Raw genomic sequence first — 72089 nt, 5'->3', positions numbered from 1 at the left:
TGTTTTAAGTGAGATTCATGCACACAGCAACTTACAAGCATTTCATAAAGTCTAAACACATTTTCATAAGCCTAGTACACCTCTACCCCGATATAACGCTATCCTCAGGAGCCAAAAAAATCTTACCGTGTTATAGGTGAAACCGCATTATATCGAAACTTGCTTTGATCTGCTGGAGTGCACAGCCCCGCCCCCCCCGGAGCACTGCTTTACCACGTTATAGCCGAATTTGTGTTATATCGGGTCGCATTACATCGGGGTAGAGGTGTATTATTTTAGCAATACTAACACACAGGTGAGCCAGACAGGTTTTCAGCTATTCATTTTTCAGTATTCAATTTAAGTCTAGGGAATCTGGCATGAGCTGGTATCTGGCTTGCCAGCATCACAGGGGGCACAACTAATTTTTGCACATCTGCTCTATCCACAGCTCCCCTACATAGGCCCGAGGAGAGACGTACATATTGCCTTGAGGTGGCCCTCTGCATACTAAGTGAATTTCATGCCTAAATAATAGTTTTATTAGATTTCATCCTAATATAGATAAATTGAAAAGGAGAGAGATTATGTCCTATATCAAATTAATTGTTAGAATGAAATCTTTGGGAAAGGATTTCCATTATTGTTAAGCCCCTTAGTTTTCAGTTTAAACCAATTTTTACCAAAAAATCCTAAGTTTTATAAAGTATTTTGTTTTTTTTCCTGATTTTCACCCTACTTTTGTATCAAATATATTAAAAAATAACTTGTTTTATTAGGAAAATACAATACCTTGCAACTTTTAGATCATGAAGCGTTCAGCAGTGGAAAAGTCGAAATCTCAAGCAGCTATGCAAGAAATTAAGCAAAGCCGTCATACAAAACTTGAATTCCTGATTGAAAAACTGCAACCACTACATAAAGTACAGAAGAAATTTGAATCCAATTCTTTAACAGACAGCACATTTTCTAATCAGGGCCGGCTCCAACATTTCTGCCACCCCAAGCAAAAAAAAAAAAAAAGCCGCGATCGGCGGCGGCAGTTCAGCAGCAGGTCCTTTGCTCCTAGAGGGAGTGAGGGACCTGCCGCCCCCGAATTGCCGCAGGTGCCGCCCCTCTCCCTTGGCCGCCCCAAGCACCTGCTTGTTAAGCTGGTGCCTGGAGCCGGCCCTGTTTCTAATACAGAGGTGTATGGCATTCAGGTTAACAATATCTCTGCAGAACTTTCTTGCAAAAGCACATCTAGGGAGATTCCAGAAAACACAGATCTTTTCATGTCTGTGTTGCCAGTCACTGAGCAGGACAATCTTGCAAAAGCTTTCAAAAGTTTTTAGGGAGAGCTGTCAAAGAAGTGGGAAGCTACTGTCACTCGCAATATGTCCCCTGAAGTTTTTTTCACAGCGAATCATCATTCTGGAAAGTCATTATGCTGTTTGACTGGCATCATAAAAGCATGGCATCAGCAGATCAGTTTAAAGTGTATGCTCATATAATCACCCCCTTTGTGGCTTCTAATGAAGAAAGTGCAAAATTGGAAAGTGAATGGTGCCTACATGGCAACGCCTTCCCCAGACACCTGCTGCACCACTCCTCTTGAATTCTGGAAAATCCATCACACCAACTTTCCAACTTTGAGCTGCGCTGCCTCTCACATGGCCTCTCAGTATCCCACTTGGCTCATCTGATGTGCAAAGAGTATTTTTGAAATTTGACCACATCCAAGACTGAAGGAGAATGGACCTTGGAAAAGACTTCTTAAAGATTGCTGCAAGTCTATCTATCCTCTTGGCAATTACACTGAAGGGCTTCACATAAGACCACGAGTGTTTATAAATATTTTAAACTATTGGGCCCAGTTATTAAATGCAAATATTTATAGGCTAATAGTTCTAAATCTAAAACAGTAAACTGTTTATTCAAATGAAAAGTTTTATTTGGGGATTAGAGTGTTTTCTTAAACTCAGAGTTGGCATTGTGTTCAGAGTTCTGTTTTAGTTCTGCAGCAAACTACATTGAATTCCATTAATCAAAGCATTAATCTACTGAATACTTTCCCGTCCTTCCCTCCACCAAAATAACCTCGATATTTACCCGGAAAAATTAAGTTCCCCTGACCAGTTTTCAGCCGTTTGTTGTAATAAACACCAATGAATTCCCAAGAAAAATTAAATAAAATAACCAAAACTGAAGGTTTCTAGTTATAGTTTGCCACTCTTTAGTCAATACTATGTAAAAAGATACTCTACAGCTGATCCAATAAGGTAAAACATTAAAAATTGTTAGCAATGAATTGCTCCCAGTTTTGCTCAAATGAACAGCTGAAAAAACCTCATTTTTGCTAGAGTTCAGATCCTGATCTAACCTGTTTGAAAAAGCAAAACTGATTCTGAAATGTTGATTATGACCCTTAGAGTGTGGAGTATTTGGATTCAGCTCCCCAAAGACGAGCGTATTTGGAACCAGGGACTTGGTTAGGTCCAGTCTCTAATGGTGCTAGGATACATGTGTTCTATCTGATTAATTACTTTTAATAACTGATGTGTAGTGTCATTTTGGTAAGGTATATTTGCACAGATTAGTGATCCTCAACCTGTGGTTCTTGTGCTATATCTTGCTCTTGTGGAATTCACATTTTGATCATATCTCCTTCTCGCTTCATCAACCACAAGGACACATGGAAGGACAGAATAGAGATTGTGTGGAAGTGTGGGATTAACCACCCATGGACATCCCATTCTGTGCATTGCTCTTCACTTTAAAACATTTGTTCTGAAGTGATAGTTTTCTATTTGACTCACTGTCAGATATCCCTCCTCCCACTCCAGGTCTTTATAACTATGCTGTTTGCTTACTTCTTAATATTTAATTCGGTTTTTAGTGTACATTTAGTGCTTTGTGATTTACATAGTGTAAATGGATATTAGTTGTCGTTGCAAGATCCTGAGAATATTAGCTCGCATTTTATTAAGACAGGATCAGAGTCCGTCACTGTTGTTCATTTTGAGTAGTACCTTACTCCATAAGTAATCACACAAATCATTGGGACAGCTTGTGGAGTAAGGGACTTCTCAATTGGAGTAAGGGTGGCAGTTTCAGGCCTACTGTGATTTTAAACACTTATTTTGCCTTCAGCAAATTTCCCATAATGGATATCATGTTACTTTGAATTAGGTTGGTGAACAGAAAGAAATGCCTCTAATCAAACCCCATATATCATCTCCCACTGCTACTTAATACTATGAAAGAGAGAAGCTTTGAGCCACAGGGTCAGGCATTTGTAAAACACCAATGCAGCTACTACTGATGCCATCTAATGGTTCAAATTAAGTTTTGCAAGCAAATGGATGCAGATCTCTTCAAATCCTTTTCTGTTACATCTCAATCCTCAGCCCAAAAGACTCTTCCCCCCATCTCATTCAACCACCTCAAAGCTTTAAATAAGTCAAAAGGGAGGATGTGAGGTTCATTGGACTATACAGTACAATATTTTAAGCACATCTTATAATTTAAATTTCTGGTGTAACTTCATGCACTCCAATACAGTGGCGACAAGGATGAATTTAATTCAGTACTTTGTCAAAACTGAAATTTCAAGTATTGCATAGTCATTTGGCCTCAGCGACCATGAAAGTACTGACAACTGAGTTACAATGACTTCATGGAACAATTTTTAAATAATGATCCATCCTAAAAATTGTTGTTTAAAATACATTAAGGATATTTAGGTCAGGAGTTCTCAACCAAGGGTACACAAAGGTCTTCCATTAAGTGCATGATCTCATCTAGATATTTGCCTAGTTTTACAACAGGTTATATAAAAAGCACTAGCAAAGTTTTGTACAATTACTTATTTATACTGCTCTCTATACTGAAATACAAATAGGATATTTATATTCCAGTTGATTATATAATTATATGGTAAAAAGGTGAAAATAAGCAATTTTAGTAATAGTGTGCTGTGTCATTTTTGTCTTTATGTCCAATTTTGTAAGTAAGTAGATTTTAAGTGAGGTGAAACTTGGGGTATGCAAGACAAATCAGACTCCTGAAAGAGGTACAGTAGTCTGGAAAGGTTGAGAGCCACTGACTTAGGTAGCTGGTCAATTTCCAGATGGTGAATGACTGTTTAAGGGAGGGTTGTTTGGTGGTGAGTGAGGTAGGTGGTAGAGAATACGAGATCTAGGGTAGGTTTCTACTAGCTGTTGAAGTGAGGCATCTTGTGTGTAATTAATTCCTGCTGTCTCCTCATGGTGGCAGTAGCCCTCTGGCAGCATGGTTTGAAGATAAGCAGTATCAGCTTAAAAGTTAAAATTATTTTAGGGCTAGATTCATCAATACACTGTCTGCTTTACCTACTCTGGCACAGTAGAAAGCAACCAGAGGATATAAGCCAGATTCTTCCTCTTTTCTTTTCCCAAACCATATTCCCTTGCACACATCTTGCCCCAGTTTGACCTTTGCTCCTGTTCCCCACAACACTTTCTCCATGCACCATCCCTCCTCAGTTTTCCCTCCATATTTGCCCTGCTGAGTCGCTCTTGTGCAACAGGTAGTTTTTGAATTTAAGATTCATTGTTTTGCCCTCATTCTTCACACATGAAAATTTCCTATCAAAGGAAACTGGAGAAATCTTCCATGAAGATGTATCCTCTTTCACAATAGCTGCCATCTTCCATTGTTCTCAACTGGACTTAAGCTAAACTGCTCTCAGGTGAGGGGGTGGCTCCCTATGCTGTCATAGGCCACCACCCTAGGTGGATGGCAATTTACCTTTACTCCTAGTGAACAATGGGAAGCAGAATCTGCTATAGCAGTGCTGTAATTTTGAAGAGGACACACACTATTCTTCATACATAAAAAAGTAGTCAAATCTCTGCTTTAAGTGCAAAAGTCAATTCACTGTTAACTATCAAACCACCAGTGGCACTTACATAATGTAACTCTGTAAAATATAATGTTGTCTGAGGCATAGATGTGGATTTTTTTAAGATACAAGTGTGTACATAACCAATGTGTGTAATCTTACTGTTGTGACCTCAGCTTCCTTCCCCTTGTGGCCAACCATCTTTTGTTGTTTTCATTCATTGTCTTGTAATAATGTAAACTCTTTTGGACAGTAGGCATATGTGTAGTTACTCTTTCCTAGCCTATGTTTGGGGGCTTATAGGTGTGTTTGTTGGAAGTAGAAATTGATAAATGGAGTCAGGTATTCCTATGATGCAACCCTGGTTATTTACAAAGAATATACACAAAGTCCTGTTTCCCTAAACACAGTGAGCAGGCAGCTTCCTTACTCAAAATTCCAAGCCTATTTCCACCCAGCACTCTCTCCAAAAAAGTCTCTTGGCTTTCTCACTAAGCCATGTTATCAGTGCTTCTCTTGTCTTTTAGCCCTCTTCTTGCTTTCCTGCTTCAGACACAGGGCTCCACCAAAATAAATATCCAGCCCCTGCCCATTTGCATTCAGAGCCCAGGAAATGCCCCTCAGCCCACATGGCTCAGCTCTTACTCCAGAGTTGCCATGCTTGTCCATTATTTGGGCAGTGGTTTCTATTGTTCCAGTTATCACTAACTAAAGGAGTATTTAATTGCTCCCTCATTTAGCCTTATGATAAGTGGCCATTTTGCCAATCAGCTCCAGTGAGATTTATGGCTGCCTATAGAGCAAAGACCTGTTCCCAGGGAGCCACCTAGCCTTCAGTATAACAGTATTGTTGGTCTAAAGCCTCTTGCACAGTTTTGTGCATTAAACAAATAACCTGAAATTAAATGCAGTGGCAAAAATATTAATTCTATAACACTTCCAAGGTCTTGGATTTCTTAGGTTCTCTGCCTTGCAGGGCTGCCCATAAACATTATGACAACCAGGTAGCTAGGCTAACAGAATGTTGTCTGTACGTCACATTTGTAACTCAGGATTCTTTGTTCTACTTTTTAGTTCTCATTCTCTATTCCCCATTCAGCTTTCTGCAGTACATTTCACTTCATGGATTAGTAAGTGCAATGCTGCATTAGTTAGCTTATCTGTTGCCCAGTTCTCCCTCTTTTCCAGCTTGCTCGTTCTCCTCGTTCTGAGTGTGAGGAGGTCATCTTGTTTTCCATCTAGATTATCACTTTTGTGCCTTTTTTCTTGAGGAAAAAATCATTATGCATTTTCCCTCCTGCATATCTGACCTAAGCTTAAGATTTCATACTATGTAATTCATTCACAAACAAACTCCTCCCTTGCAAAGTTAAAATTAAACCAAGAAGCTTACATCAAAGCTGATACAAATAGGACTCCAGAAGGGACTGACAAGAAAATGAACAGCTCGGCAACTCAAGTCTTAGGGGGAAAAGGAGCACAAAGTTAAAACAGAAATATTTACAACAGCCAAAAGGGAAAGTAACTGATGTTTTTAAAGTATTTTTTTTTAATAAAGTCAGTAACACTTGCAACAGAAGAGTTGAGAAACTTGGGTAGAAAGTGCTGTACAAATACAAACTGTTCTGTTTGTAATGCCCAGAAATCAGGCAGATCAAAGGGCAGTTCCAGTCAATGGGCAGAGGTCACACAAGAGATCAGGTTGCCAGGAGGTCCAGTCCAAGAGGGAGGTACAGCAAAGGAAGTTCAGGTAGATCCAACCAGCAACAAGCAGGCAATGGATTGTTGACTACACAAGGCCAGAAGGCAAGCAGGTAGTTTATATATAGCCACCAGACAATACAGGGTAAAGACCACTTGTCCAATCAGTAAATGGTTTGCAAAACCCTGGAAACTGACTCCCCTCAAGTCTGTGAATTCCATGGTAATCTAATGGATTGGTATAGCATAATAGCCAAGGCTGCTCCTCAAAACCTCCTGGAGTCTGAGTTTGAGAGCATGGTCCCAACACTATTATTATTATTTTTTGAGTGGGAAATGTGGGGAGAGATGTTAGAGGACTGACTCATATTTTGGCCTCTTTTATGTGAAATGGAAAGCCAAAGTCACAATGCTTTTTGTTGTGGTTTTTACTGTTTCTTTATGATAAGGGTGTCTCAAACTTCCTTAAAAAAATAAAATTTTTAGATTCTTAACATTTGAAATAACAGGTCCTCACTCCCCACTTTTTACCAGAGGCCCTTCATCACATTCTTGGAAGACTTGACTAGGGATGTCACATAAAGCTGTAAGCCAGTTTCCCAACATTTAGGGACTGGAATCCCTCCCTTATGTTTGGGATGAATCTGCACATGGGCCCCCCCGTCCCTGCTGCTATCATTGCTGCCTCTCAACTATTTATCCATTCTCTTCCGCCTCTTTTTACTTTTCTATTGTTGAAATTCATCATTCTATTTTTCATTCTTCCCTCACTTTATTAGAAGCCCCTAGTTCTCAGCATCAATTTCAAACTTCTTCCAGTTTTTGAATTTCTATCCAAGTTCTGTCTTTGCCAGTTCCCCCATCTTTTCTCTGTCTCTTGTGTATTGTTCCCCACTCACTTTCATTAACTCTTTCCCAGCTCGTGCTCTCTCTCTCCTTCTCCACTCTTTCCCTCTCTTGCAGTTCTCTCCCCACCCCTCCACCCATAACTCCCCTTTCCTTTTTCTCTCCCCCAGCATATAGTTGGCAATGTAAAATTTTGCCAGGGCAGTTATCGTAAGGGTCTCTGAGAGGGTCCAGCCGACGGACAGTTCTGAGAGCATTCTGATTCGTTTTAGCTTACTCACTCCTTTGAGAATGGAAGGAATAAAAGCAGAGAAAAATCACGCCCTGCTCACCTAGTGCACATAAAACCTCACCCAGCCCCACAGAACACCTTCTCCCCGCCAAATCAAATCACACTCAGAAAATAACATTGCTCCTCTTGTTCTGCCAAAGCTGCTCCTCCTTCCTTGATTGTCCATGCCCTTCTTTTGACGGACCTTTGTGCTTGCATAGAGTGCAGAATCCTCTCTTGGCTGCTTAGTGGGCCCCTACCGTATTCCAAGTAGGATTTTGTGAGGTATTAGGTAGCTCCTGATAATGCTGATTGTTCTCAATGTCCACGAGCTTGAATGAAAGATGAGGGTAGTCAATACTTTGCATAAGAGATTCAGCATCTTGTGGGACTAAACAGTCACTGCTGTGTACTTGACTCCATCATATACCTCTGGCTCCCAGCTCCACCCTCTTATTAAGCGGAGTACAGCTCCAGAGACTAGTGCTTGGAGCTACTTGGCTGCAGCTGCTTATAAAGGTGTGACACCTAGGAATCCTGATAAGAGAGTGAACTTTATTTCTTGGCCCCAATCATCTGACCTGGGTTAGGATTGCAAAAGTGTAATATACTCCAACCACATGACATGAGTCAGTGTTTACTGACATCAGTGGCTGCTATTACGTAAGTGAGAAAAGGAAGCTAGTAGGAATTAGTGTTCCTTGTCGGGGGGAAAAAATAGTTTGTCGTCTATGTAGGTTACATTTGTGTAGCTTTTTTAGGACTTCTGCCACTTGTGTCAGTGATGCTTCCAGAATTTTTGCCTTTCCCCAACCATTTTTCCTCTCAGATATTAGTGCTTTTGTTAATATTAAAGTTTCAGCAGTTGAATATTAAAGTTCAGGAGATTTTCCTCATTCTTACTTGGTTTCTAGTGTCTATATATGTCAATCAGAATATTATTTCTGAGTAACTCAGTTTCAAGAGTTATTCAGTCTTATTTTCTCTTGTCCGTTGCCACTAGTCCACATCTCCCATGTGGTTGTCCAGAGATTTATACTTTTCTGATCTGGGCTCCACTTTCTTTGGCACAGACATCATAGATGACTGTGATACATAGTCTTTAGTACACTTTATTGTATTGCATAGTCTCATTATCAAAAACCTCTGAGAGACTTCATACTAAAATCCCCATTTGCATTAGACATCCCAAAGTGAGGTAGGGTCAGCATACTAGAAGGCAACCCTATTGCTTGAAGAAATCCATGTTAGTTTCATTTTTGTTTGGAATGTTTACAGTTTTTTAAGGCCACAAAAGGTTTCCCATGACTCAGCAATAAAAATAATGGAGTGCAAAGCAGACCAGAGGCCAATATGTGAATATTTTAGAGCGGTGAATTGCAAATATTTTCATAGCATGGACCTTATCTTAATACAGATTAGTCCTATGGATACCTCTTTGTCCCAAACTCTGAGGACAGTACTCTAAACACTGAGCTATGAGATATGCCAAGGTGCTCTTTCCCAGTCTCTGCTGTTGAAGCTGTTAAATAATGAAAATGAATGGAGCAAAGGGACTGGACCCACCTCCTAGTTGGGTGTCCTAACCTCTGGACTACAGAGTCATTCTCTCACATACTCTCTTTCTGGCTCAATGACTAAGCTGTTCCACTGTGGACAAATCCTTAAACAGGAGGGTGCTGCTTTTCCTTATTAGGGCTGTCGATTAATCGCAGTTAACTCATGCGATTAACTCAAATTAATTGTGATTAATTGCAGTTTTAATTGCACTGTTAAACAATAGAATACCAATTGAAATGTATTAAATATTTTGGATATTTTTCCAGCTTTTCATATAGAGTGATTGAAATCAAAAGTGTATTTTTGATTACAAATATCTGCACTGTAAAAACAACAAAAGGAATAGTATTTTTCAGTTCACCTCATACAAGTACTGTAGTGCAATCTGTCGTTAAAGTGCAACTTACAAATGTAGATTTGTTACATAACTGCACTCAAAAAACAAAACAATGTAAAACTTCAGAGTTTACAAGTCCACTCAATCCTACTTTTTGTTCAGCCAATCCCTAAGAAAACAAGTTTGTTTACATTTAATAGGAGATAACGCTGCCCTCTTATTTAAAACGTCACCAGAAAGTGAGAACAGACATTTGCATGGCACTTTTGTAGCTGGCATTGCAAGTTATTTATGTGCAAGATATGTTAAACATTCATATGACCCTTCATGGTTCGGCCACCGTTCCAGAGAACAATGCTTCCATGCTGATGGCACGCTAAAAAAATAGTGTTAATTAAAGTTGTGACTGAACTCCTAGGGGGAGAATTGTATGTCCCCTGCTCTGTTTTACCTGCATTCTGCCATATATTTAGTGTTATAGCAGTTTTGGATGATGACTCAGCACATGTTCGTTTTAAGAACACTTTCACTGCAGATTTCACAAAATGCAAAGAAGGTACCAATGTGAGATTTCTAAAGAGCTACAGCACTTGACCCAAGGTTTAAGAATCTGAAGTGTCTTCCAAAATCTGAGTGGGACAAGGTATGGAGCATGCTTTCAGAAGTCTTAAAAGAGCAACAGAACCCGAACCACCAAAGAAGAAAATCAACCTTCGGCTGGTGGCCTCCTGCTTGCTGTGCAAAGGGCGGGGAAGAGGGATGCTAAAGTCAGGGTGTGCCCATCCCCCGCTCCTGCCCCCCCCATATCTTACCTCCACAGGGGAGGGGAATATGACAGGGCTCAGGACAGAGGGAGCTTGCTGGTAGCAGCTGCTGATCTACTTAAAAAGCCAATGTACTGAGAGTGGGGTCAGCAGACTTAAAAGGCAATGCACGTGTCTCTCTCTCTCTCTCACACACACACACACACACACACACACACACACACACAGAGTCTCTGTCTCTGCCATGTGGTCTCCCCTCCCTCCATTCGTGCTGCCTTGTAAAGTGTGAAGCTACCTTAACAACGTTTTAAACCCTTGAGGGCTCAGCCAAGTACTAGTTCATCATTTAGCAGGAAGGCATTCCCTGGGAAGTATTCCACCCTCTTACTCCACCACCTCAACCAACCTTCACAATCATTGCTGTGTACAGTATTAAATTTTTAAAACTTATACTGTGTGTGTATATATGTCTGTATTAAAAAAATATAGTCTTTTGTCTGGCAAAAAAAAAAACTTCCCTGGAACCTAACCCCCTCCATTTACATTAATTCTTATGGGGAAATTGGATTTACTTAACACGTTTCGCTTAAAGTAGCATTTTTCAGGAACACTACAACATTAAGCAAGGAGTTACTGTATTTCTTGTTTTTTTGCAGTGCAAATATTTGTAATAAAGATAAAGTGAGCACTGTATGCTTTGTATTCTATGTTGTAATTGAAATCACTATATTTGAAAATGTAGAAAACATCCAAAAATAATTAAATGGTATTCTATTTAATGATGCAATTAATTGTGTGATTAATGACTTGACAGCCCTACTTATAACTATTATGCTTTGGCACCCACTACCAACAAACAACTAATTAGCAGAGTAACTTGCGATTCCAGCCCACCTAAGAGTGGTCACATTCTCATCTTCCTTTCACTTTAAAGAGTGATGCTCTTGCCTGGTGCACTGAGGCCCAGAAAGAAACATGCCTGACTGATTGCATGTGGTAAGCCAATCAGTCCCTTTTAGGTCAAAGATTGAATTAGAGTGAGTCATTAACCCACCAAACCACAGCTCTGGTTGAAGGTTTTTTTCCTTTATAATCTGTAATACTGAAGAGCTTCCTCATAGCTCCAGCCCAGTAGCCTGCTTTTAATTTTGATGTGTCCCCCTACAATCTAATCACTCAGACCCGTATTTAGAGTGGTTCAAAAATCACTGCACTGTAGAACATAAGATATTAGGGCTGAGCACACCCAATTCAGAAAGTTCCAGTACTTCCAAGCAGGGGAGTGCTTGCAAATGGTGAACAGGCCTTCAATAGTTACTCTCCAATACTGAGTCTTTAACAGGGTGCAAAAAAAAAAAAAGCTACAGACCATGCTCCTTCCCTCTCAAGATGGTGTGGTGTTTGAAAGTGTGTGTTGTTTGAAAGTGTGTGTAAGTGTGTGTGTGTACACACACACACACTTACACACACTTTCAAACAACACACCATCTTGAGAGGGAAGGAGCATGGTCTGTAGCTTTTTTTTTTTGCACCCTGTTAAAGACTCAGTACCTCAGACAACCTTGGCATGCTGTACTACTTCAAACTCTGTGTGTGTGTGTGTGCAAGTGTGTGTGTGTGTGTGTACACACACACTTACACACACACACACACACACACACACACAGAGAGTTTGAAGTAGTACAGCATGCCAAGGTTGTCTACTTGTAACAAGAAGGTTCAACTAGGCAATTGTAAGCTGATGAGATGTCATGTTTGTTCACTGTCCAGCTAAAGTGTATGAAATATTTCACTATTCGTGACCTTTTAGTGAAGGGTGCCTGCTGCTGATCGATAAATCTCTACAATCTCATCAAGCTTGCGAGAAGCATTGCCTGCAGCTGTTATGCTGCCTTCTGCAACAAGTCTCCCGTCTTGCAAGGAGTTCCACACAGGAGCAGTGATCACTGCAAGAATGGGGCCTAATTGGTCAAGGATTCAGTAACAGGTAAATCAGATTTCAAAAGTACTTTGCATTAACTGTCTCTAAAGAAACGCTATTCAAAACGTAAAGGGACACTTCCAACTTTATAAACGCTAATGAACTCTATACTCAATAAGCTCAATTTTATAATAATCTAAAGACCGTTATGTTTAAGCCTACTGGGATGATCAAAAGTACTTAAGTGAATTGATTTAAAAGGGATTTAGATGCCTAACTTGCTTAGGAGCTTCACAAAAATCCCATTGTAGCAAAGCAAGACTCACCAGTGCGGCACCTCCTGCTGGTTGTCCTGGGAATTAGCTCTCAGTGTACAGAGTTCCTCCTACTGGCCGGTGTCTCGCCACAGCACACGTGGCAGAGCAGGGATGCACCTAAAGTTCTTTCCCCTGAGAATGAGTGGATGGAGAGAGTAGGCGGACTCTCAGCTGCATCGCTGTATGCATCAGCCAACGGAGCTCTATGCTGAGCCCCATAAAATGGGGTCAGAAATTATTCCTTTCCCCCCATCCAGTGCAACAAGTGAGCCCTGGAAGGTACTGTGTGCCCTTAGTCTGTTTACCAATACACCATCCCTTCCTCAGGGCTGTGCCTTAAAGTCATAATCTAGCCCTTAGTTTGTAAACATTTCTGGGTGGGGAAATTAGTAGTTTTCTATATTGTAAATTGCCAGGTACATTTTTGGCATTATATAATTAATAATTATATAATACACCATGTATTACCTAATTTTAGAAATGTTAAACCATAAAAAGAATATCCACCCATGGAAAAGCGTCACTTGCAAAAGAATGCAGATTTCTGTTTTGCTCATTGGTTAGGCCAGGCGTCTCAAAATCCTGGCCCGCGGGCCATCTGCAGCCCGCGAGCCTCCTTAATGTGGCCCGCAGTTTTGGGACCTGGTCTCTCCCTTGGCCCCACCTGCCGCCCCCAGGCACTCCCCCCGCCCCCAGGGGCCCCGGCAGCTCTGCAGAACTGAGGAATGTCTGCCTGCTTGCTCCAATGGCTGCCGGCCCCTTCCTGCAGCCCAGGGGCAGGACTGTGCCTCCGCTCACTGACCCGGCCATGCTGGAGGGGTGGTGCCTGGGGGCAGTAGCGCACAGAGGCCCACAGTCCACCCTGCCTTGGAGCCTCAGGTAAGTGAGTGACATTGACCCGCTGAGAGGATTTGAGGACTGGCACTGGCCCGAAGGTAAATTGAGTTTGAGACCCCTGGGTTAGGCTAAAACAGCTGAAACGTGCTTGAGATTGAAAAGCTGTGAGCAGTAAACAGGCAAGCCTGGATCCCCACATAATCATAGAATATCAGAGTTGGAAGGGACCTCAAGAGGTCATCTAGTCCAACCCCCTGCTCAAAGCAGGACCAATTCCCAGCTAAATCATCCCAGCCAGGGCTTTGTCAAGCCGGGCCTTAAAAACCTCCAAGGAAGGAGACTCCACCACTTCCCTAGGTACGCATTCCAGTGTTTCACCACCCTCCTAGTGAAATAGTTTTTCCTGATATCCAACCTGGACCTCCCACACTGCAATTTGAGACCATTGCTCCTTGTTCTGTCATCTGCCACCACTGAGAACAGACGAGCTCCATCCTCTTTGGAACCCCCCTTCAGGTAGTTGAAGGCTGCTATCAAATCCCCCCTCATTCTTCTCTTCTGGAGGCTAAACAATCCCAGTTCCCTCAGCCTCTCCTCATAAGTCATGTGCTCCAGACACCTAATCATTTTTGTTGCCCTCCGCTGGACTCTTTCCAATTTTTCCACATCCTTCTTGTAGTGTGGGGCCCAAAACTGGACACAGTATTCCAGATGAGGCCTCACCAATGTTGAATAAAGGGGAACGATCACGTTCCTCGATCTGCTGGCAATGCCCCTACTTATACAGCCCAAAATGCCGTTAGCCTTCTTGGCAACAAGAGCACACTGTTGACTCATATCCAGCTTCTCGTCCACTGTGACCCCTAGGTCCTTTTCTGCAGAACTGCTACCTAGCCATTCGGTCCCTAGTCTGTAGCAGTGCATGGGATTCTTCCGTCCTAAGTGCAGGACTCTGCACTTGTCCTTGTTGAACCTCATCAGGTTTTTTTCGGCCCAATCCTCTAATTTGTCTAGGTCCCTCTGTATCCGATCCCTACCCTCTAGTGTATCTACCATGCCTCCTAGTTTAGTGTCATCTGCAAACTTGCTGAGAGTGCAGTCCACACCATCCTCCAGATCATTAATAAAAATATTAAACAAAACCGGCCCCAGGACCGACCCTTGGGGCACTCCGCTTGAAACCGGCTGCCAACTAGACATGGAGCCATTGATCACTACCCGTTGAGCCCGACGATCTAGCCAGCTTTCTATCCACCTTACAGTCCATTCATCCAGCCCATACTTCTTTAACTTGGCGGCAAGAATACTGTGGGAGACCGTATCAAAAGCTTTGCTAAAGTCAAGGAATAACACATCCACTGCTTTCCCCTCATCCACAGAGCCAGTTATCTCATCATAGAAGGCAATTAGGTTAGTCAGGCACGACTTCCCCTTCGTGAATCCATGCTGACTGTTCCTGATCACTTTCCTCTCCTCTAAATGTTTCATAATTGATTCCTTGAGGACCTGCTCCATGATTTTTCCAGGGACTGAGGTGAGGCTGACTGGCCTGTAGTTCCCCGGATCCTCCTTCTTCCCTTTTTTAAAGATGGGCACTACATTAGCCTTTTTCCAGTCATCTGGAACCTCCCCCGATCGCCAGGAGTTTTCAAAAATAATGGCTAATGGCTCTGCAATTTCACCCGCCAACTCCTTTAGCACCCTCGGATGCAGCGCATCCGGCCCCATGGACTTGTGCATGTCCAGTTTTTCTAAATAGTCCCGAACCACTTCTTTCTCCACAGAGGGTTGGTCACCTTCTCCCCATGCTGTACTGCCCAGTGCAGCAATCTGGGAGTTGACCTTGTGCGTGAAGACAGAGGCAAAAAAATCATTGAGTACATTAGCTTTTTCCACATCCTCGGTCACTAGGTTGCCTCCCTCATTCAGTAAGGGGCCCACACTTTCCTGTTCAGCTCCACCACTTCAACTTCTTTTGGTCTCTCTCTTCCCCCCTCCCCCGCGAGATCATGTTTCTTCATGTACTGCCTGTCTTAAAAGCCATCATAAATCTACAGACTGTACTAAGAATAACAGAAGGCACTGTGTAATACAAGGGGCTATGATTCCATTTAGGGGGGGTCAGGAGGCACCATAAATCATCTATGGAGAACCTTCAGGTGAGAGAACAAGAGCATTGGGGATTGAGACAGAGAGCAGTATTCTGGCTCATGGCAAATTCTCCTCAGAGGCCTACTAACCACACGACTCCTCCACAATTGGTCAGATGCTAAGCTCCTTTGGTTTGAAATGAACACACTCGCCTCAATATTTCTTTTCCTACCAGTAAATAAAACAAACAAACCCACCTACAGAATCAACAGATGCACAAGTGAATTTAAGGAGGGGACTGAATTAAATGAATGTGTTAGGGTTGAGAAGGAGGAAAGCTGCAGTGAACGGAATAGTGTGTGTGTGTGTGTGTGTGTGTGTGTGTGTGTGTGTGTGTGTGTGTGTGTGTGTGTGTAAGAGAGAGAAAAGGTGTGAATGAGTGGATATACGCCTTGTGGTGTGAGAGCTTGTTTTAAATAACAGTACACTCTACCAACATACCTCCAGTAGGTCAGGAAAGCAAGGGAAAAAATGGCCGTACTAAAGGACCTCTACAACTCCAGCAAATCTGAGGCCTAGAATGGGGATTGTAGGGAGGAAAAGAGGCAATGAGTAGCTATCTAAAAATGCTTGTAAATTCACATTTGGCTTTTTAGTGTTGTTAGATCTATGTAGTATATTTCATGAATGATGATTGTATTTTAATTGTGGAGTACCTGAGTATCATGATGTTGATGGCCGGGGCAGATCTATGGTTTTTGCCGCCCCAAGCACAGCAGTCAGGTGGCTTTTGGCGGCGTGCCTGCGGGAGGTCTGCTGGTAATGAGGATTCGGCGGCATGCTTGCGGGAGGTCTGCCGGTCCTGCGCCTTTGGCGTACCCGCCGCCGAATTGCCACCGAAGCCGCGGGACCGGCGGATCTCCCGCAGGCGTGCCGCCGAAGGCAGCCTGACTGCCGTCCTCACGGCGACCGGCAGGCCGCCCCAGGCATGCGCTTGCTGCTCTGGTGCCTGGAGCCGCCCCTGTTGATGGCTTTATAAATAATTCTGAAGAGGTCTGGAATCTTCAATGCAATTCCAAATTGGGACAAATTCATCCCTGGTATACCATGATTTGAATCAAAGCCCCATAAACTTTTGCTGTGGCGCATCCATGATCCTCTCCCCCGCACAAATTTACCATCACACACATACCTCTCTCTTCATGTTGATATAACACATGCACCAAGACATAGTTCTCTAAACTAAGAGCTGTGAAAAAAATTACTCATTCAGCCAGCAGATGTCTCTGTACACTTACCTAGCCACTGCTTCGTCTGCTACATCAGCTTCTTTTAATTAAGAGAGAGAGAGAGAGAGAGAGAGAGAGTTTTGTGCAATTCATTTCATCAACACCTCCACACCCAGACAAATGTAATGGAGAAAAAAACATAAGAGGACAAAATGATGTTCTTTACACCGTAGAATTCTGTAAAGTGACTGTTTCATTGAAGCTACATGACATTTTTAAAGATTTTCTACTTACATTTACATCTTGTTTACAGTTACATTTAGGATCAAGAATGTGGCATGTTTGTACTTTTTTTAGATAGCCACATGCTGTTTTAGGCCCTTGACCCTGCAGTTGGGGAGTGGGCAGACTGCTGCACCTATGCGGAGATACTTACACAAGCTATGGCATTATACAGTTCAGTTTGTGCCTAATCTAGCCCCCCATTAATCCTCAAGAGTAAATTACATAGAGCAACATTAATATAGATTCATCTTCAGCTCTTCCTCTTTCTCTCTTTCAAAACAAAAGCATCTCCCAATCCTCCCCCATATACTGATGCCATTTCCCCCATCTCACTGAGATCAACATTTTCACCTCCTTCCCATTGTCAGTTCCCTTATTCACCTTCCCACTGGTCCTCTCATGGATTCCCACAGATGGGCATTCCTGATTGACTTGCCTCACAGCTGTGAGTTCCTGACCTGACAGAACCTTCAGGAAACGGGGGTGAGTCGGCCATGTAAAGTGACTGCCTGAGGCATCTCCCCATTGCTAGACAACTCTCCCCAGTTTCCAGAACTAGAAAGCATGACCTGCTCTCAACTCCCTAAATATGCAGGTTTCCTGGTGTAAAAGTGGCCCGTTTGCTAAGTGTTACTTTACATTAGCAGGAATGAAATATTCTTTAAATATAATTGGAGAGCTAACACTTTTTACCATCTCTAGTTCCAATGGGAAAGATTTCCAGTTACAACAGTCCCTTGCGACATGCTGCATTACAAGAAGTGCTAATTGGCACAGGGACAGAGAGGAAAATATGGCCTTGTCTTCACTAGGGAAAAAAAGGTGTGTTTTTACCTCGTGGTAAAATGTTGTAAAATCCTAGTGAACACAAATTAGTTTGTAGTTTTAACACAGGTGGGTCAAGATAAACCCTGAGTTCCCACATAGCATCTACCTCAACCAGTTACCACATGTGAAAGCTACAAGCTGCATTCTCTTCATTTGGATTTTAGCATGTGTTAGTAGTTATGCATTAGCAAACATGTGGTAAGAACATATATGTGGTGTCCACAGTAGGAGAAAAGATAGTGCAGTCATGACTGCACTATACCAAGTAAACTGTAATTTCCCCCTCAAAAATACATTTTTCATTTAATCTTGCAACAGCTGTTATCTTGTGTGTGGCTGTGCAAAATACCATAGCTGTCCTTTAAGAAACAAAGGGGTAGTGTGAATTGCAGCTATATTACCACCTACTGAGGATGTCAACATTTTTCATTCAATATTTGAAAATACAATATTTCATTGAAAAAAAATGAAACTTTTGAGTCAGTTTCATTTCCCCCCCCAATTTGATATTTAAATGAAATTTTGAATGTTTGCTTCTTTCCCCTTTCTGCCCCTGAATGCAATAGATGCATGTCTAGGGTTTGGGAATTATTTTGTAATCTTTTGCCATTGTATAAAGCTTTCAAAACTTCCTCAATTTTGGAAAAGTTATCCAGTGGCAAAAGGATGAAAATGAACCTAACTCTGCCACTAGGTAATTTTTTCAAAACCTGGAGACCTTTGAAGAGTTACGTAGTTGCAAAAGGAAAAATGAAAAGACAAAAACAAATCCAGAATGCCCTTCATGTTATTGCACTCAGTGGCAAAAACAGGGTGGAAAGGGGAACAAAGGAAAATGTGAAATTTTGCACCACAAAAAAAAAAAAAAAAAAAAAATGGTGGCTATATTTTGACCAGCTCTACCATACGCCCAATCTCAATAGAAGTCACCGTAACAAAACAACAAACCAAACCCCCCACACCAAAAAAAATACCCTGGTGCAGTCATTCCACATCTTATTATCCAGTAGTCATTTGCAAGCTCAGGAAGTATCTTTTGAACAGATGTAAGAGACAGAACTGCATAAAGGTTACATCAGCAAGACAGAATGTGTGGGATGGGTGGGTGTGTGAGTAAGTGAGAGAACAACCCATCTGGGAAGGAGTGTGAAGATGGAGATTAGGCTGAAACACCTTGGTCCCTGGAGTGCAGTAAGCTATATTACACACTTAACAGTTCCACCACCCACCAAAAGTGAGATGTTCTGAAAAATCTGTCTTGTCATTTGATATAGATTAAGCTGCCATTTTTCACAATAGACTAGAGTTCATGACAATTACCTTGTGTGCGAGCAGAAACTATTTCACTTCCAGTTGAGATGTTTACATTGAGAACAATACAAAAAAAGCATTTTTATTTAATTGTGTTGATTCTAAGTGCACGGAGTGTTACTCCCTCTTCAAGTGTTAATTACAAACATGCACTAATATGTAAACTGCTGCACACTTTCCTCTGATTCAGAGACTTTTTTTATACACACTAAAACATTTATTTGCATTCTAATCTTTCACTTGGGCTCCTTGAGGGTGAAGGTTTTATTGTTTACAGTTGAATATACCAGCCTTGCTAGCCTGACAGAAAAATAACCTCTCTGCTGAGAGCCTCAGGCCCTGGCTGTAGTACAAAAACTTGTCCGGGAACCTAGTTACAGCTTGGTTGTCTCTTAACCTGCTTGCTCATATGGTTCCAATTTTTAGTGGAATCTGGACGTTAACTGTATTCCATAACCACACAAAAATTGTGGCATGATCTGATTACCATGATATGGTTTACAAAAAAGGACAGAACATTCTAAAGTGCCTAAGTGACTTAGGAGCATAAGTCCTGTTGAAAATCAATAGGAATTGTGGCCCAGATTTTTTAAGTGTGGTTAGATGTTGCTCCACTCAGCACTGCAAAGCCTGTGTCATTTTGACAGCTAAGTCCCCTTTTCAAAAATGACAGGCATCTAAATCCCTTTGCAGATCTAGCCCAAACTGCCATTTGAGGCACTTAAGGCTAAAATTTAGATCCTGAAAAACCCTGGTCAGCTGTCACATAATCCCGTAGATGCCTAAATTCTCCAGGTGCCTTTACATCAGTGATAAAATCCCCTAGGCACCTAAATTTCTGCCAGTGTGCAAGCTGCCTCTGTCCTGATACCCAGTGCTCAGCTCATACCTAATCCTTGGTGGGCTCCTCAAACTAGGAATTCCCCCACCTCTGCGCTACCAGATTTCCTCCCCCAGGGCTGCAGCTCCTCGCCAAGCCAGCATGTTCAGCCTCCAGACCCCCCCTGCCTAGGAGCCAGACCTGCTGGCCGCTTCTGAGGCGCAGTGTGGTGCCAGGACAAGCAGGTAGCCTGCCTTAGCCCCGCTGTGTCACTGACCAGGAGTCGCCGAAGGTAAGCCCGTGCCCCAACTCCAAGCCCCAGCCCTGAGTTCCCCCAACCCAGAGCCCCCCATCCAGTCTCACCCCAGCCCAGAGCCCATATCCCCTCCTACACCCCCACCCCTGCCCCAGCCCAGAGCCCTCTCCCACATTCCAAATCCCTCAGCCCCACTGCTCAGCCTGGAGCCCCCAGTTAGAGCCCTCACCCTCCTCCCACACCCCAACCCCCTGCCCAGCCCAGTGAAAGTGAGTGAAGGTGGGGGAATGTAGTGAGTGGGGGGTGGGGTCTCAGGGAAGGGGCGGGGCTAGGGTGTTCAGTTTTGTGCGATTAGAAAGTTGGCAACCCTAATCATGAGCGCAGCCAGGGAATGAGGCATGGGTTTTCCCTCTGCCTTCGCCCCTGGCTGCCTCCTCAGAGCTCTCCTGGTAGATGTGGCGCACCATGCCTGTCATCTCCTCATTGCGTTGGGTATTGATATCCAACAGCACCAGCAGCACAATTATTGTATTGTATATTTTAATGTTGCTGGTCATATGCAGTTACATCTTGTATATCAGTTTTTTCCTTGTCTTTAGATTACACATGAATCATGATTAGGTGTTTAATTAGCCTGCTTGATACTTTAGGTGTTTTCTTACTTTGTGCTTCTTTAAATGCTTTATATATTAATTAATTTCATTCCATAAGGTATTTGTTTAATTTAAATATATAATTCAAAACAACAAATCCTACATCTTATATTAAGGCTCACAATTTGTTTGACACTGGTGCTGTAACTGGAAAAAAAATTAACTAGATCAAGCAATGCCACAACTGACACATAGTGGGTACTAATGTGTTATCAATTGGATAAAAGGTAGCGTCATAAACCTCAGAAATCCCTTTCTAGGGGGACCATTGACTGTTCTGCCTTGGGGCCTGGAATTGCTGTCGGCGGGACGGCCTATGTGTGCCAAAGGCAAATAAGTATAGACAGGGTTGGCACTACTTATTATGGAGATTGCCTGATCCTTCCCATTAGCAGACCCTGTTCTCTGTTGCTTATAACTTTGTCAGACTTGAACCATTTGGGCGGAGATTTTTCATGCCAAGGGTTTTACAAACAAACAAAAAACCCACCCCTTCAACCCGAGGCAAATTTCAGCCCAAATGGCTCAGCTGTTTCCAAGAACGAGGCTAAGAAAAAAAATAAAATGCAGTTTTGCCCATGTTAAAACTATTTTGGTGACCTTTTCTTTGAACAGTCCTAGCGCCCTCATGCTTTGGAACAAGGACTTCAAGTTTGGCAGGGTACGGCCTTTGCATCAGGGATGTGTAGGGTGACCAGACAGCAAGCGTGAAAAATCGGGATGGGGTGGAGGATAATAAGAGCCTATATAAGAAAACGACCCAAAAATCGGGATTGTCCCTATAAATTCAGGACATCTGGTCACCCTAGGGATGTGTCTTTTGCAGTCCCCATGAAAATCCACCCAAATAAGGTCAAGTTATAAGCCTTTGAATAGATCCGTTTGCACTTGCTCAGTAGAACTTCTTAGGTTTTTAGCAGCTAAGTTCTCCATGGCTTCCGTCTGTATTTTACATGTTCCAACCCAGGGCTGAGCAGAACTAGGCCTGTAATTACACCTCTGGGCTGGTGCAGGTTGCCTGATTTGAATGCACAGAGGACAAAAGCTGAATCTGGGGAGTCAGGGGGGCGGAGAGGGGAGATTGGGATGAAAAACCTAGTGGGGAGACTGGCACTGGAGGCTGTCAGGGATGAAGGAGAGGGAAACTGGGACTGGAGGTTGGGTGGGAGACGAACTGACTGCAGAAGGAGTCTGGGAGCCAGGGGGAGCAACTGAGACTGCTTGAGAAGGGAGACTGGGACAGAGACAGGAAGGAAAATGAGTGGGATTGGGAACCAGGGATTTGGGAGGGAAGATGGGAGACTTGGATAACAAGCTGGATGGGGAGACTGTGAAAGGGACTGGGAACCAGTGTGAGGGGTTGAAACAAGGTGTGCATGGGAAGGGAGACCGATTTGATGAAGAGACACAGGGCAGAAGGAGGACCAGGACTCAGTAGGCAAAAAGACGAGGACAACAAGCCAGGGTGCCAGACACAGAGCTTGGACAAGGGCCTATGGTGATGAAACTGGGAACAGGAGTCAGTTGGGATGGAAAATGTGAGTGGGGGCAGGGCAACTGAATTAGGACAAGGAGCCAGGGGGAACTGGCACTGGCTGGGCTAGGAGACAGAGGCCTGTGCAGCGGAACTAAAGTTTCCAATGCTGGTGATGACCCATGTAGGTATCAATATCATGCCCCATGATGGAATTTTTTCTTCATTTGGCTTTAAAAAACGCCCAAGCCCAAACCCTAGAACAGTGGTTCTCAAACTTTTGTACTGGTGACCCCTTTCACACAGCAAGCCTGAGTGCGACCCCCCCCTTATAAATTTAAAAAATGTTTTTATATATTTAACATCATTATAAATGCTGGAGGCAAAGCGGGGTTTGGGGTGGAGGCTGACAACTCGTGACCCCCCATGTAATAACCTCGTGACCCCCCGAGGGGTCTCAACCCCCAGTTTGAGAACTCCTGCCCTAGAACATTACACATTAAAACTACACTATTAAGGGTACAAAGTTAAGCACTCAGAAGGCCGTTAGAAGATACCAGTGTATGGTTGCCTGCACAACCTTAATTTGACCCCATTACACATCTGCATTATTGCAATCATTTACACAAGCTATGATGTCCCAAACATGGGATTACCACCTCGCTGCGTGATTCAGAACCAGATGATGGGTGACGAGGGAAAAAGCTATTATTCAGCCACAAACAGCAATAGAAATGCAGAAACATCCTAGCTATGCACATTGGTAGCAGAATTGTTTACTTTTCTTCATAATTACAGTAATGAAAGTCTCTAATGGCCCAGTCCAGTTCTCAATGGGAGTCCTTCTATTGACTTCAGGGTTTTTTTTGGATCAAGTCACTTACTGCACAAATGTGCTTTTGCAGCTCTTGTGAGGCTACATTGCACACAAGGTCCCTATGTGAGCTCATATGCACAGTTATATTATGGCACTAGTTGCTGAAGAGTAGCATAAGCCTGTGGAAAGGATGCTATTTGACATCTTAATCATGCACTGTGGAAGGGGGGTAGTTTTTCAGATTCTTTTGTAATGATGTTTTCTTCAGGTTCATGTCAATAGGTTGATGACTAAGGTTTCTCCCCTCTGAAAACCTTGCTAATGGATACCCCCCTTTCTGCTGTAACTAAGGTTATATATGAGAACTTACATTATTCCCATCAACCTAGGTATTGGTTTTGTTTTTTGGCATTCAGCCATAAACATATATTCCCAGGAACTGGCAAACACTGTTCTCTTATATTAACTATTAGTTAAAGGGACACCAACAGCCTTAATTTCTAGAATCTTTAATTACATGCTATTTTTTTCACAAGACCCCTGCCTCATTCAGTGCACAGAATGGACCCAGCTGTGGGGATTAATTCAGGTTGTCTAGCGAATGAGAGTGTGGTGCAGAATTTGGAAGGTGAGTGGTGAACCAGGCAAGGGACTCTAGGAAGAGACGGGACAGGGTTAAGGTAGTTGAATGCTGTGCTGAAGAAATGGTTTCTGTCCCTGTCTCTGCCACAGAGTTCCTATGTGATGCTGGTCAAATCACCTCAACCAAACTTTTCCCAAGTGGTCCTCACTTTCTAGGTGCCTGACTTGAGACCCTGGGATCTGGTTTGCAAAAGTGCTGTGCGTTCCCAACTACAATTGAAGTTTATAGGCACTGTGTTTTCTATATACCAAGTGCTATAGAATACTAAGTACTCTGAAAAAAATCAGGGCACCCAAAGTTAGCAGATTCTTTTAATCTTAAGCTCTGTGGGCCTCAGTTCCAAATCTATAAAATGGGGCTAATAATACCCCCATATCTCATAGGGGTATTGTGAAAATTCCTTCATTAATATTTGTGTAGCACTCAGATCTACAGTGATGAAAGTCATAGAAAAGCCCATGAGGAAATGAATAATTCTGTCTTCAACGTAGGATTTGAATAGTGAGCAGTAAATAAGGCCTGGAGCAATGTATTGAACAATAAGCACCCTCGACGCTGCATACTGACTGAGGCAGGGGCCCTGTGGAAAAGTAGTATGCTATCGTGTGATTAAAGACTGTATCATAATGCAGATACACAAAGGGGCCAAATTACAGCTGCACTGGCAATCTTCACCCTGGCATTTCCTAACTTGAGTGCTTGACTTTGCAGCCTTAGTAATGTTCTTTTAACATAGTGTGTGTAATTATTTATATAGGGGGCCATAGCCCGTTAGGTTTGACACAGACAGGCAAAATGGCATGGGCCATGCCCTTAGGCACTTACAGTCTATGCAGATGACACAGACAGCAAGATTACTGAAGAGTGGGCTTTGACATGTATCTTGTCAGTTGTACTGTTACTCTGTTAGGGACACTAGGGCTTGTAGCTCTCTTGGAAGAAGAGCAGTTTCAGATGGGCTGTGAACAAGGCCAGGACAGCAGACAGGGGTTTTCCAAGCACAAGGGGGCACATGGAAGAAAGTTCATAGACATAGAAAAAAGGTCACAAAGACAATGCTTACTTGTGTGGCTTGGACTGAGCAAATAGGGTGAGGAGGAGCGATGAGAGTGGAGAGGAAGGCAGGAGTTGTGGTGCACAGGCCCTTGCAGGCAAGGACAGAAAGTATGAATTTGATGTAGTGGGTGTGAAGAAACCAGTCCAAGGTACAAAGAGGGGCTGTAGATCAGTGGTTCTCAACCAGGGCCCACTGGGGAGCTGTGAGCAGGTTTCAGGGGGGTCTGACAAGCAAGGCCGGATTAGACTTGCTGGGGCCCAGGGCAGAAAGCCAAAGCCCCACCACATGGGGCTGAAGCCAAAACCTGAGCAATTTAACTTCATAGGGCCGCCTGTGGCATGGGGCCCCAGGCAATTGCCCTGCGTGCTACCCCCTAACATTGGCCCTGGCTTTTAGATGCAGAAAAACAGTTGTGGCACAGACAGGCCAGGGAATTTTTATAGCATGTTGTGTGTGTGCTGGGGGGAGGGCTCAGAAAGAAAAAGGTTGAGAACCCCTGCTGTAGATGATCAGCATGGAGGAGACAGTAGATTTTGGCTTCAAAGTTCCGTTGTCAGTTACACAGCTCCTCTCCTTCCCCTTCAGTTTTTGGGTTGTGCAAAGCAGGGTAAAGTGAGGAGGGCGGATTTGGTCAGTTACAGTGGAACAGGACAGAGGGTGCCCCTGAAGAATGGATGACCTGCGTCTCTCTGTAAGACTATGTTCTTTGGGGCAGGCACAGACTGATTGTGACCTTGCAGTGCTACTCGAATAAAAATAATAATTTGGATGAACTGGAGAAGCAAGAGCAGGTGTTTAGAATCAAACAGATTATCTGGGTGTGCATGAGGGGTTTGGAGGTGGGAATGGATAGAAAAGGACCCCTGTTTGTTGGAGGAAGAACCTTCCAGACTTAGGGACAGTATCTACACCGGAAAAATAGGGGAGAAGAGTAAATAATCACACAGCAGCCACAAGCATGGGGGACAAGGAAGATGGTAGATTTGCTATTGGAAGAGGGGAAGGGTGGGGAATAAGGTGAGCAGCTCCACTCTGATTGCTGCTAGGGGAGAGCAGGCAACAGGGTCAGGCTCAATCCCCATGGTACCTTGTGACCACAGCAGGCAGTGGATCAGTGGGCTCTGGGGACGGAAGCAGAGGTAATAACCCACTCCAGGAAGTGGAGCAGAACAGAAAACAGAATGTCTATCCCACAGGAAATTCCAACATTTCTGTTTCCCCCCTTTTGTCCCAAATGAGAACGAAAAGTCAAAAGGTCAAAGTTTACCCTGGAACAAAAATTCCAAAATGTTTCCAAAAAGAAATATCAAAATGACCCTATCACACATTTTGTTTTGATAATGTCATTTTGATAATGTCAAAATAGTTCTTCAGTCTCAAAATGTTTTAATGTAATGCTAATTAAAAGTGTAAAACCAAGTCAAAATAATTCTGTTTCAGTTCAAATAGTTTTGAAGTTATTCTGTCAAAAATGTAATTGAAGTTGATGCCCTCCTGTAAATGGTCCTGATATCAGCAAAAGAGTCTTTTTGGACAGAAAAACTATTCCATCAAAATGTTTCAGTCAACTCCACTCCCAAGTTGTGGGGTGCAGTCCATTCTGGATCTGCACCCCTAGATCCCAGATCCCATTCAGATAAGGAGTAGAACATATAGTGGCTTGCAATACACAGTATAATCAGTTTTATTGTCTCAAAAATTACCCTTACCCTCCTCCCTCTCCCTCCCCCCATGGAAAACTGGCCCCATTGAAGTCAGTGGCAAAATTTCCACTGACTTCAATAAGGCCAAGATTAATAGCTAAAAGTACAGGTGCTATTAGAGAAAGATCTGTGCAATTTGTCTATGACTACAGCATTAATCATGCTGTTACGTGAAAAATCTAAATGTTTTATGAAGACATACATTAGAAAACTAAACGGACTCTGATGTCAAGTTGTGCAATTTCTCTGTCTGTTGGGTAACTCTCAATGTGCTTTCCTCTAACCTAGTTTGTGCCACAAAATAATATACTAATTCAAACAGAACAAATGCTGGCAGGATTTTTTTTTAAAAAGTTCATTTTCCAGTGTGATTCCAGTTCACACTACTTGCATTTTTACACAAACCATTTATAATTTTGGAAAATATTCTGTGCCATAACATTGTTCTTTAAAGCTTCTGTTGCAATTTCCATAAGCGTAATTACACCTACTGCTTAGGACAGACCACATCAACTGCAGGTGGGGAAGCTAAATGTAGCCCCTTTTTGTATTTATTGTAGATCTTAGCAAAGAGAATTGTATAGAATTTTTTGGCCCTTCCTTTTAATAATAGGACTGCCAGAATGACTAGAATCTGAAAACTCACAGCTCATTACCAAGAACAAAATGCTGATCCTAGCAGAGCCAAAAGATTTTAACAGAACTTCACAGAAGAGATCTAGCAGACTGTTGTAGAATGTGCAAAGCAGTTCCCAGCCCCTTGCCCCTTTCTCCCATATTTGACTATACCAAGTGTGTGATGAACCTGGGAATTTCATACCCAGCTGTCCTGAAAATGATCAGGACATTTTAAGATATTCATAATATAAGGTGTGACTGGGATTGCAATCTAAGATGTTCACACTACAGCTGTGACTCTGTGCATTACACTGTCAGCAGCAGGAGTACAGAATCGGTGGTGTGGCTCCCTCAGCCCTTAATGTGTGGCTAACATCAGTGACAACAGTTTTAAATTGTGAGAGCCTCTTTAAAAAGCAAGAAGGAAAAAGAAAATGGAAGCCAGTATCTCCAGCAACTGTCAGACTTGCAGAGATTTTTTTCCTTCCTCCACCAACTCCCAGCTTCCCATTCTATGGACTCAAATCAACCACATTTCTAACCATTCTTTAAAGATAGTAATGAAAAGTCTAATCCAGTGAGGCGTTGAGTGTCATCAGTTACAACCAAGTCCAGAATTATGCCATTTGATGTCAAGTGAAATTGAGGGGCCTCAGCACCTCACAGGATTTGTTCCAAATGTAGTGATGTGTTTACTATACAATTTACCGAGGACTTGTCTTAACGTACGGCACAACAGCAGTGCAGCTGCACCACTGTAGGGCTTTAGTGAAGCTGCTACTCTGCTAACCAGCGAGCGTCTTCTGTCAGCGTAGTTAGTCCACCTCCTCGAGAGGCAGTAGCTATGTTGACAGGAGAAGCTCTCCCGTTGACACAGCGCTGTCTATACAGGGGTTTATCAGTATAACTACATTTTTCACACCCCTGAGCAATGTAGTGATACCGATAAAAGTCTGTAGTGTAGACCTGGTCTTAGAGGAAGATGCTCCTTTCACTTTGGGCTTGTCTACATGGCGATGCTCAGAAAAGTTAATGCAAATTAACATTTAAAGTGGATTTGTTAAACTGCTTTAACTCTGGGTGGATGCTTTTAGGCTGCATCTACATTAGCACTTATGTTAGCAAAACTTTTGTCACTCAGAGGTGTGGGAACCCCCCCCCTCCCCCGAGCAACATAAGTTTTGCTGGCCTAAGTGCTCAGGTGCCCAGTGCTATGACAATAGGAGAGCTTAACGTGGCTACCTGAACAATCTAAAGATAGCAGTGTGGCTACAGCACCATGGGCTAGTCGCTGGAGTACAAACCTATCCAAGACCACTTTAGCTCATGCCATCCACTTGCGCTGCTTCAGCTGCACTTTAAAAAAAAAATTGTGCTAGCGCAATCAAAGCTACCTGAGCTGGACATTACACCTCCAACGGCACTGGAGGCTTGCCCTTAGATTACTGAAGCCATGCATTTTCAGGGTGTGTCACTGCATGTCCACCTACAGCAGTCTGGCTGGAATGGTTCAGCAGCTGGGCAGATAGGTGTGCCTCCACTACGGAAGTAAAGGATAGAGCCTACGGCGAGCAAACATGTAACAATTTTAGGGACACTTAACCATGTGCATAACTCATTAAGTATTTCCAGCATTGGAGCCTGTCACAGGGTACTCTCACCACTAGTGCTCCTCTTCACAGATGCCCTGGGGATTAACTCCCTCCAAGTCCGACGGCCCCTTCCATTGCTCATTCGCATGCCCCGCAGCCTCTTTCTGCAATCAGGGATGCTCTCTCTTCATAGCTTTCACCTCTGGCCAGGTCCAACCCCCGTTTCCAACGTCTCTCCATTCAAAACGGCAGTTTTCCCTTCAGTGCCCAAATGGTGCCACTTCCCCAGTGGCTGGTAGGGGAATCCAGGCCCATCCTCTATGCCGGGTTCCAGCTCAGTGACCCTCTAATCAGCAGCCAAGGTCTGCAATATCCTACCATACCTCACCTCTCTCAGGCTTTCACTCCATCAGCCTCCTAGATAAACCCCTCCTTCAGGGCTTGGATCCCCTGAGGTTTCTACTCTCCCCCTGAGTGGGTTGATTTCCTTCTCTAACATCCAGAGAGCAGCTATAGACTCCCTCACTGCAATGCCCTTCTGCTGCCAACTTCCTGGCTTTATGCTAGCCCCACCTGTTTCTTCTCAGCTGGGCTCCATCTTCAATCAGACTTCCAAGCCCTGGCTCTCCCCCAGATACAGCCTATCAGGTTAATTAACCTATTTTAACCTCCTCTTCCATGTGTGGGGTGGACACCCCATCACAGGGCCATAAAAATAATTGGTCTGTTACATTCACTGAGGCTCCCATTTTAACAACTGCTATCATTGCTAATGATAATACTTTATTTTCTTACACTAATAACCAATGTTAGTGATGGAAAGTGAATTGCATTAACCTGACAAAGCAGAATAATAAAATAATAATATTGCCATTTCTTTCAAAATCTACTCATTTGGTAATGTAATTGGCCGAGGGAAGCAAGGTCTAACACTCAACTCGACGGCATTTCTCTGTCTGTCTGAAATATGATAATTGACTACACATCAAAGAATTGTGTGATGGCAACCTTCCAGCATAACAATATCCCCATCTCAGCTCTGCCCTTCCTTCCAATATAGTGTAAAATGTTGGCACCCTGAATGACTTAGCTCCCAGACAGAAATAAAAGAAACAAGAATGGGGCCGGAGGACACGCAAAGGAACCCCTGGCAGAGGGAGAAGTGCGAGGCACACACAACATCTGGCATTGAGGGAATATGGGGGGAGGAACAATGGAATTAGGGAGGGGAAAATGAGGGACACACAGCTCCTGTCATGTACTGGAGGAAGGAGGGTGGGGGGACACAGAGCCCCAGGCCTTGCTGGGAAGGGGGGCATGAGAGAGAGGGGGAATGAGGGGGACAAACATAGCCCTGGCATGGGGGAGGTTATATGTGGGGTTGGCAGGGAGTCCCTGAAATAGAAGGGGATGGGAGGGGGCACCCACGGAGCTCATGGTGGGGAATGGAGGGATGCAAGGAACACCTGGTGTGTGCAATGTGCTCGGTCTACGGAAGTGGCAAAGTGTGCGATCGTGTTGTCTAATCTGATGTTGGTTGTTTACGTTGCATTCTGGGAATAACAGAGCTTGTCTGGCCAAAAATCTGAACCTCACTTTTGATTTGCTCAGTGTTTGTGTCTTCCTTTGTGTTGCATATGACTGAGAAAGGTACAGAAGATTGTGATAAACTTCATTTCCATTCCAGTCTGTAGTTGAGGAATGCTATATAACCAAAGTTTGTTGCATTGGTTGTATATGAACAGTGCATAATAATACACTTGCTTTTTAATGTTATCCTTACTCTTCCAGCTGTATTCAATGTCCTGATATAGCATTTTACAGTGAAATAAGGATGATTTTAAAGTACAGGACTAGGATTCAAGGACCATGGCTTCTAATTCTTTCTCTTTCACAGATTTCCTGAATAAAACACTCTGAATCTGATTCTTAAAATATTCTCAACAGGCCTTTATTTTCTGCCCATAATTTTTCAGGTTTAATTCATGGCATTTAGATATCTAGGTAGCTGTTTGTTGGGACCAATTAACTACATAGCCATTTAAATTCTGTGAAATGAGTCTGTAGTTACCTGCACAAAATTAGTCAATGCATTTGAGGCCCTTTATCACCTGTGCCACAATTCTTTAACTATAAAATGAAGATAAAACTGACCTAAGACACAGATGTTGTATCATTTAATTCAGGAGTGTTTATAAAGTACTGAGAGATTCTTGGAGGGAAGGCAAATTATTATATTGTTAAACATGATGCAGCTAGTAAAGTTTGTTGCACTCAAATGCCAAAATCATGGATATATGCAAATCAAGTATGTGAGGTTACAGTTCTTCTGGAATCCATTCCCATGATAATTTCACGCAATTGAAATGAACCAGAAATTAAAGAGACCGGGACAGACAAACTTCTGAACAAACAAAAACTTGATTTTATTGAACGTCTTGGGATAAATCGGACTTTAAATGTACTCTCAAAAACAAACAAATTTGCAGGCAGTTATTTATTAATTTAGCATAATGTGATTAATAAAATTAAAAAGCTGCTCTGGGCAGGATCATACCACAGTTATGTTTAGACTTACTTTGCTGGTCATGGCCGGATATTTAAATGGTTGCTTTGCTTAGAACTAGAAAGGCTCAAGAGTCCCTGGAGCGCTGTAATGCTGCTCACCAGGGAAGGCAGTAGGTTGTATAGTTATCTCCTGATTGGGGCAAAATCACTACCCTGAAACCACACAACCTACTACCTCACCCTGCTAGAGCATAAGTAAGTTCTTTTGAAGAAGGTTAGCAATTCAGTGGGCTTTGCATCCACAATCCCCAAGTAGAAATCTCTTGTGCTCTAATAGTCCATATATCCTTTCTTTGTTACCTATAGAAAGAATAGCACACTTGCGAACTTTGCTATCAGTCCTTCCTGACAGTCCCGGTGCAAACTGGTGGAATGACTCAGTAGAAATAAGAGTTTCAGTCAGCAAGGACTCTTCCTCTCAGTGTAATGTTTGTAACAAGAAAGTAAGATAAATCAGCAATCAACGAACAGAAAAACTCAATAATGCTAGCATCATCACTCCCGAGGTGGAACTCAATTTCCCAAAATGCATGCTCTCTGCTTTGGGTCCATTTCTGCCCTGCACCTTAAACTGCCACTGCCACTTGTGCAAAGTGGGTGCAAACTGCCACCACGCTCCAATGGTAACATTTTATGCGCACTTTTGCACTGGATGTAAACGACTGCACATGGTGCAGGGCAATGGAGAATCAGGCCATCTGTCTTCCAAGTGGCTACTCTGACGGCCTTTCCCCTGAGCACATATGCTAGGGGAAGGGATGCAGAGCTGGAGTTAACCCACTGTTCACTGGAGATCATACATTACCTCTGCACCCTGTCATACATACTCCCAGTGACTCACTGAAAATAGTGAAAATTCAATTGGTTTTTAATATAAATTACAGACATTGGAGCACTGTATGAGTGCTAGTCTAATAGCAGTAAGAGTTCAACGGCAGATTCTTACTAAATCCTCTGATGCTGGGGATGGCAGTACAATCCAGTAAATGGCTGTGAGATGCATACTAGGGAAACCCAACTTTCGGTATTAAGGGGCTAATATTTTAAAATATCCAATTAAAATGTCCTTTCTAAAACGGAATCCTCTTATTAGATCACAAAAGAGAACATTCTTTATACAAGATACTCTGGTAACTGTGACTCAGTGGCCGGTTGCTCTTCTGATACCACGATGTTTGCAACCTTCGGCCTCCATCCTGCAGTGAGCTCCATACAGGTGCAGGTTCTGCCCATGTGGAGCTCATTCCAATATCAAACTCTAGTAAGCAAACGCTACTAGCTAAAGTAAAAGTATTTTCATATTTTGCAATCTGACAAACTTTAACAATAATTTCAGTGTGTTCAATGTTGGGGAAAGGTGCTGAAGTGACATTCATAGAAACGAACATCCCTATTTATCTCTAGATAGGTATCATACAGGCAACGGTAGTTCAAACTCCCATAACCATCCAGACAATGTGCTTCAACCATAGCCCTATGAGACCTATTATATCCAGGGTTTCAATACTTCAGTCTCCAAAGGTTAAAACTTAATATGATTAATTCCACAAATGTATTGCTAATAGACAAGTAGAATGTCCTACAATCCCTACCATAGCTGTAAAAAGAGCCTGACATCAATAATCTATAATATGCTTAAACTGATGAGAGAAATTCGAATACAGAATTCCAGTACTTGTTAAAGTACCTCATGAAAAACTTCTAAGGCATAGACTAACTAAAGCTAGTTTTTGTATTCTATTTGAATCCAGCTGCAAAACTGCAAATGAGTGGAAGAAGCCAGGGACCATCCCACTTAGAGTATTTTTGTTTTATGTTTTGAAGACACATCCAGCGTTGATATTACAGCCACTTCAGGAAAGACAGTAGATTGTATAGTTATCTGACAGGCAGGGTATAACCCTAAAACTATACAACCTACTACCTCACCCCAAAGGACAGTCAGACTGATCAGTTGAAACTTCAGTAGTCTTCCCAGATAGTTGAACTGCATGTTGATGACCTAGAAGACAAAAAATTCTAGAGAAAAATATTAATGGTTTGGAATTTGAAATAGAATTTCTATCTATTAGTCATTTTGCTTAACTAGATGCAGTGTGATGTCTGAAACACATTTAATGGACATGCAACCCTTAAAGTGATGTCAGAGGCATGAGGAAACAGGATACAGCATTCATTGTTAATAAATGCCACTTTTGTATGTCCAGGTCTGACACAACTACAAAACCAATTTTTCCACTTTCAAAAGGCATCATCACTAATACCTAGAATGCTGATGCTGGTTTAGTGAGCTTGTTTTATAATGCACCTTGATAATCCTTACCAATCTTAATAGGCAACAGATGAATTTCCCTAATTTACTTTCACAAGTACTGAATGGATAAATCCATAAGACTGAACCAAGAATTTGTCAAGGCTATTAGGAAATTTTATGGCTCACTTAAACAAATACGCTACCCTCCAAAGGATAGTAACACGCTCTGAATCAATGGCCAAACTAAACATTCCCCCTGTATTACATATGCTTTGGTTACTGTGACTAGGATAATTGCCACCGTAGTATAATTTATTCCTAATCTCACACCTATGCTAGAGTTTGAGGCAGCTGTTAATTCCCTCCACCATCTGGCCTTACTGAACACAACACCTCTCATTCAGTAAAACCTGGGAGTGGTAGAAATAACTGCGATATCAGTCCGAATTCTAGTATAAACACTGCCTTAATAAATAACCAAACCTTTTAAAAATCTATCCTAATTTAATTACTTTTAATGTCTCCAAGGTAATTTTTATTAGACAATAAATTAAGGAAAAAAATAGACCATCAGAGAAACCCAATCAGAGAAACCCAAAAGTGTATTTCAATATAAACCTGGTCTCACCCCATAGGCACTCATCCACACTAGGTTTTCTTGGGGATAAGCAAACGGGTCTTCTGCTTCCAGCATAATCAATATTGGGACCTAAAAAAACCCCCCAAACACATACACATCAACTTCACTCCACTGCATATTGAAAGGAGTAAGAGGAGAAAGAGCACAAAGAAAGACAGAGAAATCTCATAACAATAAAGGTACATCTTCTCATGGAGAATCATGCATAGCAATCACTCCCTCACCCAATATTATGCCAATGATAGCTCAAGGGACAGCCCCACTTTAAAAGAGATAGACAAGAGCCAAAGTGCAGTGCAAAAAAGGTGTACTTTTTTTTCAGGTGTACTTCAATAATGACCGCACCACATCTGAAGTCAGAGGAACATTGTCTGGGCTTTATGGCGGGCTGCGGGAAGGTCAGAAACTGCTGCAAAAGGTGAGTGGTGGTCAGCTTTGCAGCACTGACTCACTCCCTGGGAATGTGAGGTCAGAAGGCTATAAAGGAGCAAGCCCTGGGTGTTGGAAGCTCTTTCTCCAAGCAGCAGGCAAGGAAGCACCCACCCTCCCTCCCCTAGAGGTGGCAAATATCGGGTTGGGTTAAGACCTGCTGTGGGCACTGTGCTAATCGCTCCTTTTTAGGGGGGCTGGTGGAAGTGAGTTTTTTTCATCTTCCCCACAGCGGGTGTCAGGGAGGACCTTTTCTGGTAAGAAGAAAAGGTGGTAGGCTAGATGTCGCAACTTATTTTGTAAGGGTGGGGCAGATGTCCAGTGCAGGTCCAACAGGGAAGGCATCCAGTGACCAGATAAATGGCCTGGTAAATGACTTAAAAGGAGGTGCAGGATAAAGGAACAGAACAATTGTGGGGGTTTGGGACTCCTATGATTGGTACAGCAGGGAGCCAACTCCCCCTGTTCTTAACCCTCCTATGAGGGGGGTGGATGATAAGGTCCAAGCCATGGGTTGGCTGGAGGACCTAGATGGAAAATGAAGGGGGGCTGGTGGAAGCCCCGAGTAATGATTTGAATAAACATGGATTTGCCTGCCCTGTACACTTTATCTGCTGGTTAGTCCCAGACATCTATATAATAAAGTTGCGGCCTGATTAAAATCCATATCAAGTGTATCCTGTCCTTCTTTCGGTATAGCCGGACAATAAATAGGTGATTTGTAACATAGCACTGCAGGGACAACCTGAGTCATCAGCTACATCACCTTCAAGAGACAAACACACTTTCTAAAGAGCCACAGAAAGGAAACAAAATGCAGATTTCTAACCAAATCAGACAATGTGTTGATCTGTAAAAGCCAATGTTATGTCATCAACTTTAAAGACTATTTCACTGTCGGAGACTGACACCATATATGAAAAAAGGCAGCTGAATACTATGAGTTGCACACTGTGCATATTTGTTGCATGAAGTGCTGACGATGCAATTCTCCATATTCTGACAATTGGACAGGAGGAGCTATTTTATAACCACAGAGTTCACATATTGTACTAAATACACAAATATTTAATGTTTTGTTATTCTTTTAGATAATTAAAGAGATTGCTATAATATTAATATTGTAACTGACCAGAAAAAGGAAATTAAATAAAACTTGACATGTACACTATATAGAAGCAGTAGCATTATATATTTCAGTGTTGTATTACTGTAGATTTGTGTACAGTGGTGGCAGAGGATGCATTGAAACCAAGTGCAAAAAAGAACTGGAAAACTCTGAGACTGAAAGCATTATGGCTTAGCACTGCTTTTTAAATACCTAAATCCCTTGGAACTGCAGGTTCAAATTTTGGAAAGGCCAACTCAACCATTCAGTCTTCCTAAGGTAAGTTGTGCTCCAGGCAGTTTAGCGTACATCTAGCTTTCAGGTGATGTGTTGAAATCAGTGGTATTTTCTTATCTGTGTGGCAATCAAAGATCCCATAGCACTTTCCCTAAAACTCCACTCCCCACGGTTGTGCATTTTGCACAGGCTGTCCATCATCCTTCCACCCAGAGGTAGCTGCTCTTCAGTGGTGCTTCGTGTATGTGTATTATGCTCACCCGCCTCATGTGAAGTGCTCTCGGAATCAAAATCCCAGACTTACTTAAATAGAAAGTACTGTTACAGAGATAGAGAAAAGCTGATTGTATGAATTATTTTAAAGAGATATATGGGAATTTGTCTTATACCATAAAGAATGAAAGTTAAAAACCATGTAACTTTTAGACGTAACAATCCTTTGAGCTGGATGCCCTGTTTAAGGCAGTGCCGCGGACCAAACAATCTGGCATTAAAAAAAGGTATATTCACTTCAAAGTAGTGGAGTAAACTCCCAGGTCTGGAAAGCTACAGCTTCAGATCCAACCTTTGAAGCTGATCCCTGTGACTATAATAGGCTGAATGGAAACCCCATATCTAAGCATTGCTAAATTTGGGGAAAGTTTGGACCCAGATTGATATTTTACAGCTCCGGCCCCTTTTTATGATGAGACTGCACAAATGTATTTTTTTCCTCTGTTGAACTTGTGAGTCATTTGGAAAACAAAACAAAATGTTTCATGACAATGGTCACAAAAATTTGATATGTTCCTTTTTTTTTAATAGAAAAATATCAAAACTCTGAATGTTTTGACCGTCCGTACTTGTGTTCAGTTTATTGTCCAGCAGATGTAATTAAACGTAACTCTGCAAAGCCTCTCCTCTTTGTAGTAGTTAGATACAATATTGCCCTAACACTGTGCTTTCCTGTGTGAATTCATTATGGGAGGGAGGGGGAGGAAATTGATTTATGATTCAGTTTCCCTACCTGTAAAATGGGGGAAATAATACGTTACTTAACTATTTTACAGGGGTGTTGTGATGATCGTTAGTAAAATGCTCTAAAAAGGCAAAGTGCTTTAAAGATTTATTATATTATGGTTATTAACAGTTCAAAGCATTCACAGGCAGACAACAAGATGAAACTTAAAAATGTGCAAAACCTTTATTCAAAAATTTAAAATGATTATTGTTCCGTTCTGACAAGCTGCTCATGAACTTATTGTAATTGGCTAACCCACCAAAAGAGGATAATCTTTACAATATTTAGTACCACAAAAATGCCTATTTATTGTCTCTGTATTAGGGAAACATGCCTATAAAATAACTGTTGGGCAAGAGTTACATTTCCAGTTCAACAACTGTTTCCAACTAGGAAAAATTACATTGGCATGTGAACCAATGGGAATAAATATCTCGGTCAATTTTAAAAAGCTACTGAGCCAGCATAGTTATTGCTGTGATGTAACAGGAAAGATGACAGTTTTACAGTAGGTTTTTTATATAATTCAATGCTTTCATAATGAACAGACTGGGAAAAACAAAAACAGCCTTTTGCAATTATAAAGCATCTTCCATCTGAAGAGCTCTATAGGATTTACAACTGGGAAGCTTCACAAGGCCCCTAGGAGGAAGGTAAATACCACAAGTGTGCACCTTAGTAAGCCTGGAATATATAAATGTAGGAACTTGATGGCTCAAGAGGTTGGTGATAAGGACATTTCCACATGTAGGTTGCTGGTTTGAATGCTGGCCATATCAATGGTTCCCAACATTAGTCAAAATCTGTTAATTGGCTTCTGTGAAATGACTTAGTGGTCTCTGTCCAATGCTTAATGGCTATTTACAAAAAGAACAGGAGTACTTGTGGCACCTTAAAGACTAATACGTTTATTTGAGCATAAGCTTTCGGGGGCTACAGCCCACTTGATTGGAGGCACAGAATGGAACATATAGTAAGGAGATATATATACACATACAGAGAACACGAAAAGGTGGGAGTTGCCCTACCAACTGTAAGAAGCTAATTAATTAAGATGAGAAATTATCAGCAGGAGAAAAAAAAATGTGTAGTGATAATCAAGATGGCCCATTTCAAACAGTTTGACAAGAAGGTGTGAGGATACTTAACATGGGGAAATAGGTGTAATGTGTGTATTTAGTCGCCATCACACATGGCACCAATTCATACCCTTTATTGGCAATTTTGGCAGAGCGGCAAAGGACTGAGCGTCTGATCCAGTTCTTGTTGAAGTCAATTGAAGGTTTCCCACTGGCTTTGGATCAGGACCTAGATGAGACACTAAACTGCTATCTTGAGTGACTAGACAGCAAGTGTGAAAAATCGGGACAGGGGTCGATTTTTACAACAGGGGGGTAGTAGGAGCCTATATAAGAAAAAGATCCCAAAATCGGGACATCTGGTCACCCGAGTGCTATCTCCCCCTAAGTGGTCCCATCAGAACAGGGCTGAGGCAGAATGATACGACAATGTGAGGAAGACTTTTCTAAAGCTTCCACGTGGGAGTGATTTGGTGTAGAGAGGCTACTTGAGTTGTCAATCTGGCAAACTTCATCCACTGCAAATTCACTCAGTTTCTTGTAAATATTTTTAAAATGAGTATAATAAAAAAACCCCACTGCACTCTTATCCGATGAGAAGCAAAAAGTGCTTCACAAACATGGTTAAATAAGCCACGCAAAACACCTGTGAGGTAAGCAATGGATCTATAGAGATTACTTCATTCACCACTGAAATGCAGCTACTTCTGGAGTGGCAAATAGCAACTGTTTAACGGCATATGGAACACTATATAACAGTTTAGGATGGGTGGTGAAGAAGGATACCATATCCAACTGAAATTGCAGGAAGGATTAGGTAGACACAATGATATTTGACCAGAGCACCAAGTTTAACATCCCTACTCTGAGGAAAATACTATGGGGTCTTAACTGATGACATATGGTCAGGACATTAAGTTTTATGTCTCATCCTAAAGTAAGTATGAAATTGTTTTGCACTAGAAAACACAGGAACACAATTCTGCTGGCGAAGACCCTACTCACTTAGAAAAACTCCCACTGACTTCACTGGGAGTTTTCATGAAGAAGAAACATTGAATATGGTGGGGACTTGATCCAACGTCCACTGAAATCAATGGGAATCTTTCAAGTGTCTTCAGTAGCTTTGGTTCAGATTTTTAGGCCCCAATACAGTAAGACACTTAAGCTTTATGCTTGGGATTAAGTGTTTTGCTGTATTGAGATGTTGTCATGACCCCTGGGTCGTGAACCCAGGCCTGTAGGATTCACTCCAACCCTCCACCTGGTGGCCTGCTGACAATGGCTTACCTGGAACTCACAAAGCCCAGTCCCAATGTGAGACTCCACCCTGAGGTCCAATTGGCAGAGCTTTGGAGAAGCTGATTGGCCCACTGGCCCTACTTAAGCCAGCAGCAGGAACCGGAAGTTGTCGGAACAACCTGGCTCCACTTTGCTCCTTCAGATTGATTTCCTGGCCTTAAATGCTTGGATCTTCAGACATATGGTTTTTTAAATAAATTCTTCAAAAGACCACCCTTATCTAAAATGCACATTTTAATTACTATAGTAAAAAAACTTACTTCCAAAGTCTTCCTGTCCTTTCTGTCCATCCATTTCTCCCTTCTCCCCCCACCCACTGAAGGAAGCAACAGCCCTTTGCTTCCAGATAGCTGGACAAAGAGTTTCCCTTTCTTTACTTCTGACTATCTGATGAACTAGTTTTAAGCAAAATCAGTACCTTAGTAAGATATAAAATCCTTTGTTATGCCTAAAATCTTTGGAAAGATATTTTTTAAAGTTGGTGAAATTTCATAAACACGTGTATTGTTATGGATATCACACACAGTAAATTAGTGTTCCCTTTTTCTAAAAGCAATGAACACTGTTATGAACACACTAAACCTCTGTGACTGATTAATTTAAAATAACGTCTGTTTCAGTGAGTTAAATATGTAGTAATCTGGAATGATTACTTTATGAAGGCTTAAGAGTACATTTAAAATATAAAATCAGCTTAGAAATACTGATTAAGAAAATGTAAAACAGAGAAGAGCTGCATCATGTATTCCATAATATTTAATGTTGTATTCAGCAAGATAGCTGACTCACCCTTACTACAAAGTTTTTGCAAATAAATGTCTGACAAACTTCAGGGCATATCAAAAAACCTGTGACTGACATTTTTTATTTCCAAGTTTAGTGCTTTTAATTAGGTTCCTTCTGCATGTCCATTCTGCGTGAGGGAGAGGGTACAGGGGTCTCTGCAGGGAACTGTGACTCTCTGCCACCATGAGGCGGGCCAGGCGTCTTGTTATTCTTTCTGCCTTGTCCCTCTGCCCCCGCCGGGCTGCAAGCTCAGGCCGCCGTTGGGCATAGGAGCACCAGTTTAATAATAGGGCCCTATAAATCCTAAGGACGGCCCTGGGGGTGCCAAAAAGCAGTGCCCTGGCTCGCCAGGGAGGAGCCGCCTTCTGGAGGCACCAGAGAGCCAGAGCGTCAGCGGCGAGCCCCAGCCATGGAGGAGCCGGCACAGCGCAGGGGGGCAGGAGCCCTGCAAAGGCAGCAGCACTGCTAGCGGGGAGCAGCCGCGCCCCCCGAACCTCCTGCCCAGGCTGCGGCCTGGCGCCCCCCCGGGGGGCTCCTGCAGACTGCAGCAGATGCATGCAGGCAGAGGCCCCTGTGCGCGTCTCAGCTCCCCACTCGCCACACTCGGGCTCTGCGGCTCCCGGGCATGTGAGCTGCTGCCTGGGCGTGGGGCCCTGAGCCTGCTCCAGGAGGGGCAGTGGCAGTGGCTCACACTCCTGGGAGCTGCAGAGCCCGAGCGCAGCGAGGTGGAAGCCGGGGGGGGGGGGGGCGCACGGGGGCCTCTGCCCATATGCATCTGCTGCAGGAGCCCCTAGGAGCCCCCAGAAGGCAGCTCCTCCCTGCCAAGCTGCTGCAGCAGCCCAAGCCCGGCAAAGCCAGTGAGTGGACTCGGGGCGGGGGCTGCCGGGGTGGGGAGGGCTCCCGGGGGGTGGGGTGGGGGGAACCTGGTCTGGGGAGCAGCCCCTGGGCACGGCTGGCCCCTGGAGTCTATAAAGGTTCGTTGGGATTTGCCCCTCAATGAACCGATGTTATGGGCGGGGGTGGGTGGGGGCGCAAGGTGGAAGTTTTGCCTAGGGTGCAAAATATCCTTGCACTGGCCCTGCAGGTGTGTGCCTGAATCAAGATCCCCACCAGAAACTCTGCTGTCTCCTCCAATCTCTGTAGATCCACATCTCAGCCCTGAGAGCCCATTTCCTTGGACCCTGTGGTAGAACTACTGGAATCCAGTGGTTTCATGATCATCCTGACAGTGGTAGATCGCTTTTCTAATATGGCTCACTTCATTCCCTCAATGGGTTTATTGTCCACAGGGGAAACCACCTGGCTCTGGATAAACAACCTAGTCAGTCTTCATGGACTTCCGGCTCATATCACTTCTGACTGAGGTCACAGCTTACTGCTCTGGCATGAGTCCTACATTTATTAGGAGTCTACATCAATGTACCCTCTAATTTTTCCCATCCATGTCTGGAATGAATTTTGTAATGTGCACCAATATGAAGGTGATGTGTGGCAGACTGTGTGCCTTGTGATTCCTGCGCCTTCAGCTTGATCTATTGGCATCCTGACTCAGCTTAACTCCTGGCATCTGACTTGTAGTTCCTGATCTCCAGTTTGGCTGCTGCCGCTGACCCTCCGGTATCCTGACCCAGGAGACTCATGGCTGCAGACTCTGGTTCCAACTACTAGGTCTGGCTGGCCATGATAGGCATTAAGGATCAGATTCAAAACCACTGAAGTCAATGCATTTTGGATCAGGCCCTAATATGTACCGGAATAGTGTTTTAGAAGCAGTCCACCTGCTCATATGAGACAGAAAGTCCAATAATCAGTTACTTAATCATATTTTTTTCTAGTAAACTTAAGGAGCCAAAATCATCTTCTGTGTAATTCTGGCTAATAAAACTGGAGTTACATGAGGAGTTAATCTGGCCCAAAAAGCATATATACTGACACCTTTTTTTAAAGGTAAGTATGTCATTACATGCCTCTCCCATATCAACTAGACCAATTTTATTTGCTTTCATAATTATACAGGATATTAGAAGTACTGCAGCATGGTCCTGTTTAATAGGTTAGTTTTATGTGTGCACTTCAAGAGAGTGAATCAATGCCAGTTACCAATTTGGTGGAAAGGAGTTGGAAAAGGGCAGCAATTATGAAATTATCTAGAAAACGTGTACAAGTTAAATCCAATACTGTGGTTCCCTAAGTGACTCTGAACTCTTTAATAATTTATGTATGGAAGAACAGAGGCTTTAGTGGTCCTAAAAGCCTGAACATGATATCAGTGTTAAATATAAAGGCAACAAGGTGTCAAAATATGGAAATATGTTAAGTTAAATAATACCATCTGTGATGATCTCACATACTGTAATTTGATTAATGGCCTGAACCTGCACAGGGTCACTTACTCCCATATGGAGTCACACTGAAGTCAATGGAATCCCTTTGTAGGAATGGGACCTAATTTATGTTTTCACAAAAGAAGCATAATGGATCCAAAAATACAACTTTGCTCATAAGATGGTTTTCAAACTGTTGAATACCAAGTCTAAAGCAGTTCAACAGTTTAAAGGAAGTGGGCCAGATCCTCAGTTGGTGTAAACTGGAATAGTTCCAATGGCTTCAGTAGGCAGCTCAATCTATAACAATAGTAATATTTAATACAAAATCTCTGTTAGTTCTATTGGTGTACAGTGCCTAGAGTGTTAGGTGCTTCAAAACCTGAATTAAATAGAATAAATCCAATTATATTTCAAAATAACACTTTTTCTTAAACACTGGGCCAGAACCTCAGCTGATGTAAAATGGAGTAGCTGCACTCGCTTAAACTGTATTTAATTATTGTAGTTATTTCAATTTACGTGGCACTTATCTAATGCTCTAGGTGTTGTAAACCAATATGCAATACAATAATTAACATGCTCAGAGACAGAACTACCCAGAGCTTTTGCAAAAAAAAAAAAAAAAAAACCACCGAATCATCAGGACTGATCAATGCCTCCTTTGAACGTTCCTTTTTTTTATTATTCAGCTAATAACAATTTAACGGGACACTTTAAGCTTTATAAAGTAAAATTGTTTAATTTATTATGGGCTGTTTGTTTTATACGATTTATCATCCATGGATTTTCTAGCATAATCTTTACGACTACTTACTTATCAGTTGATTTGTTGCATTAGTCCTGATGGGATTTCTGCCCAAATATAACATTGCTGCCAAGCATGACACGTACGACTGATAGCAGCAGCCGCAGAACAAGCTCACGCTCTCGTGTGTTTCTGTGAACTCAATGGTAGAAAATGATGATGATCAGATGGTAGTTTTCAGAAATCAGAACAAGGCCAAAATTCAGAAGAGATGAGAAATCTATAGAGAAAATGACAGTGAGAATATTTTTATTAAAAAAATATTTCAAATAAATTTTCGACATTTTGCACTGAACAAAGAAAAAGAGACAACTGGATGGTTTGGGAGCCAATGCTGCAGTATATGGAAATGAGATCGGTCAGATTGTGCCGATTCAGGAATGAATTTGGCCTCTGGTTACTAAAGAGGTTAAGAAAACGAATCAATTATGTTTTCTTTTGTTAGAATTAGTTAGCTAACTATAATAGTTAATAAGATGATGGGATTGATCCTTATACAGCAGCCTTCCTCTCATAAGTGCTTCCCAAATATTAAAAATGATCTTAATATTCCACTGAAGCAGCTAAGGGTCATTATCCTCATTTTGCAGATGAGGCAACAGAGGGACAGAAAGCTTAAAATCTAAACATTCCAAAATGTCCAGTAATTTGGGGTGTCCTATATACTCTTAGGACCTGATTTTCAGAGGAACTGAGTACTCACAAGTTCAACTACAGTCACTGAGAGCTGCAGGTGCTCAATATCTCTGAAAATCAAACTTTCAGTGTAAAGTTGGGCACCCAAAAAAATCAAGGCACTCAAAATCAATGGACATTCTTGAAAATGTTGGCCATAGTGACTTGCTGTATGTGAACAGACCAAGTGAGTTGCAGAGCTGGGAAGCTCAGGAGCCCAGATTTAACAACCCCCGCCCCCCAGCCAGTAGACAAAACTCCTTTTCTCTTTAAAATATCCCGCTCTCCTCTACTCTGTGTCAATTTAAAAACTGTTGAAACCCTGACCAGTTCCCAAGTAGAACACACTATACCAAATTTAGTGCTAGCATAATCAGACAAAACTTTTGTCTGGTATGTGACGTCAGCCATAGACCAAAACTCATAGCCTCAGCACTCCTCCCTCCAATAAACAAGACAGCACAACCTTGGGCCCATCCTCTGTTGGTGTAAATTGTTGGTCTAAATCTGTGCCCCCTAGGTTGCAACTCCCACAACAGAATTGTAAAACTGAGTTGCACATTTCTGAATCATCACGTTTCCATGTAATTATTCAAGATCTGCTTTGGGAAATATTTGTAAACTCCTCCTTTTAGGGAAAAAAATGCCTAAATGCATTGAGTTTGATCAAAACTCCCATTGCTATAGACAACTAATTCTTCCTCTTCATTCCCTGTACAACAAGTGGGATACATGGAGTGGAGAGATTATGTCAAATGGAGACAGAGAACCTCAAAATAATACTGGCGTGATGTCCTGCTACAGGTCCGTCACATCTTACGCTGGAGTTACGTTCCGCAGTCAGCGCGTAAAGCGAAAATCGCGTATAGTCAAAATTACATTGAGTGTAATGGCGGGCGGAATTGCCTGCACTACAGGTACAGTATTAAAATTGTTATTTTTCTCTTTTTTTTGTTTTTGTTTTTGTTGACCGTATAAAGCTGAAATCACGCATGTTAAATGCACGTAAGATGCGACAGACCTGTACTGTGTTGCAGTGTATGCGTTGCAGCTAATATTTCGTTGTGTTCCAGCTTTGAAAAATCAAATGTTGCTTTAAATCCATCCCCTGATCTCAACCAACTTGTAGGCACCTTATCTATCAACATTTCTCTTTGGGAAACATGAATTTTCATGCTGAAAATAACTTATGCACCAACACTTTGAAAAGTTTTTTTTAAATAATGTAGAATAAACCAGTACGTGCAAATTCAAGTTAAGCACCTAAGGGATATGCAAGACAAAGAGCATCCCAAGCCTCAACAAGCAGCTTACAATTATTTTCCAGCAATGCAGCCACACTAATATTTCCAGTTAGTGGAAGAAAAATTCTCTCCCCTTTGCCTCATAGTTTTCACCTTATGCTTTGCCTATTCAGAGGGCCTAATCAAATGAGAACAAAGGATGGGAAAACAAGTAGTTTGGGGACACAGGACTAGACTAAGTAGTTGCTTGCTAACCCAATATTAGATTTATTTAGCATAAAACTCTGGCATCTATACTTCCATCAGTGCATGTGCAAATCTCCTATTAGCACAAATAGCATGGGTTCACTTACGCACTTCTAGATAACAGCCTTGTATGACAGCAGTTGAAATGAAGCCCATCCTACACAAATTATCCTACTTGAAATTATTCTCTTATACCCTCATGTGTGAAATATTAGCAACACAACTGCCAATATGTGGGATTTGTCTGTTTTAGAATTTTGTTACGAACTCAAAAGTCTTAATTCAGGTGAAGCTGTCCCTGTTTATGGGTTCATAGCATCTTATAAAGCAGTCAGGTGTCATTGTGAAACTGGGAGAACTTCTGAGGCCTTGAGTGAATTTTGTTTTGTGCTCTTGGGATTGTTAAACCTGATAACTCAGAGCATAACTTATGGATGAAATCTCAAATGGATCAATGCTGAAGAAAACATTTGTATAAGCCCCTGCAATCCAAAACTGCTGAGTTTTGCCAAGCTCTGGTTATTTCATAGAATAATAAGATTGGAATGGACCTCGAGAGGTCATTTAGTCCAATCCCCTGCATTTATGGCAGGACTAAGTATTATCTAGATCATGCCTGACAGTTGTTTGTTTAACCTGATCTTAAAAACTTCCAATGATGGAGATTCCACAACCTCCCTAGGTAATTTATTCCAGTGTTTAACCACCCTGACAGTTAGGAAGTTTTTCCTAATGTCCAACCTAATTGCCCTTGCTGCAATTTAAGCCCATTGCTTGTTGTCCTATCCTCAGAGGTTAAGGAGAACAATTTTTCTCCCTCCTCCTTGTAACAACCTTTTATGTACTTGAAAACTGTTATGTCCCCTCTCAGTCTTCTCTTCTCCAGACTAAACAAACTCCAATTTTTTCAATCTTTTCCCACATAGGTCATGTTTTCTAGACCTTTAATCATTTTTGTTGCTCTCCTCTTGACTTTCTCCAATTTGTCCACATCTTTCCTGAAATGTGGCACCCAGAACTGGACACAATACTCTGGTTGAATCCTAATCAGCATGGAGTAGAGCGGAAGAATGACTTTTCATGTCTTGCTTAGAATACTCCTGCTAATACATCCCAGAATGATGTTTGCATTTTCTGCAATAGTGTAAGTTTTGTAAGTTAGTGGATTGATTAAAAAAACATTAAAGATAACAGGAGTGTCTTCCTTAACTTAAGTGGGCTTTGTTTCAAGCCCTAAGTATCTAACATTTAAAATAATAGAAATAATAGTACTTGCAAAGTCCAGAAATGGATACCATTTATAGTCATTGCAATTGTTCAAAGACAGCACTTCACCGGGGCCAAATTATTGCTGTCAAACAACAATGTAGTGCTGGGAGAGAGGTTCCATGGTAATGGGTGTCAAATAAAAACCAAAATAGAATGCAAACAAATTCTGCCCGAGAACTCCCATACAGGAGGTATCCATATTTTTCCTGGGCATAGACCACTAGTGTTGCTGCAGTCCAGAATGAATTCAGAGGAGGTAGAGCAGAACAGGTCTGGTGACATGGCTCTTGATGTCTTTTGTACACCAGACAGCAATGGGAGAGCATCACTGATGGGAAAATATGCTGAATTTTTTGTAAGTTGTAGCAAAGGCCTCTACTGAGTACTTCCCCAAGTGCAGCTAGAGGCACTGTCTGATCCTGTCCTCCAAAGGCATTATGCCTCCAGGCACCTCTGTTTGCCCAGGGCACCTCTTCCCCCAGATCTGTGTGGCAGTGCCTGTTGCATGCAGCCTTAATTTGGCCTTACGAGTTTTTCTTGGATAGCTCAAGGATGACATCAGTTAATTTACCAGGAACATTATTGTTAAATTGGATTCCCCCCCCCCTTTTTTCCTTTTTACGTGATTAGTTATTGTTTTTCTTTGGTTATCAGCAGGTGATCTATATGTACAGTAACAGCTTTGTAACCAAGGTGTTACACTCAGGTAATGGCTCAAATTGTGTTATGATTAAAAAAAGATGTTTGTGCTTTGGTCATGATTATTTTATCTCTGCTGCAATCTGTTATTCAGTGCACTTCAGACTTTGAATAAAATAAAGGAAAAGTAATCAGCAGTGTATAGACTTGTATATATTCTGTACAACCTGTTGATAGAGCCACACCAACATGCAATCCAGACCTAGATACAGAAGATGATAAAAGTTAGGAGACACAACACAATAATGTACTGTACATTATAAGGACCCAATTGTTACCCTCAGTCACCTGTGGTAGTACTTTATTTCCCACATAGTCTCATGAAGCCAACGAGACTACTTGTGGCATATGGGACTACACAATGTGAGCAGAATTGTGTCCTAGGTCTGTAGGAAAGTTTTAAGAATCAGTAAAGGATGAAGGCCTGATATCAATGTGGCAGTTCTCAAAGTGGGATGAAGCCAGATGCACCAAAGATGGGACTTCCTTGACCTCTGGGGGAGAAGGTGTTTACTGCATGGGGCTCTCAGAACACTTCTGGATGATCTATCCAGATCATGATACTGGTATTCAGCTCATTTGCACAATGGGCACTCTTTGTGAACTAGAAGTAAAGTGTTCAGATCCTCAGTCACAAAACTGTGTCTGTTTTCAACTCTTTCTGTAACTTTTTGTTTTCTCAGGTGACTAGGGCTCTAAATGGACTTATTCAAGTGTAAGTCTTTATATTGTGAATAAAGCTTTTAGTAGTTAAACATTCATTAACAGAGTTAAACCACAGCTTCAGGTGATAGAGAGTAAGCAGATCTTTGCCAGTGTTCAATGGTGTGTTAGATTCTTTGTGTCAATTATTCATGATGCTGTTGCTGAAGGCTCTAATTTTACATAAGTGAAAGTCACAAGGGAACTGTTATGATGCTCGGCTAAGAAGAGCACAAAAAAGAACATTATATCAGTCTGTACTAAAGATGTAGTTAGCTATTATGTTTTGGTATTTTGGAGTCAGTCTTTTAGCGTGGAAATATAAAATCTTTTTCAGAAACAGAGTTTCTCTGAGAGTGGTAAATGGAAAACTAAAATCTATTTGCTTGTAGAAACATTAAATGGTCTCTCAGACCAGTTTCTTCTTGTCTCGTGTTTCCCTACAAAAACCCCTAAATGTGAAAAATGTTGACTTTCCCAAAATATTTGCCACAACACCCTAACATTGTATAAAGCATAGCTACTCATTTTTATTTCAGTTTAGATAACTTTGCTACCACCCAGTTATATACCCTAAGTTCCCATATCTTTCAAAAAAATACTGAAAACCCATCTATCCAGCACTGTGTCAATTTGTATTTGTTCTGCAGTGTATTGTATATATCTATCCTTGCCTTCAGAAGGTAAGAACTTTTGGGGACGAACCCACCAGTAATTTGGTGCCTTTTACCTATTGTATATCATCATGTATGCTTATTGGCACTTCATCTACACTACCTGGAGCATCAACAGCAAACAGTGCTTAAAATTAATTCTAATTCAAGTTATTTCCCCCCACTCATAAAAGTGAGACAGTAAAGTAGTACAGTAAATCTGGCCCATGTACTGGAAGTACACCTCTACCTCGATATAACGCTGTCCTCGGGAGCCAAAAAAATCTTACCGCGTTACAGGTGAAACTGCATTATATTGAACTTGCTTTGATCCACCGGAGTGCGCAGCCCCGCCCCCCCAGCGCACTGCTTTACCACGTTATATCCAAATTCGTGTTATAACGGGTGGCGTTATATTGAGGAAGCGGTGTATTTGGACATATTCCTGTAGGAAAAATGATTTTGAAATAAGCTTCAGGCAAAAAAAAAATCCATGATAGATGTAAATTAAAACATACTTCTCCCATACAATGTGAAATGTTCTTTCTCCTGTATAATATGAAAGTAGGTCATGCTTTGGTAAGGCATTTCCCTACTTTTTTTCCCCTTGATGTAAATACATTGAAATACTTTCTAGGAGAATACTTTAATTATTCACCAAATTTTAATCTTTAAGAATGATAAATGAACAAATATTCCCCTTCCCCTTAATGACTTTATAGAATCACGGTTATAAATATATTTTTCTAATCTAAGTACTCAGGTTACAGCCATTTATATTTTTATGGAGAATATGTTAAATTGTTTTGGGCAACTTTTCTTCTTTTTCCATTCCATGCTTAAAGAACAACATAAAAACGTAGTTCAATGAATAATACAACTGAACTACATCCTGAATAGCTGAAAAGATTGCCAATGCATAGTAATGTAGTTTAGTTGATTTTAAATTACGGGATATAGTAGAAAGCAAATCTGTAACATAATAGCCATTCAAGATCAATTTGACATCTGTAGAAGACAGTCAGTCACACGTTGCATAGTTATGGATCTTGACCACATAATACTATGGACAATTAAAACACTTAATCCTATGAACTATTCTGGGACTGACTGATTTTTTTTCAAATGTGGAATCAGGCATTTATTTATCCACATGGTAACTACCATGTATAGTGTAGCTGAATATACGTCAAGATGTACTCAGTGGGCAAAAAAAGATAGACAAGTTTGTATCAACTGTGTTTCCAGAAAAGAACAATTATCAACAGTCTTCAACAACTGAGACAAAGCAGCCAGTACTACTACCAAATTGTCCACTAGGTGTCACAAAATAATCAGACAAGCAGATGAAAAGCAATTATACATAAAATGCATCAGTGTTCTACATAGATGAAATGCTGCTTTGATATGAAATCTGTTTTAAGAGCAGATGTGGCAAAATGTCATGAATCACATGAATATACATACTGTCAGAAGTATATGGGAAGTTGCGCCATGACACACAAAAGCTGCTGTTAACCATATTGTATGCCATGTAGTGGATTCACATGCAAGAATGTAAATGTTCCATCAAATATAGTGTTTCTGAATCAGACATGCAGTGTTGGCAACTCTCATGATTTTATTACAAATCTCACAATATATGTTCTTCTTGATGCCCCAGCTCTGGGAGTCATGAGATTAATTTGAATTTCCCTTTCATGACCCCTCCACCTCCCCAAAAAGCAAGTTTCTAACATTCATTGTTGCAGAGAAAAGTTTGAAAACATGGACCCCAATTGCTCAAAAAACTGAAGCTAATAAAAAGAACCTTTAAAAAAAATCATGTTGAATGTTGAACCCTTGGGATTCACGATACTATACAAATATGCATGCATCAGATGTGTGTGTGTGTAAAGGCTGAGGGTGAGGGAACTGTCAAAAAATTCGATAGTAAAGGTAAATGATGCCTGAGTAATGGCCAGACAAGGGACAGGGGCCTAATCCTAACTCATACTCATGTAGTCTTATTGAAATCAGGCACCTCGGCCCCAATCCTTCCATCAGATCTGTGCAGGTGAACCCTTGCGCCCACAGAGTACCACTGACTGCACTGAAAGACCAAACCTTGTGTTGTAAGAACAGGGACTTTTGTTTCCATAATGATTTCTTTGGTAAGACTATGGTTTCATAAAAGACACATTAAAGTTTAAGGGCCTCACTAACTCCTGTGTCAACTGTGTGCACTTATCTGTGCACACAAATAAGCTTGCCCTTTTTTATATTTATATTTATAGGCTAGGTACATGCCATATATTAAATTAAGACAGACAGGGCAGATGAAAGGCAGAAAAGCTAAAACTCCCTCCACCCCCAAAATTTCATCGTGATATGAATATGCAGGCAGTGTTGCTACCTCTCAAATGAGATTTTAAAAAGTTAACCACAAATAATTTTAAAAAATCCCTCATCATTGAATGAACAAGTGCTTTAACATTATATTCTAGCTTTTTAAATGTGTTATTACAATTGGTTATAAAAATTGCCACATATCTAGTCATACATAATATATTACCTGTATATGTCTATATAATATGTGCATAGGAAATATTAGAGCAGGCCAACATTTCTCAAAATGTTGAAATTTTAAAATTGATTTTTCCAATATCTTTTTATCATTAAGATGACTTTGTCTGGATTGTTAAAAACAAGTACGTGGTCCTGCAACAGTGCTTCAGAAAAATTTTAAAAAACCATAACTTTTAAAATGTCAGTGATATTATTTTGGTTTTGAGAACCCTGAAATGGTCTCTGTTTCAACATATAAAGTGAAATCCTCCCCTATTGAAGTCAATTGGAGTTTTGTCACTGACTTCAATGGGGCCACAATTTCACTCAGAGTATATCCATGCAGATACAATTCACAAGAAAGACCTCTGAGGTAAATATTTCCTGTATAAATCCCTAGCTCTTTTGACTGCTAATGGAATTAACATCTACTGATGTGCAATATTATTCATTCCAATCTGCTTTTCAGCAGGTTTTCCACTACTGATCTTCCATTGGCCCATAAAGTCCAAAAATCAGACATACCCATTTTATTCCCAATTATTATGATTGTATTGATGGTTGTGTATTATATATTTTGTCCAGATTATTAATTAGCCATGAAAGCTATTTATTTATTTTTTACTTTGAAAGCTAGTCCATAATAAACTTCACTGCCTTTAAGTACTTAAAATAACATAAAAACAGCCTTGGGAACGTGAATGCATAGCAAATGTGTTTTGCTTTACCTTAGCCCTTGATGCTATAAGTCTAAAATTCCTAATATTGAAGAAAGGCAGTCATTCAAACCTCACGTCAAGAAAGCCTGAATGCCCATAAAATGAGATTAATTCTAAGCAGCAGTCTACAAGGATCCCAAATTTGTATAGGAAGGGCTTATAAAAGCACAAGAGCTAAGGTTTAAATGTCATAATCATCAGTATTTCACTTACAATACATGAATTTTAAATGGCATTCTGAATAGCCATCAAATATTAGTATCATGCATTTTTGTTTCATCCATCTAGATTAATATTAATATTAGAAATGGGCATGAACAAATACACCCAGATCCGAACACTCCAAAACTCTGGGAAGTTTGTATTCAGGTGAGAATTTTGTCGCTCAGGCCGATATCTGGTTATTACTGAGCTACATTGACTTTGAATGAGAGGCTAGACTTGGCCTCTATTCATGAATGAGCACTGGGAAGGAATTGGTTAATCATTGTTCGCCATCTGCTTTAGCGAATCAGCACTTTAAAGAACCTCTGCTGCAGCTTCTGTAAAACCACAATGCACAAAGAGCGATAAAGGAAAATCCTGTTTTCAACTACATTTTTCTTCAGCACACACTAGAATGGTAAATATTTTGTGGTTAACCCCCTCTCACTCTCTCACAGCACTTTCCTCTGGACAGTGGTCTCTGTGGTGCATACCACATCATTTAACATTCCCAATAAAGGTGTTGCAATAGCACTGTGGAGGAGCATTAGTGGTCTGCCTAATAGCAACTTACTCATGCAAAGCCAACCCATCAAACCACAAGGTCACCTTTCACATGGAGCTCAATAATCTGGAGGCCCTATCAAAGCTGCCACCTGTGGCCTTTTCCGTAGTACGCACAGTCAGAACAGAAAGCCATAGTGAAATCTTAGAACTTTTTGTGCTTTCAGTTTTCTATTCCAATATTCCTTTATCTCATGCAAACCAGGGTTCATAAGCTACCAGCCTCAGGTCTATGTAGTACAAGTAATAACATGGGGTCCCCCTTTGTATGACCTTGTTATTAAAAAAGAGTGATGTACTGGCTTTTTTGGTCAAAAAATGGACCTGAACCCAGAGGATTCTTGCATATTCCCCAGAAAATTATGAGTATTTCTGAATCTATCTATGTAATTCAATCAGGACCAAATTCTGAATTCCTTATTCAAACAGAATGCACATTGACTTTAATAGGCATACTGCCTGGCTAAGGACTTCAGAATTTGGTCCTCTCTCATAGGATATGTGGTAGAGAATCAGCTCATCTGGGTGCTGCATTTCAGCTTGCCTTCTCCTTGTATTACGGAGTGACAGTAGCTACTACATAGTTGAAGTTGCAGCTGAGTTTCCATTATAAAATTCATTTTGGCTCCTCTCTAAAATCCACAACAAAAGTTATATTCTCTCTCAAAACTGGTATTTTATATCTAAGGTTGAGGGGAAAATTTTATGGTAAACTTGAAGTGAATTTTTTTTTACATAGTGCACTCAAAAACAAAACACTGTAAAACTTCAGAGCCTACAAGTCCACTTGGTCTTACTTCTTGTTCAGCCAATTGCTAAGACAAACAAGTTTGTTTACATTTACCGGAGATAATGCTGCCCGCTCCTTATTTACAATGTCACCTGAAAGTGAGAACAGGCATTCACATGGCACTGTTGTAGCCAGCGTTGCAAGGTATTTACATGCCAGATATACTAAACATTCATCTGCCCCTTCATGCTTTGACTTGTAGGCACTAAAGTTTTACATTGTTTTGTTTTTGAGTGCAGTTATGTAAAAAAATAATAAATCAACATCTGTAAGTTGCACTTTCACTATAAAGCGACTGCACTATAGTACTTGTATGAGGTGAATTGAAAAATACTATTTTTAAAACCTTTTTTTACATTGCAAATATCTGTAATAAAAATGATAATATATGGTGAGCACTGTACACTTTGTATTATATTTTGTAATTGAAATCAATATATTTGAAAAATCTCACAAAGAGATTCCAAGCATGATGGGAAATGTCCCCCTGATTTCCGCCCCCCCCCAAGCCATCTGCACTTATGTATACCCCATAGGAACATAAGAACGGCCATACTAGGTCAGACCAAAGGTCCATCTAGCCCAGTATCCTTGTCTTTGGACAGTGGCCAATGCCAGGTGCCCCAGAGGGAATGAACAGAACAGTTAATCATCAAGTGATCCATTCCCTGTCACCCATTCCCAGCTTCTGGCAAAAAGATGCAAGGGACGCCATCCCTGCCCATCCTGGCTAATAGCCATTGATGGACTTATTCTCCATGAACTTATCTAGTTCTTTTTTGAACCCCATTCTCTGAAGACTTCCTGAGGAATATAGGAAGGGATTCTGACTCCTGCAGACCTAATGAGATCTGCATGGAGTGTGGGTATATAGCTTGAGAGAGTAGGTGGCTCATGGCAGAAAGGCAAGAGAGGCATCAACCCCCTTCCTGAGGACCTACTAAGATCAGCAGAAGAGAAGAATCTTTAATAAGGCTTAGAAACCTCATCACCAACCCACCCCAAGCTTTTGGCTTATTGAGCCGCCTTCTCCCCCTCTTTGAGCTTTAGGAGGATCACCAAGACCATCCCAGCCCCTCGCAATCCATAGTAGGCTTTTTATATCAGACACAATCCTGATGAGCCTTCCATATCTATGGAGAGTGCTCCAATTTACCACAGATAGTGGCCAGAAAAGGGAGCAACAGGTAGGCAACTGCGAGCTGCCTAAGGCTCAAGTCAAGGTAAGAAAGGAAGAAAGAAGTAAGGATGGTTCTTATGGTTAATGCAGACACCTGCGGTCTCGAGACCTGGGTTCACTTCCCAGCTCTGCCACCGATTTCCTTCATGACCATGTATAAGTCTTAGGGCCAGTTTTAGGCACTAAAATAAGTGTGCAGACTCCTGCCATCCAAATTTTGCCCCTCTCCTCAATTTTACAAATAGGGAGCTGCAATTCTATACACCCCTTAGGCTCTAAAGGAGAGGAGCCCTGATCCGGAGGGCCCATATAGATTCATAGGAGTAGGACTCCCACAGGAAGTCTGCAGTGTCAGTTTGCTCTAGACTGTGCTGGGGGGTTGGCTTTAGTATTGGGGGAGTGCAAAGGGCCCATTTGTGCTCCCTTCCTCAACTGGGCCCACACATCTGCCCCAATGTGTTTGTTTCACTTTTAGGTATGTAAGTGATAAAGTAAATAGAGAAATACAAATCTGAGACTTTTAGACAGAAGGGGATTTCATCCCCTCACTGAAATTCAGGAGCTGTTCATTGATAGTCACAAGCCGCTTACAGAGGAAATCCAGATCCTGGCTTTGAGACGTTAATACTGGCATAATAAGTCTATACTCGAACTATTCTCTCAGTGTAAATTCATCCCTCATGAATGTCTGAGGTTCAGCATAATGCCACCAAATATCTTTTGATCAACAAACAACAGCAATTTCTGTAAACAAATCATGATATTCAGCTTGTTATTCCTACTCCATGAAGTCACTAAGTCAACATTTATTGAAGTACTAATCATAGAATCACAGAATATCAGGATTGGAAGGGACCTCAGGAGGTCATCTAGTCCAACCCCCTGCTCAAAGCAGGACCCAACTAAATCATCCCAGCCAGGGCTTTGTCAAGCCTGACCTTAAAAACCTCTAAGGAAGGAGATTCCACCACCTCTCTAGGTAACCCATTCCAGTGCTTCACCACCCTCCTAATGAAAAAGTTTTTCCTAATATCCAACCTAAACCTCCCCCACTGCAACTTGAGACCATTACTCCTTGTTCTGTCATCTGGTACCACTGAGAACAGTCTAGATCCATCCTCTTTGGAACCCCCCTTATGGTAGTTGAAAGCAGCTATCAAATCCCTTCTCATTCTTCTCTTCTGAGGACAAAACAATCCCAGTTCCCTAAGCCTCTCCTCATAAGTCATATGCCCCAGCCCCCTAATCATTTTTGTTGCCCTCCGCTGGACACTTTCCAATTTTTCCACATTCTCCTTGTAGTGTGGGGCCCAAAACTGGACACTAACTTGTTTCTAACAAGGTTCAGTAAACACTACACAAAGTTCAGGGCAGGAAGCAAAGGAGAATATGGCATCCAATTGGAACTGTAGGGGAAGCTTAGTTAGGAGGAGTTTGAATGTAACATTTTATTTGAATGGATTCTAGGGCATTTAAGTACATGTTATATGCATATGATTTGGGTGGAGTTTTGGTAAAGATATTTTAAAAATGCATCATTGAAAAAAATCAGAACTATTCCTGGAATGGAGGAATAGCCATGGGCATGGAGTCGGATGCCCCACGTCTAGGATGGTAGCATTGCATCAACATTTAATACGCACATTCATTCCTGGGCAGTACTGCCTTAACACTTGGTTTCATCCGTTACTATTCATCATTAGCTTTGTCTTAAAATGAAGTTCCATCTCTCTATATTGAAAATAAAATGTCCTATGGTAGCATGACCTCAAAACTCCTAGGAACACTATTTGCACAACTGGTGGAGAAGGAAACAGCCCTGAGTATAGGGAAGAGCAATTGTCTGCAATTTATTGCTACATACTGCAATCTGTTTGATGAGTGGGGCTTTTAAAAAACAGGAGTAGTTATGTAATATATAGTAAAAAGATATTTTCCAATAGAAACATTATAACATTTCCTTTCATTTGAGAAGACAGCTTCTACTTTGTTTTTTGAATGAAAGCAGCAATATATTACCTGAATTTTGTAAGGAGAATCAAAACAAAGATACAGCAGGCATACAAAAGCAAAGCCTACAATAATTCATTACCGGCAGTCCTTGTATTTACAGAAGGATACATTGGGAAAAGATTCATGTAGTTTCCCTATCAACATTATGCAATGAGAGAGAGAGAGAGAGAGAGATCATATTAAATGACATTTCTATCAACATTTTAGGGTTAAGTTGTTCAATTTATCAAGGCCATCTGGTGCTGTTTATGGTGGTCTTTTGCATTGTATATTTCAAGTTTTTCTTGTTGGAGAAGTGTGATCCATGCTTCACACTTGCTGAGAGTATTATGTCTTTTTGCTGTTAATGCTATGTACAGGAGAATGGAGAGCTGATAATATGCACATTCCATCTATGATGGAATGAAGAACCCACTAAGTGCAGTGAAACAGTCACTAAAGCAGGATGGTAAGAATGGTCTTATGTCTAAAGGACTGGATAGTGGGTCAGGAAATATAGGTTCCCTTCCTGGCTATGTTACGTACTTCCTGCATACTTAGAGCTAGTTACTTAACCCCCCTGTGCCTCACTTTTACCATCTGTTAAATGGGGATAGCTACTTCCCTACCTCACAGAGGTGTTATGAGGCTTAATTCATTAATGGGTTAAAATTCACTATTGTGCAGATGGCCAATACAAGGCCTATGCAGCACTGAAGTCCCACTTAACCCCTCAAAACTTAAATAGAACTTGAGTGGTGTATAGCTTGTGTTAGCTCCTCTTTGCATAAGGTCTATTTTCACTCTAATGTTCATAAAGCCCCTTGAGAGCTTCAGAAGCCACTATGTAAATGCAATATATTCATATTATTGTTATTAATTTGAGAGATACATCTCGTTAGAAATGCTGTTTTGTGTTCCTAAGATGGTAAATTTGCAGGATCACAGTACTCCTTATTAAACAGTGCAAAACATTTTATAGCAAGAGGTCTTAGAAGCATGCTTGTTTGTAAAGAATACAAATGAGACAAAGAAATGATATTCACTGGAGGGAGTCTGTCAAAATACACCTCTACCCCAATATAACGCTGTCCTCGGGAGCCAAAAAATCTTACTGCGTTATAGGTGAAACGTGATATTGAACTTGCTTTGAACCGCCGGAGTGCACAGCCCCGCCCCCCCCAAGCACTGCTTTACCGCGTTATATCCAAATTCGTGTAATCGGGCCGCGTTATATCGGGGTAGAGGTGTACAACATGACCACACTGATTTAATTGAACCCACAATATGATTATTTTGGAGCCTCAGTGATGATTGTAATGAGATGTTGTCTTTTTGGCCTACACAACTGCCATTATTACCTATAAAAACAGAAAATGAATACTTTAAAATGATCATTAATTTAAAGATATATATGGATGCCCACTTTGGCAATCAGCCAAAATATGACATCATGCCTTGATGAATAAGACTGAAGCAAAAGTTCAGAGGTTTTTGAGATGCTGCCAAAATCGTTTTTGCATTTGATTGCTGGAAATAATCCACTATGAATGTCTATGCAATTGCAAGAAATTCATCTGCAGTGTGATTGTCATGCATACCTTGTCAATTCCTCTGTGTAGAAGACCAGTCGAACTTCTTTCATTTTTTTAATTTCTATTAGTGAGACTTCCATAGATAGCTTGACACAGATTCGCAATACATCACACTTCCTGTTTAGGAAAGAAAAGAAAAAAGAACAACATTTGAATATCACTGGGAGGAAAAAGGCTGAAAAACATCGATAGAATTGTTAAATGCAGACCTTTCAGTAATGTTTTCCACATGTGTGAAATTTGTTCCAGCACAAGATCAACGCATCACTTAAATCCCATTTTGAAGGCTTTAAGTGGGAAAAATGATGCATAGGCCTTGGGCTGGCCCTCCACATAGGCAAGTATTTTACCCTGAATGAAGCACTGTGATTTGAATTTTCTAAAACTATTGAATTTAGCTGCTATAAACCCTGAAAGCCTCAAAAAAAATTTTTTTTTCCAAGTCTCTTGTACTTATGCAGCTAAAAAGTTTTTTTTTAAATCCCAACCAGACAAAAATGTCCCAACCAGTCCTTCCTGTTATCAGCATGGATAACTTGTTTTTAATCCTTAAAAAACAAATTTTCAGTACACATTGGAATACACAAAATAACAAATAAAAGGAACTGCAGTCAAGTTAATCAACCAAGCAAGAGAATTCAATGCAGCCTGTATAAATGATTATATGTACTGTTCAGCAACATGTCATCATATTCTCAGTAGCTTGTGATATTGTTATTTGTGGATGATACTTCTGAATAGGCTTTCATTATATCTACCTATATAAATCACTAATTATACACATAAATACACACACGCTGCATGTTGAAAAGTGAAATGTTTTTATTCTCCTGCATTTGGGATGACCACACAACGCTACAGCAGCAATGTAAAATAAAGCTCTGTGTACAATTACGATGGGTCATCCCAAGGAAGAGAATTTACTATTCCATTCTTCCTCTTTTCATCATGTTGTATTCCATACATATCCACATGTTGTATGTTCCGATGTTCACTCCAATTAACTCTGCTGTTCCGTTTTCTGAAAATCATTTTTTTTCCACATCCCTCTGCCCCCAATAATGCTACTCAGTGTGTCCACAATTACACATCCAACTTTCTTTGGAAGATTGAATATATAGTTCCTGCAAATGGGAGACATCTCTTTCTCTCTATCTAGGCACTCATATGGCCCTCATCACATAGCATGGCAGAGCAGGAACTGAACCCAAGTCACTTGAATCCTATCTCAGTACCCTATCCACTAGACACTTCCAAGCAGGTGTCTACAGTATGATCCTCTAATAGAGACAGCTCTTTAGAGAATTTTCTAATGCCCTGTCTACACTATAGTAACACTACATTTAAACTAGAGAGACCTACAAGAATCTACAGATTTGTAAATTAATTTATTATTTTCATTCCTGTCAAACCAAGAAACTGTGATAGCCCTGCATTAGTGTAATTAGTCCCAACTAACATGACATAATTACACACACCTGCTGCTTTCACACACTCCAAATTCTTTCTATATAATCTAAAATCAGGTGACTGAGATGACCCAGGTACTAAACACTTTGAGACGAATCCCGACGTTCTGTATGTAGGCACATCTCCATTTAAGTCCATAGCATTGCACCAGGTCTGACTTTGGACCATGATTGTTTAATTCAGGAGGATGAACATATTTTGATGTACATATCAGATTACTGTGTTGTTATTTTATAACTGTATTTAATGCTAGAGTGGTGTAAGGTAATTTACAGGGAGCAAAGAGATGTAGTGAAATCCTGGTTCCATGGAAGTAAATTGCAAAACTCATAATGATTTCAATAGGGCCAAAATTTCATCCATGTTTCCTGCCCTTAGGAGCTGCATCCTGTATCCTAAGGCAGTCAGAATACAACTGACTCCTCTTGGAAAGTCCTTTAGGATCAGATTTTCAGCTTGGATATCCCTTTTGTACACTACCATCACTGGGAACTGCCTTTAACAGGGAGACATCCAGACAAACACCATGACAAGGTTTCCGCTATACTTGTTCTTTTAGGGTTTCTCTCTTATTCCTCCACATTTACGGCTTTTCAGAAGAGAGAAACACGGTAATTTTACCTTTAGCAGAGCATCTGTTCTAAAAATGCCAAATCTTTTTCAAAGCCATTTTGGCCAATTTTACATCATGTTCTCACATGCTTTGTTATCAGATGTGGTTTCATATCCATATCAACCTCCCCATTCCTCATCTCAGTTTCTGCAAAGATATCACCCATGTTGTTTTTTTAACCTTTCCCCCCCCAACCTTCCAAGTTCTTTATTCCAGTTTTGCTTCACCTGTTTCATTATTGCTCTTTCCATTCCATGAGTTATCTTGGTAGTTGTCTGGCTATGCTGAAAGAATGACAGGAGACATTAGATATGGGTTTAATCAGGCCACAACTTTATTATTAGATGTCTGGGACTAATCCGGTGGATAAAATGTGCAGTGCAGGTGAAAATCCCCATAATTCACCAAGGGGAGGGGGGTGAGTGCTTTTTTCAGCCCCCGGCACCTTTCCATTCATGTCCCTTCAGCAAATCCACTGCTAGAACCCTCCAATTCCAGCCAATTCGGGGGGAAGCTTCCATCAGCTACCCCCCTTTTCATCCAGGTCCCTCCAGCAATTCCCTTGCTGGGACCTTACCAATTCCAGCCAATTCTGGTGTGGGGGAGGGGCTTCCACCAGCTCCACCCCCCCTTTCATCCAGGTCCCTCCAGCAATTCCCTTACCGACCACCCCGCTTGTAGGAGGGGTTAATGTGGACTATAATGATGGGGGGTTGGCTCCCAGCTGTACCAATCAGAGGAGTCCCCAACGGCCCCCAGCTTGCTCAATTACCAAGCACCTCTCCTTAATTCCTTTTCCAAGCCATTTTTCCATTCTTTTGTGCCTCAATTTATGGAGTACCTGCACTGAGCATCTGCTATACACTTAAATAAAATGTTGCAACATATGGCCTACTGCCAGTTATCTTGTGCATGAACGGAGCCCACCTGAACCTGCTGCGAGGAAGGCAACTCCCCCCCCCCACTGCACCTGGTCAATATGGTGGTTAGGGAAAAATTCCTTCCCAGCCCCCCTTAACAGGGTGGCTAACGTAATGCCCACACAACTATAGCTAAACACACAGCATATTTTTGACCTAAATAGGGAGGGAGGGTGGGTGCTGCCCAGCCTGTTCCGAGTGAAAGAGTGGAGGGGCCAGACCCAGCCTGACCTTTTTAAACCCCTCATTCCTAGCAGTTTTATGTCCCCCCCCTTCTCCCCCAAGCCAGAAAGCATTGCCCTCTTCTCCCGGCCAGCCAGACAACTCCCCCCCCCCCGCCCTTCCCCCCACTTAAAGTGCAGGGTGGTGAATCTCCCACTTCTTTCCTTTGACTGCCCTCTTTTATTCTATCTGTATCTGTAGTCCACTTAGGTACTAGAACCTACTGACTTATTCTTCTCATAGACTTGCCATCTTAATAGCAAATTTTTACTTTTCTTCTCTGGTCAGATTAGCTTCTCCCCTCCTTGCTTCTGGCAAACATGATACTCTGCTTCCTATTTAAATATTTAACACACTGTAAAATGTGCCAATGTATCTGTTTGCCCCATTGAACAGCTGGGTGTATCCAATTTGTGTATTTTTAAAAATAGGATAGAATGGTCTCCAAAACTGAGGTGGGAATCATCTGGATCAGCCTTAGTCAGTCATGTGCACATAGAGAATCCACAGGCTGATACTCTGAAGCAACATGGGGTTGAGATATCACTGATAAAGAAACTCTTCCACCTTAACTACAATAAATAAGTACAGAGAGGGTATATGTTGCTGTAGTTTCCTATAAAGATTTCATAGGCATGGGTTTGGGATTGCCATGTTATTACAGTAGGGGACAACACTACAAATACATGAGAGTAAATTTACTCATATGTGTAAGTATTCGCATGATCAGGCCTTTAATTTCTCTTTCAGAATTTTAGGCATAAAATCAAAAACTAAAACCCAAAAATCTACTCCTTACGTTTACATTCCTAGTAGTATAATAGAGATTGCCAGATATTTTTGTTGAAACCATCAGAATGTTTGTAACAATAAACACAGGATTCATTCTTTTGTTTCCTGATTTAGGAAAGCGTCTCTATTCAGTAAAGCATGTGCTTAAGTCCCATTCAACTCAACATAAACGTGTACTTTCTGAACTGGGGCCTTGGTGAACATCAAAATTTATTGTTTCTCAAGGTAAATGAATCTTATTGTTCAAGAAATATTACCTTCTTTAATGGGAATTATGTGAACAATGTGGAAAAAACAGGATGCTATACTAAGCAAACAGCAATGGCATATCAACTATAGTATCTGAGACATGAAAGTGACACATACTGAGACTAGATAAAAACAAAAGAAATACAGAGACAAGCCAGACAGCTAAACAATTTGTTCAAGGAAAAAATCCCAATAATTAATACACAGTATGCAGACCAAGCATTTAACACAATAACTTATTCTGTTTATTTGATATCGGCACATTGTGGTATTGAAGAGAGCAGGATTTCATTTTTAGCCAAAGCCCCACAGTTAGTTGGTGGCTCTTCACTAATCCATTGTACCAAAAAAATTCTAAACTTCAGCTTTAGGATTAATGGCTGAGAGTGGAAATCAATGTGGAATTTTAACTTAAATGGAGTAAATAATTTTGGAGGCGAAAAGGTTTGAGCAACCAGAAGATGAAAGAAACTTTCTTATCATTGACAGTCTAAATTCTGCAAGCTTTTGCATGCAAACTTATGAATTGCTTGGATTTTTATTTGTGTTTGTTCCATTCTTAAAGTCGTATCTGAGAAGTATCTGGACCAATTGATCAGTTTGGCCCCAAAGAGGCATTTTTAAAATGAACATTTACAAAGAAGAGAGTATTCATATCCTTTCAGTATCTCCTGTATCTATAAAATCCAGCCTGGAGGGAGGGAGGGATATATATATATATATATGTTAGTGAGGGCAGACTTTTCCTCTAAAGTTGAATTGATATATGTTTTCTCTCTCATAGGTACTATATGCAATTCTGACTGGTACAGTTCAGGTATCCCTGCTGTAGGAAAGGGTCTCAGGTATATACCTTGCAGGGCTTACATTTTTCCTATGCATGAGTCCCAGTTTTGTAGAGAATACAGCACCTTCTAAGGCACCAATTCTTCAAAGACTTATGCACATGCTTACTATATGCACTGACAATAGTCCCACTGAGACTTTCCACAGTCTGTAAACTTAACCTTGTATAAATCTTTTAAAGATCAGGACCTGAATCTGTTAAATTCCCCCCTTGCACGAAAAGTTTCTCTAAGGTAGATCACAGGCAATTTTCAAAGTATTTTAATATTTCCCCAGTGTTTTTTTAAATCAGTATTTGTAAAAAGCCTTTTGGGGATAAACTGATGACTGTGTAAGCAGAGATCCAAGCAGAAAATGCAGATTTTAGTGATACTTGCCAAGTGCTACAGATCACCATTCAGGCCAGAGCTATTTCTTGATTATGTTCCATGTATTAAGGGCATGTGCAAAAGAGCTGTGTTTGCACCCATTTGTCTTTATAGTTTTACCAAGAGAAAGAGGGAATGTGCTGGGGACCATGGGAGGGAAATGAGAGGAGGAGGAGGTTTATTTTTGTTTTATCAAGGAATGAACCAGGAAAGAAAATAAAACAGGAAGCTCCCTTTGATTTGTAAGAAGAAAATAAGAAAGGCAAGGGCACCAAGAAATATCCACCTACCTCTTTCCTGAGGCAGGCCAAAGATAGGATGGGGAATGTTTAATTTCTTAGCCTCTTACATCAGCTCCTACACTAAGCAGGGCAAGAAAGTCAAGCAAAGGGACCAAGAAAAGTGACAGCATAATTAATCAGAGGAGAATTATGCCACTACTAACACTAAGTAGACTTAGCATCCAAATCAAATAGAGACAAAATTTGCTCTCCTATCGGTGCTCACAATTCCCTCCCCCATGGGAATTGTGTACATCAGATACAGGCTTTTGCTCAGAAGATTTAGTTAGGGAATCTACTTTTGACTTTAAAATAAACTCATTCAAACAATGTAGCGCATAAATATTTCTTTACTGTTCTTTACAGGTTGTTTACAGGATTATCTCAATTTTTGCAGCAACCCCTCTCTCTCCCAAGCCTTAAAAACACAACCTAAATGACGATGCATTTACCTTTTGTAATGGGCAAAGATTTGAAATGGCCTCCCTGTGGCTGGAACATATGGAGAAGGGGAGAGGGAAAGAATAATATATGCTAAATAGGTATCACCTTGCATTGCACATTGCAGCCCTGATGGTAGCCATTTTTCACTTGGATTGCCAGCATGGTAAAGATTGTTATAAAAATAAAAAATGACTAGCTTTTACAAAGCAAACTGGAATGGAATGCCCATTCCTAGAACGGGAATGTGCTAAAGTCTAGCTCAAGTGTACAGTGTCAGAGGACAGTTGTGCTCTTTGTAGTGTATGATGACTTAAAAGAAAAGTCTGTTGCTTTCTTTGGACCTGAAACAAATCCTTGGGTTTTTTGGTTTTTTTTTGTTTGTTTTTTAAGTCTATTTGAGAAGCATAGTGTTTCATAAAAAACAAAAACAAAACAAAACAGTTATGTGTTTCTGGGGCCAAGGCCATGCTCGGATAAGGAAATCTGCTTCAAGTGAAAAAGCATGTTCTAACTGGATCAGAACCAGCTCTTCCATGATAGCTCAGCACATATAAGTCAGTTTTACACTTTGTGACAGCAGCATAATGCAGAATGCCAGTTAGATTGTATGTCTATCCCACAACGCGCAATGAGGCAGTGTACCAATGCTTCATTGTTTTGTGACCACAGAACATTCACTGTGTGGAGAGAAAAGAGTCTGAAAAGAGAAACTATGATTTTCTAATTGATGCAAAAACAACAAACCCCCACTACTGTTTCCATTTGACTCCTTGAAAAGCAGCATGTAACTGTTTTATAAGGGCTTCCCACCAACACCAGTATTTTTCAACTTATACAGTATTCCTCAACTGACCCTTAAAAGGCGGAACCCTTCTGTCCCACTTTTACATTCGTTATTTTTCCTTTCCCATGCAGAATGTTGATGTTTAAAGTGAACCATAAACGCACCACAGTGCTAATTTTCACAGCCTTAACACATTCTCCCTCCCCCCATCTACTAGGTTGGTGGGATTTTTTTTCTTGTCGATTTTTGATATTTTTGTTCTCACTCATACATTCCAAGTATCCTATCCATGCCACCTCATGTGCTGGTTTAAACTTTGTGATGATAGTCCAAAGAATATCTTCTTAGCCATCTCCTTCATTGGAAAATCTTGAGATCTATAACCACCAGCAAATACTTATAAAGAATTAAAAGTAGTTGGTGTTGGTGTTTCATTGCCATGAAATGTTTCCCTCTGGAAGTTTATTCAGAATGATAACCTGGCTTATGCTGACCTGCTTTAAAGTCCAATGTGTCATAGGAATATTTCAAATGTAATCGGATTCTTGTAGACAGTCACAGAATCACAGAAAACGACTAGTTCCGTATAGCTATTGTAATTAGATATTTTAAAAATAATTTCCCCCATTTATAAAGCTATCTGTAAGCTGTAATAGCATCCACATGAAATGAGCACAACACTCATTCTCTCATTTGCATATGGCATATAAACATTTGTTGGATGAGACATTTAGACAAAGTCCTAAACACTATGGGAATTAAAGATCCCATGGGTACTTTTTGAAAGAGACGGGGCTCACAGAACTGGGCCTTATATTTAGGACAGAGAATCTCATTGCCATGGGATAATGATCATTCCTGCACTAGATACCATTTGCTATATCATGCTTGCTGGGTCTTTTTGCTCTGTCATGACTATGAGCAAAATGTGATGAATAGTTCCTGGAACAATCATGAAACAGTAACTTTTACTCATTGGGAATGTGGTTAAGAGTTAATACTCTGCTAATTTATGGTTTGTCATACTGCTAGATGATGGCTTAATAACAAAGGAAAAAATGACCACCAAAAAGGTGACTCAATGCATGTCTTCCAACTGACTAATAAGTTACACACTAACTACATGCTAGGTTTCATCCATATAACAACAACAAGAAAAAAAGGAAATGACATAATTCATGCACATTTTTATACAGGCCTATTAATTCCATGAAAACAAAGCAAAAGGAAAGGCACTTCTGATACCAAACGAACATTTACCACTTTTTCTATTTAAAGTTAATTATACTGGGTGGGATTTTCAAAAGTTTTAACTCTGCTCCTATTGAAGCTAATGGAAATTCACCCCACTGACTTCAACCACAGCAGTGTGAGGCTGGTGCTCAGACCAGGTGCTTTTGAAAATCCCATCCGGTATCTATACTCTTCAATTTCCTCTCTGGTATGCGCACATCTCATTTACAACACAAAAATGGTTCCACACAAAAGATCCTCAAAATAAATGCAAACTCTGAAAAAGTGGGCTTTGGTCTGATCCAACATGGGAGACGTTGAAGCAAAGACATTTCTGTCTTCTAAAGTACCTTATTACAAATTCTGCTCGATGAATTGTGCTGCAGGGCTCCATATCTCCCCTGAATCACAGTATTGGCAGTACTTTTTTGTTCTGAACTGGTTTTATCTTTTCAGTCAGCCAGCCCATGGCTGGTTACTACAGACATTTTTTCTCTCCTGGTAAGCCTGAACTTTCACAGGTCAGTTTTATAATACTTTATGGATGATGTTAACACTTTCTGCAAATTTTCACTATAAAGACCAGCCTATTGCCATAATGATATGCAACATTCTGTCTAAAAGGATTCAAGGATTAGTGGCCCAAAATTAGTGGTGCAAAAAAGATTTTATAAAACCAAAATAATAATAAATAATACTACTTTGTGATTTTATAGCATTTACTATCTGAGGATCTCAAGCACTTTGCAAATAGCCATCAAAACGTCCCTCGGAGATACAATAGGAGCTATTAAAATCAACATTTGTCAAGTTACCATAAATATTTCCTATTCTAAGTATAACTGTGGAATCACAGATACTACGTATGGTAACTACTAGAAACCCCCACTTTTTAATGACCACCACCTATGGCTTCGAGTCTGCAAAGGCTTACACATGTGCTTCCCTATATGCATAATAAGCCGCCCAACTGACTAGAATAGCACTACTCACAGTGGGTAAAGTTAAGCACATGTATAAGTCTTTGCAGGATTGCAGTCTTAGTTAGGTATTATTTTCCATATTTTTCAGTGAGGAACTGAGGCATGGAGAAGTTAAGAATGACTTGCTGAAGCCCAGACATTAAGTCTATGAAAGAAATGGGAAGAGAATGCATATATTATGACGTCCAGTTCTAGCATAAAATTTGCAAAAGCACTTACACGACTTAGGATGTTATGTCCCATTTTCAAAATTGAATGAGGCACTTATGAGACTAAATCTTATTGAAAGTTAATAGGACTTAGGTTAAAGTCATTTTGAAAATGAGACTTAAGCTCTTAACTTACTTAAATGCATTTGAAATTTTTACTCCTAGAGTTTAAACAAAGAGGCATCCCTTCTCTTCCAGAATTTGCTTGAATACAAATTAGAAATGGGCCTGATCTGTGGTATTTCCTGCAGAATGGTGACAAAGGGTAATAATACAGGCCCATATGTTCCAAAGATATTCATGCTGAAAAGTGTAAAAACTTACCAAAAAACATTCCTTGAAATTCAGTACAAAAACTTAAATTTCCTCTCTGGTATGTCGTCATCTCAATTTACAACACAATGGTTCCACCCAAAAGATCCTCAAAATAAATGCAAACTCTGAAAAAGTGGGGTTTGGTCTGATGTAACATGGGAGACGTTGAAGCAAAGTCATATGCATGCCACCATGGGAAAATGCAGTAAATTACTACAGAAAACCGAGATAAATTAATACAGCTTTAAGCAATATTAAACTTGCTATAAGCAAAAATCCACTCCCTGGGGTGGCAAACTATAAATGTATAAGCATAAAGGGATCATTTGCAAATGGCTGAGATGTGTGGGCTTAATCTCAGGCTGCAAGGTACTTGGCAAAATGTGCTGTACATTTCTGTCTTCTAAAGTACCTTATTATAAATTCTACTCGATGAATTGTGCTGCAGGGCTCCATATCTCCCCTGCACCATGGTATCGGCAGGACTTTTGTATTCTGAATTGGTTTTATCTTTTCAGTTAGCCAGCCCGTGGCTGGTTACTACAGACATTTTTTCAGGTAAGCCTGAACTTTCACAGCTCAGTTTTATAATACTTTGTGGATGATGTTAACACTTTCAGCAAATTTTCACTATAAAGACCAGCATATGGCCACAGCTACTAAAAAAATGCCCAACATGAATTATTTCTCTGTAACAGTACTATAACTACAGGCAACTCCATGAAAACAATGGTAAATCTATTGGGTAGGATTATCCCTCAGATCTGCATGCAGAGGGTCACTTCACATACAAATCTTCTTCATCATAGATGGATAGGGGAATGGCAGGGAGTAGCACCATCCTCTTCTATTGCAGACCCCACAGAGCATGCTGGGGAAGATGGCAGAAACTGTGTGGTCCGAGGGGGGTTGGAAGGCTGTACATTGTTTCTCCTGTCCCCTTCCCCCGGACCCACAGAGATTCTGAGAAATTGATTATACAACCTGGAGCTCAATTATTTTTTTTCCGTGAATTCATTTCTCCCTGCCCACCCGTCCCCAGAGGAAGCTGGAGTCACACTGCCAGGGTTGGGGGGATGAGGGCTAGAGCAGCTGTGGAGGCATATGGCCTCTGAGTGATGGTCATAGCCTACTGTGGATGTCCCCAAATCATTCCACACAGACCATGTCACAAAGGAGGGAACACCTCCCATCTCAGACAGAATCGCTTTCAAATATACTCAGAATGTACAGTTGTTCTCTATAGATACAAAAGAGGGATCTGGTGGAGGTAAACTTTCAAAGTAGAGTGTGTGGATTTAACTACATGACTTCCCATGAGATTAAGGAGTAACTTGGATAAGATCCTTGCATAATGCTTTGAAAAGTTGCACTGTAGTGTCATAATTGTACCAATTTCAGACACGACTTCTTGAGCAAGTAATTGTACCTCCAAAGCTGCATGGCTTTTTGTAGCTATATAGTTAGTGTCATGTAGTAAATTAGCAAGTTGTAGCCATCCTCTATGGGCCAGATCCTTAGCTGATGTAAATCAGCATAGGCCCATTGACAACAACAGAGCTACATCGATTGAAACCAACTGAGAATCTGGCCCTAAGTGTTTTGTATAACAAGTAAAATACCACCACCTTACTCTTACACAGTGCTTTTCATCTTTAGATCTCAAAGTGCTTTTACAATGGAGGGCACTATACCTATTTCTACAGATGGGGAAACTGAGACTCTGGGAGGGAAGAGACTTTCCCAAGGTCACCCAGCAGGTCAGTGGGAAATTGAACCAATATAATAATCTCTTAATTGCAAAAAATAAATAAATCCCAAACCCTGTACATGTCACAAATCACTATGGCATGCTGCAGCAGTACAAGTGCACGCAAAACACAGCTACTATAAATAATGTAGCACCAATGAGGCTAGTGCAGCTAACAAGGTATTTTCATTCTCTCTCTTTGTGATTTACAATCTTTACAAATGCGGGCTATTGTTACTCATCCATATCTAGTACTAGGATACCCACTGCATTATACATTTCCATGAGAAAGGCTTTGGAAACAAAAATAGAACATAACAGTATTTAGTGTGAGTTGTGAGACTAATTTTAAAAACTGCTAATATAATATAAATAATAATATAATAATATAATAACATGTCTCCTTTTAGAATTTTAATTCTATGCAGCTGTAACAGTACCTGCACAATCACACAGCAAGCAATACCTGCTGATTACTATTTGCAACGGGAGCATACTGGAAGGCTCTCTCCAGACTGGGATCAAAACCAGGCTAATTACCAAGTATGTTTGGGCCTGGTTGTTAACAGTGAATGAACACTGTTTCTGTGACCAGTGGGAACAATTGGTTTTTCCTGAGACCTGTGCTAACTCCTGCCGTTACTCCTGCATGCAATCCACAGCATGGTACTATATTCATGGTGCTAACAGTACTTACACAAATTATCCCCGCCATGCTAGTCAGGGAAAGTGAGCTAGATACTAGAAAGAAAGAAAGAAAGAAAGAAAGAAAGAAAGAAAGAAAGAAAGAAAGAAAGAAAGAAAGAAAGAAAGAAAGAAAGAAAGGAAATACGAGTCAGTGGGTTCATCTAGGATTTTGTTCCCATTGTTTTGAGTCAGCAGTTGTACCCCACAATACTGTAACCAAATATTATTCTAGAACCTCTTTTTTTTTAAAGGGGGAGATATATGGTACTTTTTGAGTTAAACCCATTTTCTGGAATGTACTGAACAAATATTTTACAAAAGGGAAAACAGTTTACTTTGGAGTAATGTTACTGTTGAATGATTTGTAGTGCTCATCGCTGAATGATAGAACAGCCTTAAGGGCTATATTTTACAAAGGAGTCTCACTGTTGGAGGAATTAAATTTATCATATGCAGAAACAGGAAAATAATAATAATGATTATTTTGCCAATTAGATGAATAAATAGTTAATAGGATAAATCTGCCATGCAAGTTTATGTCAACGGCATTTCCTGCATGGACACCTGATAAAGGAGCAGGCATGTCAGAGAAATCCATACTTAATAAGGCTATGCATTTATGAGGTTTCTTTTGAATCACAAAGTCTGGGTTAGTCAATGAAACTTTCAAACTATCTGACTTGAAAATTAGGGTTTGGCAAGGTCCACTGACATCTGTTTGCTGCCACTTTATTTAGCCTCCTTCTACATTCCCTGGAGGTATCACATACAAGCTGCTCTGCAGTACCACACTAGAGCAACTGCAGACAGAAGGGAATGTAGACGGACATGCAAAGTGTTTAAAATAGGAAGCACAGGCTCTGTGCTGGGGGCTAACATAACAGGTGTCTATATACTGGGAGCTTATATTAATGAGGCTTCTGTTACACATGTACTAGACTGCCGTCAGTCTTTTCAGAAGTAGATGGGTATTTTGGTTAAAGTCAGACAGAGTAACCTCATAGTAACCTCTAGTCTGGCTCACAGCCACTAGGGAGGATTCTGAAGGACTGTCCCTTAGTGCTGCATTGATTAGATTTCTTCCCATAATACTTCCAGTGTTTTTGCTCAGTAAACCTTACTGACAATTGAGTCTAGAATAAAGGGTGGTGGGGGGAATAAAAGCTGATCTTCTTGTGAAAATGGGCCATAAAATTAACTAGGTTCCAAACATCAAACAATTCTTTTTGCTCTACTACAGCCAGAAACGAGAGCCTGTGAAATACATGGGGGGTGGGGAAGTGGGGGTGGGGATGGGGAAATGCTGAAAAGACACAGTCCTAAACCAAAGAAAAAACAGCCAACAATATCTCCAGAATCAATACAATGTTAAAACTGAACATTTAAACACACAAAACCCAGGAAATATGAAAGTCAAAATCCCCTTGAGCAATATTAACTCGGCCATACGCTACATAAGAAACATTTTCATATTCTGTTTTTGTTGATAGATGTATATTTTAATACTTATTTTCACATGCTATTTGTGTTCATGA

The sequence above is a fragment of the Chrysemys picta genome, chromosome 1 (assembly GCF_011386835.1).
Source record: "Chrysemys picta bellii isolate R12L10 chromosome 1, ASM1138683v2, whole genome shotgun sequence".
NCBI classification, from domain to species: Eukaryota; Metazoa; Chordata; order Testudines; family Emydidae; genus Chrysemys; species Chrysemys picta.
This window is presented reverse-complemented; position numbering follows the sequence as displayed.